We start from the raw sequence: 53,918 nt of genomic DNA, 5'->3' as shown, positions 1-53,918 counted from the left end.
TGCTCAAACCAGCTCTGATGGTTCTGGGGTCTCAAGGTGTGCTCAAACCAGCTCTGCTTTCACTTGGCACTTCTGGGAACAGCCCTGTCTCTCCTCTAGCTCACACAGTTAGACCAAGCCACTGGATGGACCTTCTCCCTCCTTAGGATCTCCTGTTAGAGGGTTTTTTGGAGACCTTCTCCTACATTCTCTCCCTGATGAAGGGCTGGATATTTTTAAACTGGGAGATAAAAAAAAAACAAACCACCCTCACAAAGCCAGAGTCAAAAAAACAAAGATTTGTTGGTTTGGTGGTTTGTGGTTTGTTTTTTTTTTAATAATTAGGACTTTCAAAAATAAGAAGGCATGATGCAAATAACACTGCTGCCTGAACCACCACTGCTGAACAGGATGGAAGGGAAGGAATGCTTTTCTGAGCTGATTTATGATAAATACAGGGCAGCTGTTGTGCCATCCGTGCTGTTTGTGTGACAGCTCTGCTCGTGGCCTGGCTGAGACATCATGGTGAGGGAAGAGGGGGACAAAGAGGGTGGGAAGAGGAAAGATTTTGTGAGATTTGTTGGCTAGAAGGAGCACTTAGCTCCTTTCAGATGCCCAAAATCTAGTGGGGAAAAAGCACAGACGAGGGGGAATGAGACAGGACAAGGGGAATGGGTTTAAACCAAAAGAGAGCAGGTTGGGGAGAGATAATTTACTGTGGGGTTGGGGAGGCCCTGGCACAGGTTGCCCAGAGAATGTGGATGCCACTTTGCTGGGAGTGTTCCAGGCCAGGTTGGATGGGGCTTGGAGCAACCTGGGCTAGTGGAAGGTGTCCCTGCCCATGGCAGGGGGTGGGATGGGATGAGATTTAAGGTCCCTTCCAACCCAAACCATTCCATGGTTGTGTGGCTGAGGCAGCAGCAGAGCCCTGTGAGGACCTGACACCAAACCAACCAAACCAATACACTGCTCAGTTCACTTGTTTCCTTAACTCTTGGCCCATAAAATCCATCAGGTGCCCGTCAGCAGCTGGGAGAGCCCACGGGGGGACGTGCCAAGGTGAGACTTTCCAGGCCAGGTGAGGACTTGGGGCGCAGGGAGCAAACCCACAGCAATCCTTTTGGGATGGACACTGTCCCTTCCACCAGAAACCTGCACATCCATCAGGCCACAGCACTTTGCCACCCCTGGGGACGAGCAGCACCCATGGCATCACCTCCTTCATCCTTCCAACACCTTCCCCTCACCGAGGAAGGTGAGTTTTCCTGCTCAGAAACTAAACCCACAGAGCCACAAGGACACCAGCCTTTCTCCAGCGACCCCTCCCCACCTGAAGGTGCTTTGGGGCCCAGTGATTTTGTGGTGACACCTCCCCGTGCCCCCCTGGCAGCCAAAACCTGCGGCAGGGGGGGTGTTCTCCCTGTCCCAGAGCTCAGGAGCACCCCGGGTGAAGGCATTGGTGAAACCTCAGAGAGACTCTGAGGGTTTAGTGCAACGTTTATGGCACAAGCACGGGCAGGGGGGAGGCAGCAGGAGGGCTTGGGATGGGCAGGATGGGTGACAGAGGACCTGGGTGCTCTGCTCTGGGGCGGGATGAAGATGGGCGCAGGGTGTTAGGAAGGGAAAAAGAGGGATGTGGAGGAGGCAGAGGGTGAACAGCCACAGAGCATCTTCCTGCATCGATGGCATGAGGGGATGCTCCTCACTCAGGGACCCCAAACCGCCTGTGCTGCTGGGGCACGGGGCAGTCAGCCCAAAAAAGGGGCTCATCCTGCCCTCCCTTGCTCAGCCCACTTGGCCTCAGCACCAAAGGCAGAAGGAGGCGACCCTGCCTCATCCCAACTGGACTGCACATGTCCCAAAAGCATCAGCAGGAGACTCCTCCAGACCCACCCTCTGCCCCATCTGGGGCTGGATTCACCCCTACCCCGCTCCTGCCCACCTCAGATTTCACACATCAGCACGTGTGAGAATTTTAAGACATCAAAGCACCTTTGTGCACGCCCCCACGATTAAAGTGCCGTCTCATCCCGGCTCCAATTAGGTTTCTAATCTCCTTTTACTTATGCTGAAGTGGTTCAGACACCGGCAAGGAAGAGCTGGAGGAGAGCAGCAAACAAACCAAGGCTGGTTAGTTTGCGCAGCCTCGTCGTGTCTCCAAATTAAAGCTAAACTGAGGCTCCAACTGAATTATCCAGGATGGTTCCTGTCAAGCAATTATGCTCAATAAGGGCCTGGAAATGCAATTTGCCATCATCTGTCGCTCGGCGGCTCAGCTGACGGGCTGGAGGGGCCACCTGAGCTGGTGGGAGAGGGAAATGCCAGCACTCGGCGTTCCGAAGGCAACACCGGCTCCGAGCTGCTGCCCAAGGAGCGTTTCTTTGGGAAGGGCTGGGGTTTGGCAGCTGGAAGATGAATGTGCAGGGGAAAACGGGTCGTTCAGCCGGAATCGTCCCACGCGCGGGGCTGGGAGGGGAGAGGCTCTGTACAACCAGAGCCCGTTGGCATTCCCAGCTCCAGCAGCGAAGGGAAGGCCACGGGAGAGGGGAATGAGCCCGAGCCCGGCTCTGCTCTGCCCCCTCCGCACCCCCAAACCCGGAATTTGGGGAGGGAGGAGAAGGCAAGAGCGGAGCAGGGGCGGGGAGGGCGAGAGGTCAAGGCGGGCTGATGAGCCACACGCCGGGATAAATGAGCGGGAATGCAGGGATGTGTCCCGCTGGGAGGGAGACCCGCGGGGGGAATCGTAAGTGGACACGGCTGGGAGGTAGAGAAGCCACTTGTGAAAGGTCACGGCCGCCCACGAGGGGCCGTGGGGGGAGCGGGGGCTCCTCCAGATGCATTTCCCCGCGGGGGGTGCAGCTAAAAGCGGCGGCACTCCCCGGCCCCGGCAGGCTCCGGTGCTGAACTCGGGAATCAGCAACATTCCCCCTTTTTTTCATTAAAAGAAGAAGAAAAAAAAAAAGGCAATAAATAAGGGAAATTAAATAAACCCACAGAGAACCGAGAACACAAGCTCTGCCCCAGCCGAGCGCCGTGAGCGCTGGGTGGGGTCAGAGGAGCCCAAAATTGAAGTCGTTTGCCTCGTGGGGGGGGTCACCCCTGCTCGGTGGGGAACCGACCCCAGGGCCGACCCCGTGTGCGCGGAGAGCCCATCCCACCACAGCCGGGCATTCCCGGGGCTCGGCCGCCGCTCCGGCTCCTCTGGCCCCCGCAGATGTTTCCCGGGGCGAAACGTGCGGGGGAAGAGGCTCATTCCCGTCTCATTCCCGTCTCATTCCCGTCTCATTCCCGTCTCATTCCCGTCTCATTCCCGTCTCATTCCCGTCCCGCCGTCGGCCCCCGGCGCCCGCTGCTCCTCTGCAGCACGGGGTGGGAAGCGGAGAGGAAGAGGAGAAGTGCTGGGGGAGGAAGGCACCGTCCCTCGGCTCCTCCCGTCACAGCCTGCGAGGGACACAAGGAGCAGAGTCAGCACTTGGGGCTGGCTTTGGCACCGCGGGGTTTGTGGGGCAGCTCATGGCAAAAAAACCCTCCTCAACCAGGTTTGGGTGGAGCTGCCCCCTCCCAAAAAGTGGCACAGCCTGAAGCTGCACCAGGGGAGGTTCAGGTTGGACATCGGGAAGAAGCTTTTCCCAGAGAGAGGGATCGGACACTGGAATGGGCTGCCCAGGATGGGGTGGAGTCACCATCCCTGGGGGTGTTTAGGGACAGGCTGGACGTGGCATCAGTGCCATGGGCTGGGTGACACGGTGGGGCTGGGTCACAGGTTGCACTCGATGATCTCAGAGGGCTTTTCCAGCCTCGTTGATTCTGGGATTCTGTGAACTTCTGCCCTCTGCCAGCCCGGGTTGGGCTCTCCTGGTGCATCATCTCCAGGGGGTTGCTGGGCTCCACACGCCTCACCCCCATCCCTGTGCCTCCAGGACCCCCGAGGGGATTTTGTCTCCCATTCCATTGGTGCAGGGGTGGCAGAGCCCTGGATACCACACCCAGCTCGGGTGAGCAGGGACCCCACAGGGAAGCCAAGACCAGGATCAACAGCCAGAGCTGAGTCCCTGTGGAAGGAATCAGCTCAGATGGAAAACGAGTGCTGAGCCGAGACATCCTCCCTCCACTTGTGCTTAGCAAAACAGGGGGCTGGTAATTAAGAGGGGGCTGGTAATTAAGAGGGAGCTGCAGGGCAGTCACAGCCCATGGCAGGTGATGGCAAAAACCTTCCCCACCCCAACGGAGCAGTTCCCCAACCTGCTGCTTTGGGGGCCATCAACCCTCAGCTTCCCTTGCCCGGCTGCCAGAGCCACCCCGGTGCCTGCTCCCAGCATGGATTGGTAATTAACTTCTCCCCTGATTAATGACTTATGTTCAAGGTGATCTAGGGGCCATCTGACCGAGGGCTTTGTGCTGCTCAGCCCCGTGTGGGGACAGGAGGTGGCACAGGGGACACTCCAGCGTGCCCGTAACCTTGGGGCCGCCCGCGTTCGCCGCACAGATAAGGCAGCCAGGAAGGTTCTTATCAGATGTAGCAGGAGAAATGAGCATCTCCAACCTTCAGGGAGGAGCAAGAGGGATGCTTGGAGCACCCTCTCCCTCAGCTCACATCCTTCTCCCTCCCTCCAGCCCCATTTCCAGCCTCCACAGTCCGGGAGAAAGAAAAACCACAACACACACACCCCCCCCGTGAATGCAAGCCCTGCGTGGGTGAGACTTTTGGTTCTGTTTGTCACAATATGACAAATTCAAGGGAAGAAAATGACTTTCTAAGTGATTGTTCCGCCTTTTTCCTGCTGTTTCCAACAGGGCAGATCCCGAATCCCTGGCTGGGGACTCATTTCTGGCGTTCCCTGAAGCGGAGGGATGTGACTAAGCCGGAGCGGTGGAACAGAGCAGGATTTGGCCATGGGAGAAGAAGGGACCTGGAAGCTGCAGGTCTGAGGAGAGACCCCTGGGCAGGGCATCCCCCTCAACAGTAAAATCTGGGAATAGGGAAGGCTGGGCAGGGGCAGGGACTTACTCTGCCGACTTCCAGAAGTGCCCGGGGTGGGAGAGGCGGCGGTTGCGCTTTGGCAGTTTCTCCAGCATGTCCATGAGCTTGGTGAAGGTGGGTCTCTCCTCCTGCTCGTAGGCCCAGCAGAAGAGGAGGATGTCCTGTGGCCACACAGGGGGGGAGTTGAGCAAACCCAGCCAGTCCCTCGCCCACCATGATCCCCCTGCCCAACATCCACACCACAGGGACCCCACCTGCGTCACCACGTCCTCGGGAAGGGCTGGGATGGAGGGGATGTGCCCATCCCATGGGGACACCATTTCCACCTTGGGAAGGGCTAAGATGGAGGTGATGTGTCCATCCCATGAGGACCCAACTCCATCACCACGTCCTTGGAGAGGATGTGCTCATCCCACGAGAACCGAGAACCCATCTCCATCACTACATCCCTGTGAAGATTTGGGATTGAGGGGATGTGCCCATTCCACAAGAATCCATCTCTGTCATCACATCCTTGTAAAGACCTGGGTAAGGGGGGATGTGCCCATCCCATGAGGACCCAGCTCCATCACCACATCCTTGGGAAGGGCTGGGATTTGTCCATCCCACAAGGACCTGTCTCCATCACTATATCCTTGTGAAGATTTGGGATGGAGGTGATGTGTCCATCCCACAAGAATCCATGTCCATCAGCACATCCTTGTGAAGATTTGGGATGGAGGTGATGCGCCCATCCCACAAGAATCCATCTCCATCAGCACATCCTTGTGAAGATTTGGGATGGAGGGGATGTGCCCATCCCATAAGGCCCTGTCTCTTTGTGAAGGGCTGGGATGGAGGGGATGTGTCCATCCCATGAGGACCCAACTCCATCACCACATCCTTGAGAAGGGCTGGGATTTATCCATGCCACGAGGACTTGTCTCCATCACCATATCCTTGGGAAGGGCTGGGATGGAGGGGATGTGCCCATCCCACAAGAACCCATCTCCATCACCACATCCATGTGCGGATTCCTGGGACCCAGCAGCCAGGACATGCACCAGTCCCTCCCCACACACCCCCATGGAGCTGCAGTGCCTCCCCCCCCACCCACCTACCGAGATCTCCTTGCCCATCCCGATCTGGCTGAGGTTGGGCTTCATCCCTCTTCCCACCTGCCAGATGATCGCCTCCGCCGGCTGCGTCTTGAAGGGCCATTCCCGTGCGTGCAGCTCGTACCAGATGGTGCTGTGGGGACACAACGGGAATTAGAGGGAGCTGGAGGAGCTGGGAGGCGTTTCGGGGTGTGGGGATGTCTGCCCGTTGCACCCACACCCACCATCTCTCCCCGCTCCAAAATCCCCGACATCCAGGAGACGCTTCATGACACCGGAGGGGCTCAGCCCTCGTTACAGAGGTGTCACCTCTCCTATTTTCTGGATGGAAAACAGGAGTTGACCCAGAGCAAGCCCTGATCCGCACCAGGGATGATCCCAACCCGTGGGAAGGAGGACAGGGGCTGCTGGAGGTCCAGGCAGAGCCTCCAGCCATCCTGTTCCATCCAGTGGGAATCTCCCACCCTGCCGCAGTGACACTTTGCCCCTCTGCCCGTGGAGGATCCCTCTGCTGGGCTGGTGTTCCCGACACCCCCTCCAGGGCAGGACAAGCCCAACTATCCACTTGCGCTCTGGTTTTTCCCCTTTTTCTTCTTCCAAGCTACAAAACCCCGTCCAAGCCGTGGCAAGAACCGTCCCAGGTGCCCTCACCGGGCGATGGCCCAGGCGAACCCCCGGCCATCTGCCACCGCACCGAGCCCTCCCTTCCGCCAGGAATCCCAGATCCAAGGGAATATCCCAAACCAACGGTGTCTCTGGCTGAGCTGGCAGCCGCCCCCACGGCCCTCCGCCCCCGCTTCCGCCTGGGAGTTTTTTGCATCCTCGTTTTCTGGCATCCAGAGGCTGGATGAGCCCCGACTCCCGCGGTGCCGTCCCTCTTGTCCAAGGCAAATTCCATGGACCTGCTTTTCCCTTCCAGGGATGCCATCACGACCAGTTAAAGCAGCAAGACACAGGGTTGAAATGACATCAGGGTGGAAAAAATCTGGCGGAAGGGGTCTGATAAATGTGAGATCATTCCCGGATAGGGACATTCCCTGATTTTGGAAATTGGCTCTTCTGATTTCAGAAAAATAAGCCCAGTTTGGCTGTAAATCTCAAAAAAAATTTGAATAACGTGGCAGTAACGTTGGTGCTGTGGGTGCAGAGGAGGTGGGGGCTGGAGAGGGGTGGATCCTGTGGGCAGGCTCAGGGATTCCAGAGGTGCCTCCATGCACCTCCAGTCGGATTTAGCACATCCAACCCATTCATTCAAGTTCCTAGCTGGGAGTTTGGGGATTAATTTTTCACCTTCCTGCTTCTGGATGCCTTGAAAATATTTGGGCTGCGTTTCCCGAGGTGCCCCAGAGAGCAGGATGCTGCTCCGTGTCTCTTTGCACGAGGAGACCACACGTCAAAATGTTAATTATCGATGGGATCTCTCGGGTTTTGGTGAGGACACACCACCATACTCAGCCCCCTGCTCTGCACCACCCTCACACGCTTTAATTTAACATCTCTGCCTTCTTTAAAAGCTCTTTTCCTCTTGCTGTCGCTGATCCCACAAATCCCTCGTGGGAAGCAAATAACCCTCCGGATCATCCGTGAGCCTCCAGGGCTTAACCAAGGGCAGCAGAAACAAGAAAGAGGGAAAACGTGGGAAAATCTTTTAATCTTTTAAGGAAACTCGTTCTTTACGCACGGGCAGAGCTCACACTTGAGGAGAAAAAGGGCAAATTAAGGCTCAGCAACCCACTCTCACTCAGTTCCGTAAGACCCCTTAATTCCTTCTTTATTTTCATGCCGAAGTTGTGCCTCGGGGAGGGTAAAAAAAAAGCCCCAAGCAGGTCCTTTTGGCTGTAATTACTCTGGGTTTGATGGAAATATCACCTCCTCTAACGGGCCCACGCACCCTAATCCCCCCAGCCTTTAAGGTATCCATGAGAAAATTAATCCCCCGGGAAAAATCCGCAGGTTTGTAGGGGTGGGATTGGGCTCCTGCCCCGAGGGAGGTTTGTGGGCAGACAAAGGGCAGGAATCGCTGAGGGAGACTCAGGAATTCTCCTTTTCTTGGCCTTTTGGCAGCACAGGCACCACCAGGACACCCCTGCAGCTGGGTGAGGGGGAAAATCTGGGAGTCCAGCAGCTCCCAGGCCTCTGTTCTCCAGCTGTGGCATCCCCATCCCATATCCAAGCACCTCCTTGTGCCCCCAGGAGGATGCAGGGGAGAGATGATGCCAGGCTGGCAGCCCCAGGATACTTCGGATCCTCTTGTCCAGAGCCACCCTAATCCACAGGCAAATAAGGAGGATTTGGCATTTAGGGACAATTGGGGTGTCCAGGGATTCCCAGACCTGCATCCCCCATCCTCTGCATCCTCAGCTGACACCGAAGCACCTTTTGGCTGGTACCCACACCTGGAGGATGCAGGGGACAGATGATGCCAGGCTGGCATTCCCAGGATCCTGTTGTCCACAGCCACCCTGATCCACAGCCAAAACAGGAGGATTTGGTGATTTAGGGAGAATCGGGGCATCCAGGGTCCCAGACTTGTGTCCCCAACCTTTGGCATCCCCAACTGACATCCAAGCACCTTTTGGTTGGTACCTGCCCCAGGAGGATGCAGGGCACAGATGATGCCAGGCTGGCATTCCCAGGATCCTGTTGTCCAGAGCCACCCTGATCCACAGCCAAAACAGGAGGATTTGGTGATTTAAGGAGGATTGGGGTGTCCAGGGATTCCCAGACCTGTGTCCCTCACCCCTGCATCCCCAGAGAACATCCAAGGTATTCTTGTTGGTACCCCCCCACGAGGAGGATGATGCCAGGCTGGCATCCCCAGGATTCTCTGGATCCTGTTGCCCAAAGCCATCCATAGCTAAAACAGGAAGATTTGGTGATTTAGGGAGAATTGGGATGTCCAGGGGCTCCCAGCCCTGCATCCCCAATCCTCTGCATCAACATCCAACATCCAAGCACCTTTTGGCTGGTACCTGCCCCAGGAGGATGCAGAGGAGAGATGATGCCAGGCTGGCACTCCCAGGATGCTCCAGATCCTGGTGCCTGGAGCCACCCTGCTCCAAATAATCCTCACCAAAAACAGGATTATTTGGTGATTTAGGGAGAATCAGGGTGTCTAGGAACTCCCAGACCAGTGGCCTCCACCCCCTGCATCCCCATCCATTGTCCAAGCATCTTTTTGCTCTGGATCCCGTTGCCCAGAGCCACCTTGGTCCAGAGTCAAAACGGGAGGATTTGGTGATTTAGGAAGGATTGGGGTGTCCAGGGATTCCCAGAGCTGTGCATCCTCAACTGACATCCAAGCACCTTCTTGTTGGTACCCGCCCCAGGAGGATGCAGGAGACAGATGATGCCAGGCTGGCACTCCCAGGTTACTCTGGATCCCATTGTCCAAAGCCATCCATAGCCAAAACAGGAGGATTTGGTGATTTAGGGAGAATCAGGGCATCCAGTGGCTCCCAGACCCGTGTCCCCAACCCCTGCACCCCCATCCTTCTGCATCCCAGCCAACATCCAAGCACCCTCTTGTTGGTACCCTCCCCAGGAGGAGGAGGATGCCAGGTTGGCATCCTCTGGATCCTCCAGATCCCGTTGCCTGAAGTCACCCTGGTCCATTACCAAAACAGGGTTATTTGGTGATTTAGGGAGAATCAGCATGTCTAGGAGCTCCCAGACCTGTGTCTTCCACCCCCTGCATCCACATCCAACATCCAAGCACCTTCTGGCTGGTACCTGCCCCAGGAGGATGCAGGGGAGAGATGATGCCAGGCTGGCACTGCCAGGATACCCTGCATCTCATTGTCCAAAACACCCTGGTCCACAGCCAAACCAGGAGGATCTGATGGTGTAGGGAGGGTTTCACGAGGGTTTCACTCCAAATATCTCAAAGCAGGAAGGTGCTCCCAGCCCAGCCTGGGGGGTTCCCACAGGCAGCATCCCCTCGGCTCTGGGACAAGCAGGCGGTGTCCCCGTCCCCACCAGTTCCCTGCAGCCCTTTGGACCCCCATGCCACAGGACTCACCCCAGTGCAAAGACATCCGAGTGCTTGGAGAAGGGCAGCTTGTCCTCCTCGGTGTCCGGGGAGAGCTGGCGGATGATCTCGGGGGCGAGGTGGCACAACCAGCCGTTCTGGATGCGCAGCTTGTTCTCCCTCCTGCCGGAACACGGAGCCAGGGGTACCACGGGGGGCACGTCACCACTGCCAAGCAGCCCCCCCAGCCCTGCCACCCTCTCCCCACGGTGTTTAAGCCTGGTTTTGTCTTTGTCATCCTCGCAAAGTCAGGTTTTAACCTCGCTCTGAGGAACGTCGGCGTGACGGGTGTGCATTGATCCCTGCCAGGCTGCAGGGCAAAATTTGGGCACGGGATGGTGCTGAGGGGAGCTGCCAGGCTGGCGATGGGGATGTAAGGTCTGACAGGGCTCTTGGTGTGGCTGTTGCACCAAAACACCCTCAAAGCCTCGGGGGCAAAGCACTGCTGGAGGGGAATTCCCCCCGGCGCTGACACTGAGCTGGCCCTGGAGGGTGTTGGACTGGGGACCACTAAGCAAACTCATCCCAAACTGGGATGCTCCAGACCCTGTTACCCAAAGCCACCCTTGTCCATAGCCCAACAGGAGGGTTTTCTGATTTCGGGAGAACAGAGGTGTCCAGGGATTCCCAGACCTGTGTCCTCAGTTCTCCATATCCCCATCTCACATCCCAACAATTCCTTGTTGGCACCACCCACCCCAGGAGGATGCAGGGGAGAGATGATGCCAGGCTGGCATGCCCAGGATGCTCCAGATCCTATTGCCTGGAGCCACCCTGATGCACTAACAACAGGAAGATTTGGAGATTTAGGGGGAGTCTCACTCTAAATTTGAACCTCCCCTTGACTGGGGACCACGAGCAAACCCACCCTGAAATAATCACCTGGAAATGTGTGTTTTCAGGTGTTTGGCCTTAAAACAGCTCCTCCAGCCCATCCTCACGTCCAAGCCTCCAGTGCCACCACCCACAGGAGCAGCCTGGCTTTATTAACAGCCCCTCATTTAACCTCAGCTGTCCTTTCTCCCCCTCCTCGAGCTCCCCCTGCTCGGTATGAACACATGGGGCTCCTTTGGCCAACAGCTGAGGATGATGTTGGTTGCTCCTTCATCTTTTGCATCCCCCAGGATGCACCACTGGCTTGAAAACGGTCCCTGGGCAGGGAAAAAAGGCAGGAATCGCTGCTGGGGGTGACACATTAAGCAGCTTGACCATATGTTTGAGCCCAAACTCAGCAGCAGGAGGCAACAAAAACTGTCCCACGTAATGTTGGGGTGGAAAAGGAAGAGACTCAGGAATTTCTCCCTGTTTGTGCTTCAGATCCCTCCTAAAAACAGGGATGCCCTGGGATAAGGATGGCTGGGGGACATCTGTCCTCCTGGGCCAAAATCCCAGAGCCCAGGGGTCACCACCCAGGCACAGGCACCTCCATCCACCCTCAGAGCAGGACAACAAGCTCCCACCACAAATGCTGGCTTCTCCCACACGGCCGGATCCTCCTGTCTCCAAAACCATCCCCATCCCGAGGCATCCCCTAGAAATCTGGCAGCCACCAGAGGAGGAACCCCTTCCTTAGGGAAGGACATTGATGTTCCAGGGAATCACTGATTAGGCCTCCTTGCCCCCTCTGGGGTCTGGAGGGCTCCTCTTCCCCCCGCTGTGATGGAGCCGCGGCCGCAATCAGCGGAGAGACGCGGACCCTCCGGCCCCGGGAGCCGCCGGGAAAAGAGCACTTTGGCACAGAGGGAAGCTTTCAGCTCCCCCCCTCCACCATCCTCCAGCCCGCACAGCTCTTAATTACAAGCCAGCATTAAGCACCTGGGCAATTAGGGAGGATGCGGAGGAGCTCCCCCGCCCTTCCCGGTGTGTGCCATCCCCGCCCCGGGCGGGCAGCGGGGAGCAGGACGGAGTGGGCAGCACTTAGATCTGCTCCACCACCCCTCAGCGAGGCCGGCTTTGCTCCCGGAGCTTTTATTTGTGCTCATTTCAGCAGCTCGGGGCTGTGATATCCCACGAGGGGCGTTCAGGCTCAGCCTTGGGATGCTCCAGGGACGGGGTTTGGATCCACCCATCGTCCCTTCCAGAGCTCTGAGCACTCAGCTGTGGGTTATGAGCTTCCAGCAATGGGGGCTGAGCTTTAATGTCATCCCAAGAGTGTTTTAATGGCAGGAATTTCAGGTTTTATAACAAAAGTTGCCCTGACTGCCCGACCCACATGGCCACTGCCACAAGCACGAGAGAGCTCGACCAGGTGAGCTGCTTCTAAACCCACCCAGGACAAGTCCCCACCAAGAACAAGTCCCCACCAAGGACAAATCACCCCCAAGACAAAGCAAGAGCTCCTCAGACTCCTCCTAATTAGAGATCAGCCTTCCCGAGCCCAGTAACATTTAAACAACAGAGAAATAAATTTGATTTCACCAGGAGAAGCCACCAAATCACCAGGTCTCTGCAGAAAGTATTTTAAACCCTTTAAATCAGGCTGGTCTGGAGTTCATTCGCAGCTGAAATGTCACCACCCTTAACCTGACCTGCAGAATTTCCTGCCTTCTCCACACGTGTTTGTCCAAGCCTCCAAGGACCCAAAATTGGGCTTCACCACTCTTCTTCTTCTGGAGGAACCAGAACCAGCAGAAAACCCACGCTGCAAAGCTGACCTGCAGACATTTGCTGCTTCAAAATCCGTGGTGTTTGAAGAGCCTTCTCTCAGCTCTCCCTCAGCAGAAAGCATGTTCCACCCACGGCCATGCTGGAAGCCCCTCAGGGCAGAGATTTTCTCATTCTCTCGATTTTTCTATCCAAACACTGCTCATTTTCTGCCCAGCCTTGCTTTTCTGGCCATCCTCCCTGCCCTGGACTTTATCCCCTGGATTTTATCTTCTGGGTTTTATCCCCTGGACTTTACCCCCCCCAGGTGACATCCCAGTCTTGAGCAGGGATGGCCACGCATTGTTCACCTCGTCCTCTACCCCATTCCCCCAGCATCTCATCCCTCATTTCCTCTCCAGAGCATCTCTGACCTTCACAGCAAAGATTCCTGGCAAAACTCAGGACGTTTTTGCCCAAATCCTCTTCCCGCTGCCGGAACGAGCTGTGCCTCCACCCTGGCAGGACCTGAGCCCCAAACCCCCCCTGCCCAGCTGCTAAACCAGAGGCAAAACCCACTCTGGATGGGATTTCTCGGATTCCCAAAGCTTTTGGCTGAGCCTGTGCCAAAGCAGATGATATTTGTGCAGGCAGAAGGGGAAGCCTGGCTGCCCATCCACCATGAGCAGCAGGGGATGGAGAGAAGCAGCCACCACCTTCTCCTCTAATCCTTGGGCCTCATCACATGGGAACTAGGGAAAAATATATCATTTCCACAGAGGAAACCTTCCTGTGCTGCTTCTGACACGAGGGGTTTGGTGAAAAAGGTGGGAAAAGTCAGCAATGCTCTTATTTTCCATTTTCTTTCCCCCCCACTTCTGTTTCCTTCCTTTCCCCCCCAGCTTTGCTTTTCTTCCTTTCCCCAGCTGCTGGAACTCTTTTGCCCTGCCCTGCCCTGCCTACAGCTGGAAAACCCCCAGAGTGCCGGGAAAAGGAAATTTCATAAGGAACATTTACCAACTGGTTTGGATTTAAACCCTCCGAGACCCCAAAAATGTCACAGTGCTGTAAATGTCCCAAGCTTGGCTCTGCTTTTCTCTGTGTCCTGCTCTGTGCTCAGCACAGACACCACGGCCAGATGTTTGTGACACCCAAAATGTCACCAGAGCAGTGAGGGGACAGCACAGGGATGGAACCACTTGACCCAGGCAGGAGATGAAGCAGATTCCAGGGATTTTTAGTGATATGTTAGGGAAAGGCCAAGGGATGAACCTGCCAGAGAGAAACACAGCCTGAGGAGCATCCCCAGGATGGCTGCAGGGTGGTTTGGCCATGGAAATGATGCATCCCATGGGAAGAGGTTGGGTCCAAGAGACACAGAGACTCACATATGGCATCATGTTCCTTCCTACTGACCAAAACTAACCAGCTTCAAAGAGCCCCAGGGCACTCAAAGGCACCTTGAACTCCTGCCTGCCATGGCTGCAGACACAGAAAGGCACAGAAGGGCTTTTTGGGCTCCTTCCCAACGTGCCCAGCTCAGCAGGGCACAGGGAGGAACTCCAGTGTCTGCCCCAGGCCAGGTCCTACCTGCCCGCCTGGAGAACGCCCGAGATGCTGAAGAGGCCGAAGTCGGTGATCACCACCTTCCCATTGTCATAGAAAACATTCTTGGATTTGAGGTCCTTGTGGAGGATCCCCTTGGCATGCAGGTAACCCATTCCCTAGGAGGGAAAAGAGAGAGAGAAAAACACCCCAAAATTAAAAAAGCAGCACAAACCCAGAGCATAACACCCGAGCAGGGAGACCCCCGAGGGAGAGCCGGGGCTGCCACGGCACATCCAAGCCACACATCCCAAAAAACACCCCTGCAGGAAGGGCAGGTGTCTGGAGGGATCGCTGGCAGGGGACGGGCGTGGGCGTCTCGGCTGCGACTCATCTTCCTGATTAATTGATTACGTGAGAAAAATTAGCGGCGAGCCACACACCAGCAGCCACTTCCCTGAAAGTCCTCTGCTGGGAAATGGATGATGATGATGTTTTCGCCCCCGTTCTCTTTCGGGGCCGGGAGAGGAGGGTAATAAGTCAACGCTCTCTCCGTCGCGAGGCCCCGGCTGAGCCGTCGGCGCTTCCGACGCGCACGCCGGCCCCATCAGCCCCGGAAACGAGCTCCTCGCAGGAGCCCTCGCCTTAATTCCCCTTCCCCCAGGAAAAAAACGGGTCGGCGGTTAATTAAAATTATTGCTAATGATGCAAAAAAAAAAAAAAAAAAAAAAAAAGGCCACGGGTGGGAAAATCCGAGCGCTCCTCGTTCAGCGCCGGCAAATCAAGGCGACCGCCGGCAGCTCCGCGCGGCGGATGTTCGGCTCCGCGGGGTAACCGGCGCTGGGAACAGGGAGGGGGATAAAAGACACTCATCCCGGCTCCCTCGGGGATTTTGTTGCTGGCCCACTTTTCGTTCTCCCGAGCAGACTAAGGGAAAAACTTGATGTAGAGGAGGCTGCCGGAGGATCGATGCCCAACAGGCCGGCAAACTGTTGCTTAAGAGCGAGTTATGGGTTGTCTGTCACTGGCAAGGGGGATTTATTAGCTGGATTTCCACGGGGATTCATCCATCCTAGGCCTGATCTTTTCATCTATCACCATTAACCGCGCAGGGTGGGGAAGAAGAGCATATTTTTTAAGCTGGTGGCTGGAGGACACGATCCAAATTCCACCACCTGGAAAAATTGGGAAGGCAAACTGAAAACACCCCGACACGTCAAGTTACAGGGGTTTCTCTGCACCCCGTGGCAGTCAAATCCTGAAGAGCCTCTGCCAAGGGAGGCTGTGGCTGGCTCTGAGCTGCTCCAGCTGCAGCTGGATGTCAGGACCATTCCAGGCACCGGGATTAATTAGGGGTCCCCAGTTCCCAGCACATGAAATAATGATGAGATTTAAAAAGCTGCTTTCAAATGTCACCGTCACCTTCACAAAGTGCCAGGGTTGAGCGAGGGACAGCATTCCAGCGTTTCTCCTGCAAGGAGCATCTGTGGGATGGGATGGGTCCCAGTTCCATGGGGATGCTCCCAGGAACTGAGGGTGGTGGGAGCACGGAGAGCAGCAGGGACTTTGCTCCTGTGCTCACCCAGCCAGGTGGGAACTCATCTCCACGTGGCCACCAGACACAGCCCAGGCCTTGAGCCAAACCCAAATCCCTCACCTCGCTCCACGGAGATCCCACTGCACATTCCAGCCCTGCCACCCTCACCCCTGGGATGATCCGGGAGAAAACGCTCCAGGCCCAGGAGCGCCTTCGTTTGCTCGGCTGCGGGAGTGTGTGAAAAGGCAGCTCCCTCTGCCGGCATCCGTCCCTGGATAAATTCTCGCCTCCGGAGAATCCCGGGATAAGGAGAGCCCCTGCACGCACTAATCCAATCAGCTTAACAGCTCTTCCATCACATACCAGGATTCAAAGGATAAAGTCAAACAACTGCTGTGATTTTTGGCAGAGCCAAAGCCTCCAGCTCCTCTGGGCAATGCAGGCCCAAGCCCACCCAAACCAAGGTGTTGGGGTTTTCCTTTGCTTCTCCACACCAAGGCCACCAAAACATCCTTAACATCTGCTGGAAGTCGGTGTGGAGAGGTGGGAAGGCTGGGAGGCTTCAACAGCAACAACCAGGCCATGTGGTTGGGTGACAGCACAGTGCCAGGGCTGTCATGGACCTCTCCTGCCTTAAATTCCCTCAGTCTTTGCACGGAGAGAAAGGATTGAACGCGTGACCACCCACTCAGAGGGCTGATCCGTGTCTCCAAAACAAGCAGTCATTCTCCAGTGACAGGCCTCAGAAATCCTCTCGGAATTATTTCTGCAACAAAACGACTGTTACTGTGCTGGTCCTAAATTCCCTCTGCCTGAAATTCCCTCTGGAGCACAGGGAGAGCACAGACTCAGCACCCAGCTGAGCCTTTGGACCTCTGCTAATTCCTCCAGGGACCTGGACTGGACACAGAGTCCCTGTGCCCTGAAGGCTGAAACAGGATCACCCAATCCCATCCTTCCAAGGAGAAGGAATGCAGGGATACAGGGATGCTGCCGGGGGTACAGTCAGCTCCGCATCTGATTTGCTTCATGGTGATGATGGTGCTGATGTTCTTCATGGTGGTGCTTCCATCTCACCGACCCGGTGAGGATCCCCCCGTGCTGGTGGTGCCTCTCAACCCCACGAAGAGTTTGAGGTTCATCCTCATCCTCAAAAAACTCACACCAAGCAATGAACCCGCCCAGAGAAAGGGGCTGAACTGAGCCAGAATATTCGTCTGGGAACACCCGGGAGGTGAGAGCCCTGAGCAAGAGTTGGGGGAAAAAAATATGAGGCCTCAGGTGTTTCCTCAGAGGGAAAAATCCAGATCTAAAAAGAGGAAAGTATGGATCAGAAGTAGAAATGGAGAGAGGCTCTTGGTGCCTCAGACACCCCCAGTTGAAGTCATGGCTCCAAGACACCCCTTGTTTGAGGTTGCCAAGCTGTCCCTAACACACACCAGCTGCAGGAGGCAACGCTCTCATCCTCGTCCCTAAAAAACTCACACTAAGGAATGAACCCACCCAGAGAAAGGGGCTGAACTGAGCCAGAATCTTCCTCTGGGAACACCCAGGAGGTGAGAGCCCTGAGCACGAGTCAGGGGGAAAAAATATGAGGCCCAACTACGTGATGCCTCAGGTGTTTCCTCAGCGGGAAAAATCCAGATCCCAAAAGAGGACAATATGGATCAGATGTAGAACTGAAGAGGAAAGAGGCTCTTGGTGCCTCGGACACCCCCAGCTCAGGCCGTGGCTCCAAGACACCCCTTGCAGTGCTGGCTTAGCAAAGAGGTTCAGGCTGTGCTCCCCTGCCCAGAGACTTCAGGAGAATTTGAGGAATTGAAATTAAAAAACTTAGAAACAATCTGCTCTTGGCTGAATCTGGGTGTAAATAAAATGCAAAATAGGCAATCAGAGCCAGCCTAAGGACCGTCCAGGGGATGGCACCATCCAAGATCTACTGCAGAATCTACACACTCTAGTTTATAACACGGATTTGAATATTTAAGGGGGGTTAAGATCTGCCAGAAAACCTTATTTTTATTTTTCCCCCCCCCCCATAGAAATATGTTAGATGTGAGCTCAGCCCCAGGTGATTTGGGCTCTGGCGTGGAGGTGTTGGCTGACCTTGAGCGGGGCACAGGGTGGGACACGTGCCAAATACTTTTGGTATCATTTGGTGATAAACAGGCTTGGAATCACAGCACAGCCCAACTCTGGCAGACAGCTCAACACCTCTCGGGCACAGGGGCCATGGCAGACACCCTCTGGGAAGCTGTGATGGCTCAGGACCCAAATTCCCAGCCACTCCACCCTGCCACGTGAGGATCCTCCCCGGTGTCACGCCTGAAGTGTCAAAGATGCTCTTTGAGTCATCTCTGGGACAGGAGAAGCTTTTTTAGGTCTCAGAACTGCACGTGTGCTCTGCCTCGTGGCACCACAGGGTCCTGCCACCGGCACCACGGCGCTGGCTCTACCGGGAGCCCTGGCTCTGGGAATGCTTTTGCTGTGGAGATGTGGAAACCTCGGACCAACAGCAGATTATTAACAGCAGGAATTATTAACAGGTGGCCAGGAAAGCGGCTGCCCCATCCCTGGGAGTGTCCAAGGCCAGACTGGATGGGGCTTGGAGCAAGCCAGGATAGTGGAAGGTGTCTCCCTGCCCATGGCAGGGGGTGGAATGAGATGAGATATAAGGTCCCTTCCCACCCAAACCATTCTGGAATTCCATGATTATTACTTTCTTTTACAAGAGGAGAGGAATATCCAACCAGCAACTCATTCCCAGAGCAAAGCTGGGCTCCAACACCTGCGCTTCCAAGAGGGAAGAGGAGCGGCGACCAGGATGAGCCCCAGTCACGGGCACCCCATGGAAGCCTTGGTGCCACACAAAGCACGGCAGGGAGGTCGAGGAGACCTGGATTTTAGAGCCAAGCAGGGCCATCCTGCCCGGAATCCTTGGCTGCTTCTCTCCCACTGCCCGGGGTGATCCCACCAGGATCTGGGCTGGATGCAGACCCCCCCCAGTGCCAGGCTGCCCCCACCACACGGTACCTTCACGATCTCTTGTGCTATCTGCCTCGTCTTGTTGACGTCCAGGACGATTTTGGCGTCTCTCACCACCGAGTAGAGAGTCCGTCCTTTGCACAGGCTGGAAGAACAGTGAAAGGGAGAGAGAAAAATCACAGTTTATGGCAAGAAACATCCCCAAATGACAACAGACAGCGGCTGCGAATTATAAACAGTCACAAGAGCTTTGGCTACATCTCAAGGCAGGTGGAATCCAGCGTGGAAATTGGGGGGTCTCCCCAGTTTGGTGCTGGAGCTGAGCACCATTAGGGGTATCCTGGGCCGGTTCCTGGCTCTTCCCCGTGTCCCAGCCATGAGCAAACCACCTGGGCCTCCCGCTCCAGAGTTTTTCGTGCAAAACTGGCCACGGCTCCCCCGCCTCTTCCCCCCCCCCCAGGATACAATGCTCACAGATGTAACATGAGTCAAAAGAGGGAAGACAGGGAGGGGGGAGAAAAAAAAAGAAAAAAAAGAACAGCCCAACCCGATGCACTGTACAATGTCCTCCAATTTTCCTTCTCGTACCAATTACAGTAAAATCTATTTACAGAGCCTTAATTACCAAAGGCAGCTGGATGGGGGGGAGGGGGGATATAAACCAATTAAAAATATATTGACATTTGAATATCATAATGGAGTCCGTGGGTGGATGCTGCCTCGACTCCCGCCCACAAAAAAAGGGCTTTTTTGCTTTTCTGTATCCACCCACGCTCATTACTGGGAAACTTTGGAAGGATGAGACTGGATACCTGTGCCTGGGAAATCAAGTGCCCGACACACATCTCGTTACAGAGCCTTCAGCGCCCGCAGCTGTTAATTTGCTTCTGTTCTGGTTAACAAATTAAAAGTTACAGGGTTTAATTCCTCTGCTCTCCCCCAGCTTTGCCCTCACCCGGTTCCTGCAGCCCCGGGAATGCCAAGCACTGGGCTGGATTTGTCCCCTGGAAAATAATGGGGTTTGTCCTTTTTGGATGAAAATAATCATGGAATAGAGTCATGGAACGATTTGGGTTGGGAGGGACCTTTAAGGCCGTAGAGTTCCAGCTCCCTGCCATGGGGAGGGACGCCAGGATGGGTTGGATGGGGCTTGGAGCAACCTGGGATAGAGGAAGGTGTCCCTGCCCATGGCAGGGGGTGGAATGAGGTGAGTTTTAAGGTCCCTTCCCACCCAAACCATTCCATGAGCCTACAAAACCAAGAAGAAACCCAAACTTCAGAAGCTCATGAGCACAAAGGTCCCTCCTGCACCTGAGCCAAAAGCTCCACATCCTTCCATGGGCAGAGAGCACAATTTTCAGGTCAAGCAGCAAAGCAGGAACGGGACCAGCCCCATATCCCACGGGTTTTTGAAAGACAGCAGCATCCTCCAAAGTATTTCATCACTGGCTGTGTTGGAAATAGCCTTGCTGGACACAAGTGGTGGGGATTTCAGGGCAGCAACTGTTTCCTCAGGGATGGTTTTCCCTGTTCAGGTGTCTCAGCACGTCCCTGAGCACCCCAGCTGGATGTAGACCTGAGGCAACCGCAATTCCAAACACGATCTCCCCCTAAACCAGTCGCTCCCTATCTTCTGCAAGAGCTGGGCCGCAGTCAAATGTGAATTTGCTGAAGATTAGGATCCAAGCACTCAAACTCCTGCTTGGAAATCAGTGATAAAACCCTTCGGGTTTCTGCAACCGGAATTAAAGGGTGCAAAATAACAACAGGCACAAACTCTCCTTCCACCACAGCGTATTTTTCTGCACGTAAACCCGTGAAGTTTTAAGCCCTGCTACACAACAGCCACCTCCATGACCTGCCTGCACCCAGAGGAGTTCCCCCAGCCCTCCCCATTCCCCAGCAAACGCTTGTTTCCCCCAGAGGAAACCATTACAGCGAGTTGCTCGTGGTCTGAATTGGTCCCAAATTGACATTTGTAAATGCAGTGAGTGGATTAGTGCTGGAACCGGGCTCGATTTCAGCCCTAAAGCGAGTTAAGATCAGCTGTTTTCCTGGCAAAGGGTTGTTTAGAGGAAAATCCTCAAATTCCTGCCTATCTGAGCTGCTGAGATAACCCCGAGAGCGGAGCCTGCAGTCCTTGACTGATGAGATTCCCATCTCTCCACTTCATTTAGGAAGGGATGGCATTAAAGGCGGCAGCGGATGGAGCCGGCACAAGCGCCGGCACAGGGAGAGCGGCCACCGCTCAGCCTCGGGGTGGTGGCACCACCACATGGGACGTGTCACCACTGCTCCTCAGACCCCGGGAGAGCCTCCAAGGCAGCCCAGGTGCTCCTCTCCTCCCCTCGATGAATAACCGCTCCGAATTAATTCAACTGGCGACCGCCGCGCCGGCACATCGGAGTTTTCTTGCCGGATAAGGAGCTGCCAACGCAGAGATAAAGCCCGGTTGATACCTATTATGCAACACCTGAGCCCATTCAGCCACCACCTGCAGAACCTTTTCATGGCAGAGCCCAACAATTTCGCTTCTCCTCGTTCCTCGCCTGCCGTTCAATCGCTCCCCATTCGGGCGGCAGCGGCGGGAACAAAGCGCGGGGCACGCGAATCCTCTCCCGCCTTCCCGCCCGGAGAGCTCCGCGCTCCACGGGGGCATTGAGGCACCAGCCGGAGGCTGAGGATCACAGGGCCACAAACAAAGGCAGGAGATTTGCATCTCGAGGCGGGTGCCGGTTCATTCACCGCTGAAGAGCACGTTCAGAAAGGAACACTTGTGTTCTCCTCCCAAACTTCTCCGTCCCACCTGTCGGCGGAGCGGGCGGGTTGATGGCACATCGAACCCCATCCAGAGCCGAGGGGCAGCAGGGACAGCCCATCCAGGTGGCTCAGGGAGATGCAAAGGTCCTTCTCCACCCCGGCACGGCTCGCAGCCTTCCCCGGCGCCAGGACAGTCCCGGCCCCATCCCGCTGCAGATGCAACTCTCGATTCGAAATGAGTTTCTGAAGTGTTCAGCCAAGCAAGCCAAATCCCAAATTGCTTTATGAACACTCTGCATTTACCAACGTGGGCTGAAGGCATCAGCAACGGGAGCAAAGCCAAGGCGACTCGCAGAGGAGCGATTGGGAGGGATGAGTGAGGAAGAGCTGGAGCGCTGCCTCTTGGTGTTCTTGCTCTTCGACGTGAAAACTGCCTCGGCCGTCTGCCATCCCCTGGGGGGCTCTACCCCTGCTCGGCAATAGTGGTGGTCATCACCTCTGCACTGATGGTAATTGCCTCTACACTGATGGCCACCACCTCTGCACTGATGGCCACCATCTCTACACTGATGCCCATCACCTCTACACTGGTGGCCAACACCTCTACATTGATGATCATCACCTCTGCATTGATGGTCACCATCTCTACATTGGTGGCCATCACCTCTACACTGATGACCACCAGGTCTACACTGATGGCCATCACCTCTACATTGATGGCCACCACCTCTACATTGCTGGTCATCACGTCTACAGTGGTGGCCACCACCTTTACACTGACGGCCATGGATTCTACATTGATGGCCACCACCTCTATACTAATGGCCATCACCTCTGCATTGATGGCCATCACCTCTACACTGGTGGCCATCATCTCTGCACTAATGGCCATCACCTCTCCACTGGTGGCCATCACCTCTACATTGCTGGTCATCGCCTCTACCCTGATGGCCACCACCATTACACTGGTGGCCAACACCTCTACATTAATAGCCACCACCTCTACATTGATAGCCACCACCTTTACATTGATGGCCACCACCTCTACATCGCTGGTCATCGCCTCTACAGTGGTGGCCACCACCTTTACACTATGGCCATGGACTCTACATTGATGGCCACCATCTCTATACTAATGGCCACCACCTCTGCATTGATGGTCATTGCCTCTCCACTGGTGGCCACCACCGCTACACTGATGGCCACTATCTCTACACTGGTGGCCAAAACATCTACATTGATGACCACCACCTCTACACTGGTGCCCATCACCTCTCCACTGGTGGCCACCACCTCTACACTGATGCCCACCATCTCTACACTGATGGTCATCCTCTCAACACTGGTGGCTACCATCTCTACACTGGTGGCCACCACCTCTACATCGATGGCCAGCATCTCCCCAGGGTTGGAGCCCCAGCCTGGCCTGGAGCAGGGATCCCTTCCAGCTCTCTGCCGTTACTCCCTGGCGCTCTGTGCTTTCCTCCCCCTGCCCAACCATGCCCAGAAACACCCGTTAAATCCTCCGGGCTCGTTGGAACACCCCGAAGTGACAAATGCCAGAGCCCAGGAAGCTCATTCCTTGCCCGCCTATGGATTTATGGGGAGCCAGCTCCGATTCCATGGTGACAGTCGGCACTAAACACCCAGGGGAGACAGAAGAGAGAGGGGGAATTAATAAGAAGTGCTTTAATATAAAAATGCCTCTGCTGGCAGGTTACATCTGTGCTGGAGGAAAGACAGAGCCGAGGAGGGGCTGCTCGGATGCTCCCACACTCCCCAGCAGTTTACTCATTTTTAGTATTTCACGGAAAAAAAAGGGAACCTTTGGGGAATATTAAGAAAGATAGAGCAACAGGAACCACTGAGCTGGGACTTATCTAATTTCATTGGAGCAGGACTAGCCGTGGCAGAGAGGGAAAAAAAGCAGCGCTGCACACGTCTGCCCGTTCCTGACTTATTTGGGAAGTTTTCAGGAAGCTCTTTCCATACATTAGCCTGTTTTTCTCTTTTGGAGGCGTCTGGCAGTTGTGCTTTTGCATCTCGGCAGCTCCCGGCGCGTTTCACGAAATGGGAAATCAAACGAGGCTGGAAGAGCAGCAAAAAAAGGGAGAGCTTTGGGGGAATTTTTATCCCCTAGGCTTTGTTTTCCTCTAAGTTGATAGGGAATCTCAGCCCCTGGAGGCACGTCCTCCCTGCAGTGGCACCATCCAGCTCTGGCTCCCCGAACCCTCTGCATCCAAACACCGCCCCAGGGACACCGGGATCACCCCAGTGGGAGCTGCAATGAGTTCGTTGGGTCTCAGTCTAAGGACAAAAATGTCTCCAGGTTCCCCTGTCCCCCTGAGGGATGCTGGGATTCACCACTCAAACCTCCAGGTGAAGTGAAGCAGGTCTCCTCTGAGCCACACATTTCCAGCATCCCAGGGTTTAGCATGGGAATGTTGCAGCCCCAGGATAACAACTGTCCTCTCCTTTCCATCCCAAGCAGGGACTTGCCTTTCCCCCCATTCCTGTTGCTTCAAACAAAGGCAACGTGTGGTTTCCTTCCTCCCCAGACCCTCAGAAGCACCATCCATTTTCACTGGACCGTGACCAGGGCGGGAAAACTGGGATATCAGGGAAAATGACTTCACTGAAAGAGTTGTCCTGCCCAGGGCAGGGGTGGAGTCCCCGTCCCTGGAGGATTTAAAATCCATGTGGATGTGGCCCTTGGGAACATGGGTTAGTGGTGGCCTTGGCAGTGCTGGGGGAACAGCTGGACTCGATGACCTTAAGGATCTTTTCCAACCTGAGGGTTGGACTCAATGATCTGAAGGATCATTTTCCAAATGATTCTGTGATTCCCTGAAAGCAGCAGTGACTCAGTGACCTAAAATTCTTGACCCAAACCTGCAGACACTGATGCTGAGCACCAACATCCACCAGAGCCTCTGGGGTGAAGACACTTGTCCCACCAAACTCCAGCTCCGAACTCAACCCTTACACAAGTCTCCCAAAGCAACCCCAATGGGAAAACAGGGAATTCATGACCTGCCACGAGCAACATTTTTGGCCACTCCAAAGCCCAGATCCCCCCACCTTGGAGCTTGGAGAGACCCGGCTCCTGCTCCTCATGCAGGAGCCTCTGCAGGGCGAAACCAGAGCGGGGAAACAGAAAAGCCCCGGAGAGACGATCCCTCATCCCGCTCACGCTATCTCCCGATGGAAGCACCGGCTTTTGACGGATATTACTTAGGCAGCAGAATTTTCCTGCCAGCAGCTGGCACGGGAGATAACTGCAGCCGGCACAGCCGAGCCACGAGGGCTGCACCAGGAGGGGGAAGGGAGGAGGAGGAGGAGGAGGAGGAGGAGGAGGAGGAGGGGGATCAGCCTCCCCAAAAAGTCACTCCAACTCCATCGTCACTTCGGAAAAAAACAAGCTATTTAGGAAAAAGCCAACTGCAGGCATTTTTTATTTGAGGGAGAGAGCAGCAGAGGAGACGAGCTCTCCTCCAGCTGCAGGGGGAAGAGCTGGGGGACAGGTGAGTGCTGTGGCTTGCTAAAGCCCTGCTGGCAAACAACTCAGCCAGAAATACTCGATGCTTCGGCCACTTGCTGCCTTTGGAAAGGATACTCTTGGAACAGGCTCCGAGAGGTGCACGGGGATCTGAAAGGCTCTTTGACCTCCTTGCCTTTGAAGGAGCCTTAAATATTCCCTGTGCCCTGATCCTCCTGCTATTTTGAACTATTTGAACTACAGGAAAGAAAAGAAATTTAAAAAAAACCCCACCAACCTTCTTTTGAAGAGGGGGATGAAGCAAATCTTTGGATTCGCTAGAACCCAACTCCACTTTGGAATAGTAATAACAATTATAATTATTATTAAAAAAATGAATGATGCTTTCACAGGAATGATTTGTTTCTTGGTTAGGCAGGATGCCAGCATGTGGTTCCTTCACAAGCAGCTCTTCCCGACCCCAAAGAGGATCCCTGGTATTGAGGGTGCTCAGAAAAATTAGGGATGGCCACAAAGAGGATCCCAGGCATTGAGGGTGCTCAGAAAAAAAGAAGAAATGGCCCTAGAGAGGATTCCTGGCATTGAGGGTGCTCAGAAAAAAAATAAGGAATGGCCTTAGAGAGGATTGAGGGTGCTCAGAAAAAAAGAAGGAATGGCCCAGAGAGGATTCCTGGCTTTGAGGGTGCTCAGAGAAAATAAAGAATAGCCCCAGACAGGATTGAGGGTGCTCAGAAAAATAAGGAATGGCCCCAGAGAGGATCCCTGGCATTGAGGATGCTTAGAAAAAATAAGGCATGGACGTAGAGAGGATTGAGGGTGCTCAAAAAATATAAAGAATGGCCCCAAAGAGGATTCCTGGCATTGAGAATGCTCAGAGAAAATAAGGAATGGCCCTAGAGAGGATTGAGGGTGCTCAGACAAAAAGAAGGAATGGCCTCAAAGAGGATCCCTGGCATTGAGGGTGCTCAGAAAAATTAAGGAAGGGCCCAAAAGAGGATCCCTGGCATTGAGTATGCTCAGAGAAAATAAGGAATGGCCCTAGAGAGGATTGAGGGTGCTCAGAAAAAACAAGGAATGATGCTCAGATGTCACTGAACAGCGGAGGGAAGAGCTGGCATGAGCAGGAATCCTTGGTGGGATGTGTCTCAGCAGGGCTCTTCATCCCAGGCGTTCCCTCAAACCCCGGTTAAATCCCTTCCTCTCCGGCAAAGCGCCTCGGGAAGGACTTTCCCTGAGAAACCACGGCCAAAATAGAACTATGGCAGTTTGAAACCCCTTAGAACACAGAGCAGACCCTTCCCCTGATCCCCCTCCACCAGAGCAGCACCAGAGCAGACCCTTCCCCTGATCCCCCTCCACCAGAGCAGCACCAGAGGTGCCGCTGCTGAGCCACGGGTGGGGATTTGGGGCTCCGATGGAGAAGGAGAGCTCAGTCGGCACCGACGCCGTTCCAGCATCAAACACCCCAGCCCTGACCATCCTGACCATGCCAGGAAGCTGAACATGAGCCAGAGTGTGCCCAGGTAGCCAAGAAGGCCAATGGATCCTGGCCTGGCTGAGGAAGAGTGTGGCAGCAGGAGCAGGGCAGTGATTGTTGGCCTGGACTCAGCGCTGGTGAGGCCACCCCTGGAGTGCTGTGTCCAGCTCTGGGCCCTCAGCTCAGGAAGGACATTGAGGGGCTGGAGCAGGTCCAGAGAAGGGCAGTGAGGCTGGGGAAGGGACTGGAGCACAATTCCCATGAGGAGAGGCTGAGGGAGCTGGGGGGGCTCAGCCTGGAGAGGAGGAGGCTCAGGGGAGACCTCATCGCTCTCTGCAACTCCCTGACAGGAGGGGGGAGTCAGGGGGGGTCGGGCTCTTCTCTCAGGAACCAGCAGTAGGACAAGAGGGCTGGGTCTTCAGCTGTGCCAGGGGAGGTTTAGGTTGGACTTTAGGAAGGAATTTTTTCCAGAGAGAGTGCTCAGCCATTGGAATGGGCTGCCCAGGGAGGGGGTGGAGTCACTGTCCCTGGAGGTGTTTAAGGACAGACTGGATGTGGCATCAGTGCCATGGGCTGGGAACCACGGCAGGGTTGGATCAAGGGTTGGACTTGATGATCTCGGAGGTCCCTTCCAACCTGGTTGATTCCATGATTTTATGATTCCATGATTCCATGATCTTCTTCGCTCGGGATATTCCAGTCTCCTTCCCAGCCCATCCCATCCCATCCCATCCCTCTCCACGAGCAGCCAAAAGCCACGCTGTCTGCAGGTGGAAGATATACACTCACTTAATGTATATATTAATACACATATTGACTTTCCTGCTGTCGGTCATTATCAAGATTTATCCAGCCTGATGGCCTCCTATTGATCGGGAGGGAGTGTATTCCCACGGGTCAATCAATTCTGATCCAGCCTCTGGCATGAAGTCGATACCTATTTATTCTATGATCTACGAGCTCCATTATTTAACTGCCAGCAAAGGGAATGCAGCAGAAAGTGAGAGAAGGGGAAAACAACCTGAGGAGAGCAGGATGATCCGGCTCCCAGAGCGGGTGCTGGGACATGGGCAGGGTTAGGGGAGGCAGGAATCCATGGCTTCTGCTCCCAAAATACACCCAGGAGTGGGGAGAGAGGGGTGGGATCTGAAAGGCACCTCAGAAATGTTCTGGGATCATGGAATGGTTTGGGTTGAAAGGGATCTTACAGATCATCTAGTTCCAAATCCCTTCCAGTCTCCCAGGTTGCTCCAGGCCCTGTCCAACCTGGCCTTGGACACTTCCAGGGATCCAGGGGCAGCCACAGCTTCTCTGGGCAACCTGTGCCAGGGCCTCATCACCCTCACAGGGAAGAATTCCTTCCCAATATCCCATCTAACCCTCTGGCAGTGGGAAGCCATTCCCTCTTGTCCTGCCCATGAGTGTTTCCAGCCTGGCACGGAAGAAAACAACGTGCCAGCTCCGGGCCTCAGTTTCCCTCCCACTGCTCAGGATTTAGAGCTTCTATTTAACTTTCCAGGGCAGGAAAGGAGGACGAGAGGATGCCCTTTAATGAGCTGCAGCAAGGAGAAAAATCCAGTTTCACCGAATCCCAGGATGGTTTGGGTTGGGAGGGACCTTAAAGACCCTCTTGTTCCAAGCCCCTGCCATGGGCAGGGATGCCCCTCTCCCCCTCTCTCGGTCAGGTTGCTCAGGGCTCCATCCAACCTGGCCTTCTTTCTTCAGTTTGTTGTCCATCAAATGGACAGCATGGATCCCTGGAGAGAACAACGGGCTGGCTGCAAGCACCAGGCACTGGCTTGCACAGCCCTGGAGCATCCACAGGGAAAATCCAAGTCCCTCAGTCTGTTCCATCCTAAGTGTGATGATTTACACCTTCCCCTTCCCTCCGACCCTTCAAATCACAGTGAATACCCCCCCTCAGCCCCCAGCTCCCTCAGCATCAAGATTTACAAGCCCCAAATCCTTCCCAGGATTTGGAATCCTTCCCAGGACACTGTAAATGTCAGGAGGGTTGGCACTGGGCGTGGCTTGGAAGAGCCAAGGGTTTAAAGCTGAGCTTTATCCAGAGCTTTTCCATGCCCACAGGGAGCAGAGTCCAGGGATGGGAGAGCATCCCTTCCAAGGAGCTGGGCTTCTTCCTCCAGGCAGCAGAGCCAAGCATCAGATATTGCCAAAATCCAGCATGGAAATAAATGATAAAATCAAAACAACCCCCAGTATTTAGCCCATGTGGTACAAGAAAGTTATCCAGGAAAATGCAGCTGTAACATCTCGGATATTCTTCCCATCCCTCGCTCTCACACCTTCCCTGTTAATTAGCACCAGGTAATTTGTTTCCCTGTTATTAAAGCCAGTTTGCCACAGACAAAAAAAACCCAACAAAACAACAAACTCTCGTTTCATCTTTAGTGTCTCACATTAGGAGAGGGACTGGGTTTATGTTCCCCCACTGCCAACCAGCTCCAGGGAAGGGCTTGGGAGATGCTCCCTCTCCGGCAGAAACACTCCGAGTTCCTCTGCTGAGAGGCACCTTCAACAAATTAATTCTCTTTATACAGTTCTACCAAGGTCAAGCTTAATTCCTGATGTTCTTCACTGTTCCCCTTGGTCTTCTTGGCATGTCACAGCAGGGACATAAATCAGGGCCCTGGTGGCATCACCAGCGGCCATCGAGGGGGCTCCTGTAAAGCTGAGGTCGCTCTGGCATCACACCACGACAAGAGAGGGGCCAAAACTCAGCTGGAAACACCCGAGGGAGCAAATCCCAGGCTCTTTGTGCAGACTCCGAGTGCCACGTTTGGGCTTTTAACCAAAAACCGAGTAATCTGAGCAAAGCTGCACCGGTGTCCCCCACCCCACAAGGCAGAGGGGGCTCCAAGTGCTGGCAAACTCCAGCCCCAACCTCCTCTCCTGCCCTTCAGAGCAGAAAACCTCGCTCCCACCTTCCAAACAACATTCCCAATCCACAGGAGCCACCGGTGACCCCGCATCCAGCGTGTTGATCCCCCCTCTTCCATCCCAGACTCGATGAGAACTTGGAGCCTTGGATCAAAAAGCATTAAAATCCCCCCCCCCCCTTTTTTCCTTTTCCTGGAAGGAACACCCAGAATCCTAAACCATGGTGATTTCTGCAATCCACCCCCTTTGTGGGGAACAGAAAAGGGTTCGACTTTGTCCTTTGAAGGACCCCTGGGTGGCTGAGGCTTTACCTCTAATCCCAGGCCGGGGCCAGGAGCCTCAAAGAGCTGACACGAGCTTAGCCAGGCCTGGCTTTGTCTCACTGAACACCAACAACCCCAGGATGTTATTTCCCTGGGAGCAGCAAACAGGGTGTTTTTTCAGTCCTTTCACTTCCACCGAGCCGAGGACTTTGATGCTGTTCCGCTCCGCCCGTTCGGCAGCGCTCAAAGCACTGAGGCTCCCACTCCTCTTGCTCAGGACTAATTAAGATGAATGTTAACTGTCCCCACTGCTCATTACCCCAGAGAAGATCTATTAGTGGCTCTGATGGAAGTGTTCCTGGGAGTCACCACCTCCCAGTGCTGAAAAATGCTGGATTTCTGCCTTTGCTGGTCGCGTTCAGACACAACTCAGGAACCACAGACTGGTTTGGGTTGGAAGGGACCTGGAAGGCTGGAAGGGACCTCATCTCATTCCACCCCCTGCCATGGGCAGGGAGGGACACCTTCAGGTTGCTCCAAGCCCCGTCCAACCTGGCCTTGGACACTTCCAGGGATCCAGGGGCAGCCACAGCTTCTCTGAGCAACCTGTGCCAAGACCTCACCACCCTCACAGGGAAGAACTCCTTCCCAATATCCCATCTAATCCTCTGGCAGTGGGAAGAGAGAAGGGGAAAACAACTCGAGGAGAGCAGGATGATCCGGCTCCCAGAGCGGGTGCTGGGACATGGGCAGGGTTAGGGGAGGCAGGAATCCATGGCTTCTGCTCCCAAAATACACCCAGGAGTGGGGAGAGAGGGGTGGGATCTGAAAGGCACCTCAGAAATGCTCTGGGATCATGGAATGGTTTTGGTTGGAAGGGACCTTACAGATCATCTAGTTCCAGATCCCTTTCACTCTCCCAGGTTGCTCCAAGTCCTGTCCAACCTGGTCTTGGACACTTCCAGGGATCCAGGGGCAGCCACAGCTTCTCTGCCCAACCTGTGCCAGGGCCTCATCACCCTCACAGGGAAGAATTCCTTCCCAATATCCCATCCCAATATTCCCTCTGGCAGTGGGAAGCCATTCCCTGTGTCCTGTCCCTCCATCCCTTGTCCCCAGTCCCTCTCCAGCTCTTCTGGAGCCCCTTTAGGCCCTGCAAGGAGCTCTCAGGTCTCCCTGGAGCCTTCCCTTCTCCATCACACCCTCAGCAATCCACTACCTCAGTTTCCCCTGCCAGCTTTTCCCCGTGGGATGTCAGTTCTGGAGGGGGAGATTTCTTTCTGCTAATCAGACAATCCTTGAATATCACCAGCAATCAGGAAGGAAAACGTAGGGATGGGAAAAAGTAAAAATAAACCCATCTATAAATAACCCCCTTCCGGCAGCGCCGGGTGGCTCGACGTGGTGAAGCCCCTTCCAGGGACAGGCAGCTGCTCCCAGGGTGCCGGTAGGAGAGCAGAGATTTCTTTAACAGCTCCAAGAAATTGGATTTGGTGGAAAAAACCGGCCTCCAGCGACCACCTCTGGGCACCCAGAAGAAAAAAGGGGCTGCACAGCCCCAGTCCTGCCCCAGGGAGGAGCACAGGGAGGAGTGGGTGAGGAATTCCAGACATCCTGGCTTTGTGTTGGGCAGCTGGGAACAGCTTTCCCCCACTCCAAGCAAAGCCTTGTTTAAAGCTATTCCAATAAACCCACGGGGAGAACTTGAGTCCCTTTGGAAAATTCCTGTTTGAAGAGCGATGCTCTGCCCTGCTCAGGGTCATTGGTCTCCCTCCTCTCCCAGTGCCACATCCCGGACCATTCCCAACACCCGGAATCATTCCCAACATCCTGAATCATTCTCAGTATTCTTGACCATTCCCAATATCCTTGACTATTCCCAATATCCTTGACCATTCCCAATCCATCTCCTGCTACGTTATCCTCTCCCCAGACTCATTCCCTAGGATACCCAAGCACAGCTCCCACCTGTGCCATGGCAGAAGAGTCCCCAGGGCTGTCCTATCCCTTAGGAAACACCTGAAACGTTCATGGGATAGAGAATTCCACCCAGTGAGAAGGGTTTTCCCCACAGGAGATGATCAGAGACGTCCCAGGAAGCCCCCAAAAATGTTCAACCAAGGACTGTGGGCACGAGGGCAAGGAGCATCCTTAGGTATGAGGATTGGGTTGGACCTGAGAAGTTTTCCACAGTGAGGGTGGTCAGCCCCTGGCACAGGTTGCCCAGAGAAGCTGTGGCTGCCCCTGGATCCCTGGAAGTGTCCAAGGCCAGGTTGGATAAACTTGGAGCAACCTGAGCTAGTGGGAGGTGTCCCTGCCCATGGCAGGGGGTGAGACTGGAATATGCTTTAGGCTCCCTTCCCACCCAAACTATTCTATAATCCTACAGTCCCTGAGCTGTCATTCTGGAAAATTGGAAGGATGAGACTGAGAGCTCCAAGGTGCCTCCTGGGGAAGCACCAGCCCCATGGGAAAGCTTCAAAGCAGGAAAACTGTGTCTGGAAATCAGCCCTGGGCTAAGGAATACACACCAATGCAGTTCTGGGCTTCCCAAAAGTTCTCTGAGACTGAACTGAGTCCCCTTCCAGCATCTCCATGGGCTTTCCTGCATCCCCAGTGCCAACCAGCCCCAACCATGAGCTGATTGTGCCCCAGGAATCCCAGCGGGGCAAAACCAAACAGTTCCAGTTGGAATTGCAGAATTATCATGATCCCAGAATCCCAGAAGGGTTTGGGTGGGAAGGGACCTTAAAGCCCATCCAGTGCCACCCCCTGCCATGGGCAGGGACACCTCCCACCAGCCCAGGTTGCTCCAAGCCCCGTCCAACCTGGCCTTGGACACTTCCAGGGATCCAGGGGCAGCCACAGCTTCTCTGGGCAACCTGGGCCAGGGTCTCCCCACCCTCACAGGGAAGGATTCCTTCCCAAAATCCCATCTAAATCTCCTCTCCTTCATCTTAAAGCTGATGTTGCTTCAGCTTTTGAAGAATATGGATAAAAATGAGTTGTTGGCTGTAGGCAAAGAGGAAGTGATGCCTGGAGACGCTCCGAGCTCGGGTTATATTTGGGGCAATTCAATCAAGTTGTACTTTGACCTTAAAAAAAAAAAAGGGACCAAGTGCAGCTGGGAAGAGAAACAAGGCAAGCAGCACTTCCCAGCCCTCATATTAAGGCATCAGGCTGCTGCAGAGCACGGATTTATTTTGTCAAACTGTCACAAGTGGCACCTTTATGGTTTTTTTATAAAGAGGCATTAGGATAGAAGACACCACGCGGCTCAAAAAGAGAAAAAAATAGCTAAATGAATATATTGGGTTTGGTATTGAATATATTGGGTTTGATACTGAATAGCACTGAAAAGCTGAGCAAACAGGGGCTGCAAAGGGATCGGGGAGCAGGCTGGAGACGCTGCCTTTTCCTCTGGGAACAGGGTGTAACACATGGATGGGGGCTCTGACTCATCCATCAATACATGTGTTTGCACACTTTTCCGAGAGCTTTTTGGCCCGAAGCTGGTTAATAGATGGAGATCTGAAATGCTGCTGAATTTTCCCAGATGGCTAATTTTTGGTCCGGAATAAAAGGCATAATTTTCCCAGTCTCCAGCTGGGGGGGGAGAGAGCCAGCCCAGCTTTGGAGTCACCCTGTCTCCTGAGGATGTAATTCCTGAGGCAAACACAGCCCATGAACACACCAGGGCAGGGAGTGGCAGGAGGGGCCACAAATTTGGGTTGGAATCCTTTGCTGTTGCCCGAGGAGCAGAGAAAAGCCACTCCTCACCCCGACCCCCGCAGAGCTGGGCTCAGGGTGGGCTGGGAGCTGCCACTTCCAAGGGAACATCAGGAAAGGATGATGCAATATTTCATCACTGATGGCTGTTGGAAGCTTTGCCATCTCACTGCTCCTGGAAATGCTGTCGGGAGGAAAATTCAACCTCACCTTGGGGAAACTTCCCCGAGAGAGAGTCACCCGTGGTGGGACACAAAGCAGCACCGGGGTGGAAAACGTGGTGTGGGGGTGAAGGAAATAAGGGAATTCTCAGGGATAAATGTATTTCACATGACAGCAGCTGCTCCAGGAACTGCTGCAGCCTCTCTGCCTCAAGGCCAGCTGGGATTTTGTGGTTGCCCACCCATGGAAGGTGCACAGCGGGAGGCTCCACGCTGCATTTCCCACCAGGCACATGGGTGATGGCATCTATGTGGGAATTCTTGGAGACTGAGGAAGCTCTGGAGGTGTTCCATGGTTTGGAAGACCCTCAAATCCCAGCTTGCTCCTCAGCAAGAAACCTTCCAGTCTTCCAGTGCCTGAAGTGTCTCCAAAAGAGCTGGAGAGGGATTTGGGGAAAGGGATGGAGGGACAGGACACAGGGAATGGCTTCCCACTGCCAGAGGGCAAGGTTGGATGGGATATTGGGAAGAAATCCTTCCCTGTGAGGGTGGGGAGGCCCTGGCAGAGTTTGCCCAGAGAAGCTGTGGCTGCCCCTGGATCCCTGGAAGTGTCCAAGGCCAGGTTGGATAAACTTGGAGCAACCTGGGATGGTGGAAGATGCCCCATGGCAGGGAGTGGGACGAGCTGAGCTTTAAGATCCCTCCAAACCCCAACCTTTCCAGGATTCTATGAATATTCCCGTCCCTGGATAAAACAAACCATTCCTCTCGAGCTGCACTGGCACAAGAGTGAGCCCAGACAAGAACATACCTGGACACACTTTAGTGGGTTTGCTCTCTGCTCCATGGCACGGGGAGAACACCCCTCTGTGGGGGCAGGTCCCTCCACACAACACCAACGCTTGAACCACAGGAAGTTTGACCAACACCAAAGTCTGACCAGCACCAAAGTCTGACCAGCACCAAAGTTTGACCGCTCTGGGAATCAAACCCGCTCCCAGCCAGGGCCAGGGCTCATTACCTGGTGATGATGGCGAGGTGGGGGGGGCTCATGCAGGCTCCCATGAAGAGCACCACGTTCTCGTGCCGTGTCTGCCGGTAGGCCATCACCTCCCTCTTGAAGGCCTTCAGCTGGTCCTCGTTGTCCCTCTCGATGTCGATGAGGCGGATGGCCACCTCGCCGTGCCAGCGCCCGTGGAAGACCTGCCCGAAGCGGCCCTTCCCGATGAGCTCCCCGATCTCCAGCTGCTCGAAGGGGATGTCCCACTCCTGCAGGAAGATGCTGGTCTGGCTGGCCTTGCGCGGGAAGTTGCGGGCGGAGAGGAGCGACAGGTTCATCTCCTCGAAGTCGTCCTCGGATTCCTGCGCCTCCTCGGGGCCTTCCTCGTTCTGGAAGGGGGGTGGGAAAGGGTGGTGAGTGTGGGGAAACTGTAGATGAAGAATATAACCCAGATCAAACCCCACTGACCCACCTACCACTCGCTCAGCCCCAGAGGAGCCAGGCTCCCATTGCTTCCAGAGCCATCTGGGCTGTTGGGTTCTATGCAAAGTCAGCAGAATCCCAGATTTTCAGGGAATCACACAATCCTTTAGGTTGGAAAAGCCCTCTGAGACCATCAAGTCCAACCACTAACCCAGCAGTGCCAAGGCCACCACTGAGTCGTGTCCCCAAGGTCTGTTAAACCCTCCCGGGGGTGGTGACTCCACCACGTCCCTGTGGTTTGCAGGAAGGCATTTATTTACCCCAGGGTTAAACATGAGGTTGTGACACATCAGAGCATTGAATTAATTCCTCTGAAAGCTGAGTTTCCTCCCACCCTGGCCCAGCTGTGCCACTGCTCCCATCCCAGAATGGCTCTGACTTTTCCCTTCATGTTTATACTTCCTGCAGGATTTCCAACAGCCTTTAAAAGCTCCATCCTCACCCTCACCCTCCCTCCTTCCCCTCCACCATGTTTTTAATGCATCTTAAAAAGCCCCCAGTGAATGATAAACTTGAAGGCGCCCATGGAGCCTGTGAGGGTCCCTCTGCACGGGGTGGGGACACGGATGCCTGGCCTTTAATTCAATTATCAGCAATTTCCCTGCACAGCTGCTCGACTTCTCCCCTTCCTGCAAAATGTGCCCCAAGATGGAGATCAAATAAAGCTCCATTAAGCACAGGAGCGAGCGTCTCACCTCCGAGGTGGGCTCCACTTCAATTTGAAGCAATGGGTTTCCTTCCAGGCTGTTGAAAGAATTACTGAGGTAAAAAAACAGGTAAAAACCACAGGGAGGTTGGGAACGTGTGTGGGCGTTGAGGCCTGATTCCTGCACCAGGATTCCAGGGAGCAGAGGGGAGAAGAGTCAGGTTCACTGTTGATTTGGGACAGCAGCTCCTTCCCACCCTCCATCCCTGGGTGCTCCCGTGGGAGAGGGGGAGGGAGCAGGGATGATTAAAATGATCCATTCAGGTCGGATATGTGACATTCCAGGGTGGGTTTGGTGATGTGGGAGCACACACGGGTCTCTATCACACCTCCCAAGGGGAGGAGGCTCCATGTCTGTGTGCCCTGGGAGGTGTCACCCCTGGCCAACCCCGGGGGCAGATTGACACCCTCATGGCATTTTTAGGGGTTTCCAAGGTCAGAATTCCAAAAGCAACACTGATTTGTGTCCAGGAGAGAAGAAAACGAGTTTTTTCAATTATTTTGGAGAAGTGGAAGTTTCAAAGACCCTCTCTGCAGTAAAAGCATCCAAATTTGATGAGTTTTCCAGCTTCCTGGGCCAGGAGCTGCTTTTTGCCTTCTCTGTTTACTCAGCACCTCCCACCACCAGGGTCTTGCTGCATCCAACAGTTAACAGGGAATTAGGGATGTTCTGAGTTAGGGAATCAGCTGGAGCAGCTCAGGTGCTTTCAAGTATCATATAAATATATTAATAATTATTATTATTATCCATAACATAAATAACAACATCCTTCCCCAGAGACAGCAGAGCACAACACTCCCCAGGCCACTCAGGCACAGTGGTCCTGTGAGTCCTATCCCATTCCATGGCCTCTAAAGAGCCATAAATCCCAGGGGAATCCAGCTGCCTATACAAAAGGAGCCAATCCTGATTTTTGGGGCAGCAGGGAAAGCCCAGGGCGGCTGCAGAGCATCAGGATGGACAGGTGGTTTGCAGGAGCAGCAGCTCCTCCTGCCTCATCCCCATCCAGGGCACGAATTCCTGCCTCCTGAGTATCCTGAGTATCCAGAGCAGAGGCTGCTCTTTAACCCAGCCAAGCCCCAGTGAATCCCCATGGATTGTTTTCAGTGGGAGAAGGGAGAGAGGAATCAGAGATTTCACATATTAAAAGTTATTTCCACCCCAAAATCCTGCCAGCCCTACACCTGCCATCCTGCTTTAGGCAAAAAAAACTTCAGGGCTTCGACTTCACCACTTTTCCAATAATTTCCCGGGGGACAGTGGCTCCATCCCTGTCCCTCCCATCCCCTCTCCCGAGGGGAGATCCCCCTGGTGTCAGATCTTGTCTGTTAAACTCCTGCCTTGTCAAATCCTCCCAAAACGGCATTTAGCAAAAGGCTCAGCAGGTGACCCTGCAGTGAAAGGACATCAGGGAATGCTGGATTAGGACTCGACCTGCTGGGAAGAGACAGTCCTAAGGCTGATCAGACCCTGCCTTTCACAGCTGATTTAAGTGCAAAACTTATGGGACTTGAAAATATTGGAGGTGGGGCTGCAAGAACTGCCTTTATTAAAACTGTCTCAAAGACCCTGCTTATCTGCTCATAATTTTATTATCATTTAATTAATCGCTTGGGCTTTGGCTTCATGAGTTGAAAGCCATTTTTTTTCTAGTTTCTGTGGGTTATAAATGAACCTTCTCTCTTCTCCTCTCAACTCTTCTCCTCACCAAGACACAAGCCAGAGCCAGGAGTTGGGTCAGGGCAGCGGCAACACCCACCCCAAAGGCCTCTCTGAGCTCCAGTGAAGCCAGGGGGACACCCTGGGGTGCCCAGAGGACGCGGGGTTGTGATGGTTTGATATAGGCCTTCCTTGGTGTGGCAGTTTTAGTCTAGGCCTTCCTTGGTGACCAGTCTGTAATCAAGGAAGTGGCCATGTTCCCGGGATTCCCTACGATTTTTACATAAGCCAGGGTATAAAGAAGAAGGGAAGAGAAGCCTTCGTTCTCTTCCCTTCCAGTGGTTCTGAAGGTGCAGGTTCTCTGCTGTCAGTTCTCATTGTGTGGGGAAGTGAGGCCTAATGAGGCCTAGTGAGGCCTTGTAGACCTTGGGAGGCGGAGGGTGCCAGCGGTCGTTCAGCGCAATTCTGCTGTCCCAAGGAAAGTAGTAAGATATTCTTTTGCTAATTCTTTATTCTGCTAGTTCCTCAGTTGTTGATTGTGCATATCTGTTTTGGTTTTTTATTCCTTTTTGCCCCTTTTTTCCTTTTTCCCTTCCTCTTCTCCATTTCTGGGAGCTGTTTGGGGTTTCTGTGGTTATATGCACAGAGTATTTTAATTATATATTTCTGTAATGTATGTAAAATATATATTTTTTATATATATAGCTTTTGCTATTCCATTTTTTCCCTTTGGAGGGTTTTCTTTCACTGTGGTCTGTTGGGGTTTGGTGAGAGGCCAACTACAACTGACTACACTTGGTAACCAGGTCGAAACTCGGGAAGTGGCCATGTCCCGATGTTCCATCCTATTTTTTACGTAAGCAAGAGTATAAATAAGAAGGAGAGAGGAGGGTCTGCCCTCTTCTCTTCCATTGGACTTGCAGACAGCAGGTCCCTGTGGCCGGTCTCGCTCATGTGGGGATGCGGCCTGGTCAGGCCTGCGAGGCCTGGTCAGGCCTGCGAGGCCTGTTGTTTTGCTCACTCGGGAGCAGTTCTGCTTTCTTTTGTTTGTTAGCTCTCCATTAGCTGTGTACATTTGCATATATCTGCTTTTCTGTTTTAGTTTTGGGGTGTTGGGGTTCTCTTTTCTTATATGTATATAGTTCTGTATTGGTGCATACGTGTAAATATATATATATATTGCTTTAGTTCGGTTTATTTCGGGTCCTTTGGGATTTTTTTTTCCCTTTTTTCCTTTCCTTTAATAAGAGGGGGGGAACACTTGGTGTGGTTCAGGGGCTTGGCGGGGAGCCAAATCCAAACAGCGACAGGGGTGCAGGAGGAGGCACCGCTTGGGAACGAGAAGGAGAAGCCACTCACATGGTGTTGGAGGTGACAGGGTGGAGGATGACCTGTGGGGCTCGGGTTGGAGTCTCAGGCACCACATCTGGAGAGAGGAGAGCGGAGTGAGAGAGGTCTGGGGGGCACCCAGGGCGACTAAACCCTGCTTAAAACTTCCCTTCCCCCACAGGTCAGCTTTAGTGACACCCCAACCCAGGGCTGGGGGTCACTCAGGGCCACCCAACCCCGCAGCACCTTCCCACAGCACGGCCCTGCATCCATATACTGCTTTTTGGGGGGCAAATCCCAGCTCAGCCCAGCCTCCCTGGAACAAAGCCAGGGATTTAGGAGGGCCAGCCATGCACCCACCCCTCCAGGGGAGATCCCAGCACCCCACATTATCCAGGGAACCTCACCTGGGAAAATGAACTGCTGCTTGTACTTGTAGTAATGGGAAGCTGGAAAAGAGAGAAGGGAGGGTTAAACATCCATCTCTAGAGCTGGAAAGGCTCCCAACTATGCCCAGTCCTGCTCCATGAAGCCTCAACCCCAGGGGGGGTTGTTGTATGACCCCCATCTGTGTGACCCAACCTCTCCCAACCTCCACCTCTCCAGAGGAAGCCACCCCTGCTGGGTGCCCAGGCCAAAAATTAAGACCTCTGGCTGGATTATTATTTGATTTTTGCCCCCATCAGCTGCTCTTCTACACCCTCTGGAGAGTGTTCATGTCATCTGTGAACTCACTGGTGGGATTTGGACACCTGGTTACCAGGAAAAGCCCATGGGGTTTGAGCACTGGCTCTCAGCCAGTCTTTGGGGGTCATCTGGCATCACAGAGACACCAAGGGATGGATTTTGCCGCCCATTTTGGCCCAATTCAGCCCTTTTTTTCCCGTCTTTGGAGCTGTGTCCTTCCTGGGCTCCCTGTCAAGCTCCTGGTGCACTGAAAGGAGTCGTGGGGGCTGCTGCCCAAAGCCAGTGTTGCAGAAGGGCTCTGGGTGGTGGGACCCTCCACTGGCTCCCCATCTCCAGTGAGCAAAATCCAAGGGCTGGTTCAGCTCCTGTGTGTAGGAGCACGAAGCAAGTCAGAGCTGCTGAGGCCTCCAGAGGTTGGCACCAGCTCAAAACCCACTTTTTCCTTAAGCTCCAAGACCCCAAGGACCAACCCTCACCTTCCCCTCTCCAGCTCTGAGACCCTGGAGCCCGACCTCAGCTCTGCAGCAGGACCTGAGCCGAGATCAAAGGAGCCTCGGAGGTAATTCCGGCAGGAAAAGGTCCCTGTGTCGCCATTTCCAAATCCTAATCCCTGGGATGACCATCTTGATGGGATGAACCACGGAGAACTTCCCTCCAGGGAAGATGAAAGCACAGTGAGTCCTGCTTTGTGTCGGTCCAGCTCCCATTTGGAGCAGGGAATGAAAGCAGGGAACAAGCACCCCCAGAGCTGTTGGGGTATGATCTTGTCCCACTCCATCCCTGCTGGACAGGAAAACCTGCCAGGCCCCCATAAGGGGTCCATTTCGGGGGTTAATTCTGTTGTTTCTGCTTTAAACAACATGAATAATGTCTCAAAAAGACCCTCAGGGAGGTCTCTGCTCCAGAAGTGACACAAGATCAGGTCACCAAATTCTGGACCCTCTTCCCTGCCCAGGGAGGGTCCAGGGCTGGCCCAGTAGGTGGATTGGGGATGTTGATAGCTCTGATCCCCGTTATCCCACTGTGGAGACCTCAGGATGCTTCAGCTCTGGCTGGATCACCACACACTGGGGATGGAAACCCATGCCATGGCCTCGGGATTTCAGTGGCACTGTGGATTGTCCTCCCAGAATGTGGACACTCCAGAGCTTTGGCTGGCAAAATCCCGGCCTCACGGGTTGGGGTGTTCGGAGCTTCCTCCCAGCTCCTCCACTGTCCTCCTCAGGCCCCTCCAGCCCCCACTCGAGTCCTGGGCACTCCACTGAGGGAGCCTCGGGCATGGCTGCAGCCTCTCCAGGCACACCAGGACCTGCTGCTTGCTCGCTGGGGCTTTTCCAGGTTTTTGGAAATGTTTGTTTTGTTGTGGGATGAATTTTGCCAGTCAACTTCCTCCTCCTCTTCTCCCTCCTCCTCGTCTCAAGCTCAGGGTTTGTCAGGAGGGAAGGGTGGCGTCACCAGGGTGCAGCAGGAGCAGCAGAGCAGGAAGGTGCCACCTGGTTCGTCTGGAGGAATTCTCCTGATCCCTCTTCCTGCTGGACCAGTTCATTAACTGCTGGTTTGGGGGTACAGGAGGGACCCCAAACTTCTGCTCCAGCAAGGAGGCCTGAGGTCATGGAGCACAGAGGGGCCACCAGCCCCAGAGCAGCCACGGGTGCTTCAGCAGCTCAAGGATGGGTCAGGGCCAGGGCTCCCCCTTCTCTCCACTCTCTAGGACTTTTTTGGGAGCAGCTGGAGAGGCAGGTGGGTGGCTGAGGGCAGCTGAGCCCCTCCACACCCCTAGGAGTGATGCTGAGCTGTTCCTCTCCAGGAAGGGACCTTCCCTGGAGCAGCAGCACTGCCCCAAGGCCATCCCAAAGGTGGACAGGCTTTGAGACTCCCTCAGCCCAGCAGGAGCTATTTTTTTTGTCATTTAATGTAACTCCTGTGTCCTGCAGCCACCAGGACCCAACTGCCCCTCCCACCACCCCTGAAGAGCCTGATCCTTGGGTGTCCCTTCTCCAGGAGCAGATGGGTCCCAGGTACCCAGACAAGCCTTGATGTCAGACACCCCCAGCATCACCTCCCTTCCACTATCACCCACAAGTGCTGCCAACAAGCTTTTTGGGGGCCCATCACCCCAAAGACACAGTGAAGTCAATCCAAGGAGCCCTTGGAGAGGGGGTAAGACCCTGATTTCCACTCGCAGTTGAGCCCTGGAGAATTCAAGCCTGAGAAGGATTTTGTAGCCTCAAGAGCAGCAGGTTGTGCTGGCTTCATCCTTGGGAGGTTTCCAAGACCCAACTGAACCAAACCTTGGGCTCTGACCCTTCTTCCAGCCAGAGCTTTGATAGAGACTCCTGACCTGAATTCCCCCAAACTCATCCTTGCTGCTCATTGCCACTTCTGCCTTTTCCCTATCCCGACATAGGCCCAGAGGGAGCAGCTCCTCACCCTGAGGACCCCCTGAGGGCACGAGCCCCTCTGCCCAGACAGCCGTGGAGGTACCTGGCAGGTTGAACTGCTTCTGCTGGCGTGGGCACTGCGGGGAGGGGTGCAGGGGGGACGGGGGTGTCGCGCTGGGCGGCAGCGGCGGCGCCGGCGAGGAGGGCGTGGAGGATGTGGTGGAGGAGGGGTTGCTGCTGGAATCCGGCTGGTAGGGCACTGGGATGTGGTCCTGAGGGACACAGTGAGGGAGAGAAGAAGAGAGAGGGGCCGGTGAGAGTGGTTGGTGACACTCCAAGGGTGCTCCAGGGCAGAGGACCCCGGGGACAAGTGACAGCTACACGGGTCATACAGCCATGGAATGTCCTGAGCTGGAAGGGACACCCGAGGAGCATCCATTCCAACCCCTGGCCCTGCACAGACACCCCAACAATCCCACCCTGTCCCTGGGAGCGTTGTCCAAACATTCCTTGAGCTCTGCCCTGGGGAGCCTGTTCAGTGCCCAACCACCCTCTGGGGGAAGAACCTTGACCAGTTTTGCCAGGGACCATCAAATTCCTTGTTTTATTTGTAACAATAAATTCCTCATTTACTCAAGTCTCTGGTGGTAGCAGAGGTCTCAAAACACCCCAAATTCAGCTCAGACCTGGAGACTGAGAGGCCACAACAGAGTAGGACCAGGACAGGAGGAACCAGCTGGTTTAAAAGTGCTGATTCCATTTTATTTTTAGAAGAAAGAACCCCGTGGGATGCATCCCACAACAGGAACCCCAAGGGGTGAGGGGTTTACAGTTCAACTCCTCCTCCCTCACCACCAAGCTTGCCCTCACCCTGCTCCTTGAATTAGCACCAATCCATGGGATTATTGGATTAATTGGAGCCTCCAAGCAGGTTTATAGGTGGCTCCTTCCCAGGTGCTGACATCCATAGTGGTGGATGTGCCTGGAGACACGCTGGGACATCTGCAAGGTTTGATCCTGGCAGACCCTGAGGGCCAGGAGATTCCCCATCTGGATCCATGTCCATGTGATAAGAAAGACACTGAGGGGCTGGAGTGTGTGCAGGGAAGGGAACGGAGCTGGGAAGGGGCTGGAGCAGCAGGAGGGGCTGAGGGATCTGGGGGGGCTCAGCCTGGAGCAAAGGAGGCTCAGGGGGGACCTTCTGTCTCTGCAACCCCCTGACAGGAGGGGGGAGCCGGCGGGGGGGTCAGGCTCTGCTCCCAGGGAACAAGGGACAGGACAAGGGGAAACGGCTCAAGCCGTGCCAGGGGAGGGTCAGGTTGAATATTTGGGAAAATCTCTTCATGGAAAGGGTTGTCCAGCCCTGGCACAGCTGCCCAGGGCAGGGGTGGAGTCTCCATCCCTGGAGTGGTTTAAATCCATGTGGATGTGGCACCTGGGGACATGGGTCAGTGGTGGCCTTGGCAGTGCTGGGGAAGGGTTGGACTCAATGATCTTGGAGGCCTTTTCCAACCAGAACAATTCCATGATTCCGTGAAGAGCCACCGATATTCGGGTGCGGCGGGTCTGGCCCCCTCTGGCAGGGGGTGGGCACAGAGGGTGGGCACAGGGGGTGCTCAGGGCTGGGGGAGCAGCTCACCTTGTTGAGTTTGTTGGTTTTGGGCAGGGTCTGGCTGACGTGCAGGTCCGAGTACCGGGGCGGCTTCCGCAGGGGGTTGTTGATGTCACAGGGCACCGACTCTGTCCGGACTAACCTCGCTGGATTGGGAAGGGACAGAGGGACACAGGGGATGGAGAGGAGGGGGAGAGAGAGGGAGAGACATCAGAGCTCTGGAGGAGCCCTCGGGGTCACCCTGTGTTTGCAAACCACTCTGGAATCACTCTCCAAAGCAATTCCTTCCCCCTGGCACCTCCAGCTCGGATCCTGCCCTGGGATGGCAGCTGGGCTTTGGGATCCCCTGCTCCCAGGCTACAGCCAAACCCCCCGGGACGTGGGGGGCTTAAAGCCCCTCGTGGTGGGCTGTGAACTGCCCACTTCTCCCCCCACCGAGGGGCTGCAGTTTGGGGGGGGCTCAGCAGCTGCCACAGCCACCCTCAGAGCCGGGGATCAGCCAGCACTGGGAGGAGGCACAATCCTCTTCCTCCCCACAGGTTTTTTGGGATGAGGGCAAAGAGCTGGCTCTCAGCAGGGAGACTTCTTTTCAAGGGGGAAAGCCAGCCTGCAGGCTGGGGGGCTCAGGAATGGTTGGTGTGCAAGACAACGTGTTTAAGAGCTGGGTTTGGGGGTTTTGTTTTGGGGGGGCAGAGCTATTTCACTGGTGCTGAGGCCACCCCAAAGCCACGCTGCTCCTTGTGCCCACACTCAAAGACACCGTGGGCAGCTCCAGCTCTCACAACCTCACGTCCCACAGCCATAAACTCCAATGTCTGCCCATCCCAGGAGCCCTGGAAGAGCGGGATCTTGCCTTCCCTGCCTCCTGGTCAGGGTTTGCAGCAGCCCTCAGTGTGACGGTGGGGGGGGTGTCTTCAACCCCTTCCACCCAAATTTGCTGCAGGGAAGGGCCTGGGGAGGGAGGGAGGGTGAAGTGGAAGCTGTAAAATTGCCCCCTCCGAGGCACAACGTCCCCACTCGTGAGGTGCCACCAACATGATCCACTCCCCCGCCAGCAAACCAACAACATTTGTGGTGATATTTAAACACAGAGCCACAGCTTTAAGAGCTCAAAATTCAAGGCAGCAACAACTGGCAGGTGGTCACAGTCCTCTGGCCGTCAAGGGGCAGCCAAAATCTGGAAGAGAAGGGGTGGGGAAGCGGCGGCCCCATCGGTCGGTCCTGCTGCAAAGTTCTCCCTCCTCTGCGGGGTTTTAGGACGGATTTTAGAGCGGGATAAGGCAGCTCCGAAAGCACCACGAGCATCCACGTGGCCACATCCCCGTCGTGGGGGGACCCCCATGCACCGCTTTCGGGGTCCCACCGTCCGCCCTGAGCAAAAAAAAAAAAGGCTAAAACCTGTTGGACTTACCCCGTGCTGTGGGGAATCTGAAAAGAAAAGGAGGCAGGGGGAGGGTGGGTGGAAGTGGTTTGCAATGCAAATCTGCCTCGCCCCGCACGGCTCGTCTCCCTACAAGCGGAAAAAACGGTGGGTAAAGTTTTCCCAGAGCGCCCGAAGCGGTTCGGGAGCCTCCCAGGGCCCGGCTCCCGAATCGCCCCGGGGGGCTGCTGGAAGTTTTACCTGCTGGCAACGTCCCGTGGAGGCACGAGGGGGGTGGGAGAAAGGCCCTTACCTCCTCGGTGGATGATCAGCAGGTGACACGGAGGGGCCTCTTTGGTGCATTTGTTGTGGCACTTGAGCCTGGCAGGGAACAGAGAGAAAGGAGTGAGGGGTGAGGGAGACACGGAGAATCCCGGGATGGAGAGCACGGAGGGGCAGGACAAGGGGGAGCGGCTTCCCACTGCTAGAAGGCAGAGTTAGGTGGGATATCGGGAAGGAATTCTTCCCCGGGAGGGTGGGGAGGCCCCGGTGCATATTCAAGGATTGTGTGATTAGCAGAAAGAAATGTCCCCCTCCAAAAGTGACATCCCAGCGGGAAAAGCTGGGAGGGAAAACAGAGGGAGCGGCTTGTGAGGGTGTGATGGAGAAGGCACCAGGGAGAGCTGAGAGCCCCTTCCAGGGCCTAAAGGGGCTCCAGGAGAGCTGGAGAGGGACCTGGGACAAGGGATGGAGGGACAGGACACAGGGAATGGCTTCCCACTGCCAGAGGGCAGGGTTAGGTGGGATACTGGGAAGGAACTGTTGGCTGGGAGGGTGGTGACGGGCTGGCACAGGTTGGGCAGAGAAGCTGTGGCTGCCCCTGGATCCCTGGAAGTGTCCAAGGCCAGGTTGGAGCAACCTGGGATGGTGGAAGGTGTCCCTGCCCGTGGCAGGGCGTGGATCAGATGAACTCTGAGGTCCCTTCCAACCCAAACCCTTCTGGGATTCTATGAATCCATGATGTGACGTGGCACAGGGAGCAGCATCAGCCCCTCTCTGCCCCCGGGAAGGTGACTGGATGGGAGGCCTTGGTCGTGCCCAGCCCCTGGGTGTCACTGCCTGAGCCAACCCTGGGGAGCCCCACGGGCCTGGGAAGCCCCACGATTCCCAGGGAGCAGCTCAGGGACAGGGAGCAGCCCAGGATGGAGCAGCAGGGTGGGCTGGCTGGCAGGACACGGGGGCTGCATGCCCTGGGCAAATGCATCTGTTGGGATGGAGCAGCACAGGAGCTCCCAAACCAGGGGCACTGCCCAGCTCCCCCTTTTCCTGCTGGCTGTCAAGGAACAGGCACCCACCAGCTGTAGGGTGCCCCAAATTCCCCCTCCTGCCAGTGTTGGCTGAAATAAAAGGAGCAGAGTCCTGCCCGGGGGTGAAGGTTCAGTGGAAGGTGTCCCTGCCCGTGGCAGTGGCTCAGAACTAAATGGCCATTACAGTTCCTTCCAGCCCAAACCATTCCATGATCCCATGAAACCCCCACTCTTCCAACCATCAAAATTCAGAGGCAGTGGAGGGAGAGGAAGCAGCTGCCCTGGCCCCTGATGTGTCCCTGTGATTGTGCCCTCCCCACTTGGCTTTCTGAGGGCCATTTGGCCAAAATAAGGAGAGCATTTACGGCTCCACAGAATAGCCTGTGGAGCTTTGCCTGGTTCCTGGAGCCGGGGCAGGAATCCGTGGAGGGGCTCACCCCTGGGTCATGCATTTAGGCATCAGCAGACTCCCCAAAGCTCCCCATTCCTCCTTAATTAGGCGTGGAAATGCATCCCAGGTTCCCGCTCTGCCACGGCTGTGGAAAGCCATGGGGGAAAAGGTGAGAAAAGGAGGAAAAGATTTATAAAAACAAGGGGGAAGGATGGGGAAAAAAAAAAAAAAAAAGAGGAACGGCAGCTCCAAGTCAATGAGCTGGGTAATGAAAATTCAGGAGCTGTGCGTGTTAGCTTTTATTGCAAAGCTGTTCTAGAGGGAAAGGCAGGAATTAATTTGGTATTTGAGGCTTGGGGGGTTTGGGGTCTGGTTGTTTGTTTTACCTGCTGGTTCCCCCCTGGTTTCTGGGGGAAGCGGTGCCGGGGTTGGCTACGGCAGAACTGGAAAACCTAAATACCTGTGTTCACCCCAACTTCTTACAGCCAGGGAATGGATTTGTTCCTTTCTGCAGGATTGCAGGGAGCAGGACTGACACAGCCAGAGCCACAGCATTGCTGGGGCAGGTACAGCATCCCTGTTCCTGGCAGGGACCAGGCACAACATCCCTCTTCCCGCACAGAGACCGGGCAGGGCTTGCAGGCAGCAAAGCCTCCAGTTGCTTGAGATGGGGACTGCAACAGGAATCACCCCTTTAAAACCTCTGGATTTGATAATATCACTTCCAGAAAGCCACCCCCAGCTGTGGAGTAACCAGGCATTTCTAGTCAGGTTTAAATCCCAATTTCCCAACTCATCAGCGTTTAATCAACAACAAGAACGATCATGGTCACCCCACAGCTCCAGCCAGCTCAGATACCTGCAGACAACGAGCCTATTCCCAGCTCCCAGCCCTAGAAAAGGCAATCCTGTCTCCAGCAGCAGCTTACCTAAGAGCTGGTGGCCGTGTGACACTGTCTGAGCTGGGCTCTGCCAGATTTAGAGCAGTGAAGTGGCCCCAGCCTCTCTTTGCCCAGTTCTCTCTGATTTTACAGCCTCCCTCCTTTGCCTCGTGGCTGAATTGGGATTTAGGGTGGGTTGGCTCCTCAGTGCCAGGAAACAGATACTCCCCCCCCCAAGAAAAAAGCAGAAGCTGCAGCCCAAGGCTGGGGGCAAAACCCACCCAACACCCAGAGCCAGCCCAGTCTGGTGCATCCATCCCCATCTCCTGCAGGTAATTCCACATGGAACACGTGATGTGAGGAGCTAAAGCCAGGCCAAGGATGGCAGCGAGCAGGGGGCACTGCCAGGATCTGACTCAGAGCTCTGGTACCAGCAGAGCCGGGCTCTGGTGAGCGGCATCGTCCCCAAGGACCCCCCGACCTCAGCCCTGCTCTGGGCTGGTGTTCACCCCATTTCTGGTCTCATTAAAGCTTCCTGGGAGGATGAGCTGCTTGGCCTCCTCACGCCCAAGTTCCTGCTCAGCTCCACCAGCAGATCCCGAATTTATCCCCTCCCAGGCTCGAGGAGTGACCCAAAGAGCTCCAGCCCCCGCCGTACTTGCAGTTTTTGCACTTTAAGCCGAACAACATTCCTTTCCCACAGACAGTGCAGGTCTGAGACATCCAGTACTTGGTGGAAAACCTGCGGAGGGAAACACAGACAGTGGGAAGGGAGGGATGAAGCCACACTTATCTCCTGAGCCTTGATTTATCCTGCCCTTGCTGCCCTCAAACACTGCTGCGGGTGCTGAGGAGTCTTTCTAAGGATGCCAAACCCCAAACCTGACCCCGCTCTGGTTATGCAGAAGGGCACAACCTGCTCCAAAGTGCTCTGAGCCAGCCAGGATGGGCATTTGCCCAGCCCAGGCACCCCCCAAAACCCCTCCTTGCCCTGGGGACCCGAGTGTCCAGCCCAGCAGCTGCCCCATCAAACAGCAGCACTGAGACCATTTCCAGTGGTTTTCCCTCTTCAGGTGGATGTGGAAGGGCAATAATCCGGAGATGGGGAATTTGCTGAAGGTTGGCAAGGTCATGGATAATACCCAGCTTTTATTGGTAGCGACTCAGGCCTTATCTAACCCAGATCTGGACTGAAAGGGAATTTAACTGGGCTTTTGGGACAGCACAGCACAGCTGGGGAGAGATAGGGAAGAGTCCTGAGCCCTCTGCCCTGGCTCAGAGATGGAAAGGGAGATATTCCTCCCCCTGGGATCACAGCAGGGTGGGAGTACCTGTGTTTTATGGAGTTTCCCAGATCCCGCCGGGGGATCTGCGGGGACCAGCGAGGCACTGACAGCGTATCTGCAGGAGAGACAGGGCAAACCATCAGGGAAAACCAGAGACAGGGTCCAGCTTTCTGGGGAGGGGAGCAAAGAATGCACACCAAAAAAAAAAAAAAAAGGGGGTTTCCTGATATTTCCCCTTGGAGACACTTCCCTTCGGGAAAGAAGAGGCCTCTGGGCTTTGTGTTTGGGTGTGAGGGAAAGGGGGGGTCTCCTGTCCCCCAGCACCCAGTTTGGAGCAGGGGGGTGCTCTGCCACGTGCAGGTAGAGCAGGGCTGCGAAGCTTTTGGAATCACGTCGTGATGTCCAAACGGGAAAGGGAAAATAAAGCTGGAACAGCATCTTTTACACTTTCTAGTAAGACATCACGTCTGGCGGGGGGGGCTGAGCAAAACGCCGAGTGTCAGGCGGTCAGGAGGAGATTCCACTTGTATTCCAAGAGGAGAGCAAAAAGCAGCCTCGGTGCTCTCCTTCCGTGGGAAAAGGAGGGAGAAAGGGTGAGGAAGAAGAGGTGAGTTCATTAGCACTGGAGCAGGACATTAATTAGCAGCGAGGCCGCGCTCGGGCTCCACATCCCCCTTCGGCCTCGCAAGGGCACAGTCCCTCCTCTTCCTCCCGGAGAAGAGGCCACAGAGAGGCGGGAATCTGTGCTGGGATTCAAGGGCTGGATTTTCAATAAGGGATTTGAGAGGTTGCCCAGTCCCAGGCCCCAAAGCCCAGCACGAGCCAAGGGCCGAGCGGCGCAGCCCGGCCGTTTGCTCCGTGTGCCGGCAAATCCCTGGGCAAACATGCGCTGGATATTATCCCTGGGAGTCGGGAGAGCCACTGTTTGCTCCAATATCCCATTTTAATATAGCAGGCGGAGGGGAGCTCTAATTGCACTCGCCTGCTGAAGGTTACATTTACATCCTGCTTCCTGTGCCAGGGACCAAGTCCTGGGAGCATCCTGAACTCCATCCTCCTCCAGCACCATCCCAAACTGCTTCCCTTCTCCAGCATCATCCTAAACCGTTCCTTTTCCAACATTCTAAAGTGCCTCCTTCTTCAGGATCATCCTAAACTGCCTCCTTCTCCAGCACCATCCTAAACTGTTCCTTTTCCAACATCCTAAACTGCCTCCTTCTTCAGGATCATCCTTAACTGCTGCTCTTTTCCATCATCATCCTAAACTGCCTCCTTTTCCAGCATCATCCCAAACTGCCTCCTTCTCCAGCATCATCCTAAACTGTTCCTTTTCCAGCATCCTAAAGTGCCTTCTTCTTCAGGATCTGAAAGTGCTTCATTCTCCAGCACCATCCTAAACTGTTCCTTTTCACACATCCTAAATTGCCTCCTTCTTCAGGATCATCCTAAACTGCTGCCCTTTTCCAGCGTCATCCCAAACTGCCTCCTTTTCCAGCATCATCCTAAACTGTTCCTTTTCCAACATCCTAAACTGCCTCTTTCTTCAGGATCATCCTAAAGTGCCTCCTTCCCCAGCACCATCCCAAGCTGTCTCCTTCTCCAGCACGTCCCTCCAGCAGCTGCTCCAGCTCCTTCTCTTATTCCACTGCATCTGTCCTGGACATTCCACAGGCAAAGCCAGCAATGAAGATGTCAGATCACAGAATGATGGAATGGGACCTTAAACCTCATCCAGTTCCACCCCTGCCATGGGCAGGGACACCTCCCACTAGCCCGGCTTGCTCCAAGCCCTGTCCAACCTGGCCTTGGACACTTCCAGGGATCCAGGGGCAGCCACAGCTTCTCTGGGCAACCTGGGCCAGGGCCTCCCCACCCTCACAGGGAAGAATTTCTTCCCAATATCCCATCTATCCCTGCCCTCTGGCAGTGGGAAGCCATTCCCTGTGTCCTGTCACTACCCATGTCAAAAGTCATTCTGCCTGATTTTTCTGAGCCCCTTCCAAGCCGATGAAGGGGGATTGATTCCCCCATCCCTGCCTCGGCTGTCTCATCCCACACTGATATTTTTGACCCGTGGTTCTCCCCAGCCATTGAGACGACCCACCTCCCACTGCCCCAGCGCCTGCAGCCTCCCGGGGGTGGAGAGTTGGTCCCCAAAATCCCAGAGGTGACGCTCCAAAGAGTGTCACCACTCCAAACAATGTCACCACTCCACTCCCGAGCCCCATCTCTCCCTTAACGTCCCTGTCTCATCAGTAAATCACATTACACAAATGAGTTGTCATCATTCCCCCTTCCAACCCCGGTCCCCGAAGAACTAAACACCCGGGCAGGAACAGCTCCTCTCCCAGAATTAAATTACATCCTCCGCTTTATCAGCCACAATTTATTTTCCACTAAACTTTCAGCTGGCCTCAATTAAATCCTGCCAGCCCGGGGAGGGGGGAGAGGGAACGGAGGCAAAGGCGGCTGCTGAGCCTTTTAATTACTTTCTAAATGTGCTCACTGCAAAAAGGTATTAAAGTGTATCGGGGATTTTGATCTCCGAACACAAATGAGACCTGCGTGATTCGCGGCTAATTACGCTCATTAGAGGCAGCGATACACGTGGGATGGCGGCGTTTAACAATAGACCCGCTGTTTGCAGGAGGGAAAAGCAGCCGAGCGGGGCGGGAGGGCAGGGGAAGGCACCTCAGGGCCGCGGGGAACAGCCCCGAGAGTTTGGGGAGCTGCGGGGTTAATTGGCAATTCCTTCCCCTTTAACCTGTGCACTGAGATTCCCACCCGGAGGAAAAGCTGCTTCTCCCTGCCGGCGTTAAATCAGGGTGATAAGCAGAGGGAAGGTGAGGAATATTCTCACAGAAACCCCCCGGATTGCCACGATTAGAGGTAATTGCGACAAAACCCCCCGCGAGCACGTCTGGCTGCTGCAGGAGGGGGGGCTTGGTCGTGAGGACCCCGGGCTGGAGAAATGCCAGACCCGGGGGCAGCGGGATCAGTTGATCCTCGCAAGCTTTGGAGCGTGACAGCGCCTGTCTCTCTGTCTCTCTCCCTCCTCCTCCCCGCACCAGCCACGCCGAGCTGCTCCCGACTATTGATGTCTCCCGACCTCCCCTGCCCGCGTGTCAGTCATTACTTAAACCTTTATCACCGGCAACCTTTCCTGCACGGCTTCAAATTCCAAGTTCTCCTCGCTCTTCCCGTCGCATAATTTGCGCACACCCCTTTCCCCCACCCCGCTCTCCTCCTCCGGGACGATATTTAACGGGCACGAGTGGAATTTCCCAGGGAAGAAGCAGCCCAGGGCGAGCCCCCATCCCTTTCCTGCCTCCCCAGCACCCGGAGGGGCTCCCAAAAGCCAAACCCCGCTCCCCGACGACACCATCCCCCCCAGCACATCAGGGCGGCGCAGACCCTGGTGCCAGGCGGTGCCACCCCAAAACCACCCCAAAAATCTCCGCGGTGCCTTCGCCGCAGCGGCAAAGGTCACAGCTCCTGCACAGCTTATCCTTGAGTCAACAGCCGGAGCTTGATGGGATCAGATGTGCCGGGAGGGGAGCGGGGAAGGGGGGAAGCCGAGCGGGCAGAGGGTGACAGCCACCTCCGGCGCGGCTCTGACAGGAGACGCGGGAGCAGAGCCCTGCCAGCCGCCTCCCCGGCGGTGACAGGCAGCTGTGACAGCCACCGCCGGTCCCTGAGTGGCACCCGCACGCCTCGGAGGTGACGGGGACCGCGGCCCTCCGTGCCCCCGCTGCCACCCCGCCAGCGGCCGGGGGGGATGGTTCCCGTCACTCCCCGGCTGCCAGCTGGGATGCCGGGGCATCTCCCGCATGGAGAGGAGCAGCTGGAGCTTCCCTGCCTCGTTATTTTGGGTTGCCGCCCTCCCTGGGGGCAGAGCAGGAGGGCAGCGATGCCCTCGGCGAGCAGACACCCTCACCAAGGAGCCCAGGAGCGCCCTCCGGGGGTGGCCCCACAGCGATGGGGACCACGTTTGGTCACAATTTTCCCCCCTTCTCCATCTCCTGGCACCTTTCTGGGCGCCCAGGGAAGTGGTGTGAACAGGTTCTCCATCATGGAGACAGCCTGACAAACAAACCCTCCTCCTCCTACTACAGCAAAGGGCGTCAGGAGACGTTCCCACTGTGAATGGGATGGATGGAATCCATGGAAGTGAACTCGGAAAGCATTCCAAGCTGAATCACTGCAAGGCCAAGGAATGGCCAGGAGACTTTGCACTTGTCTGTAGACGTCCTACAGACTTGTGTCTACCCCAGGCTGCCACCAAAATGCTCCCAGTGCCAGCCCCAGGCTGGCTGAGTCCCACAGAGAGATGACAGGGAGATACCAGGGTGTCTCCTCCCAGAAAAGTTCAACATCAGAAGAGATCCAGTATCAGGAGTATTTCCACCCCCACAACCCCAGGCAGAAATCACAATCCTGAGCCAAAGCACAGCATCAGAACCCTGGAAAACTTTGAGTTGGAAGGGACCTTAAAGCTCATCCAGTGCCACCCCCACCATGGGCAGGGACACCTTCCACCAGCCCAGGTTGCTCCAAGCCCCGTCCAACCTGGCCTTGGACACTTCCAGGATGGGGCAGCTTCTCCAGGCAAGCTGTGCCTGTTCCAGAGACGCTGTTCCCATGTCTCATCATCACCCTGATGGTGGTAGGGGGTGCTGGCAGAAGTCACTGCCCGCCTGGTCCCAGCTGGGGAGCCGAGCACAGCAGGGAGATGCTCTGCAGCAAAGGGTTCAAAGCCCCTCCCTGGGAAACTTTGGTCCTTGCTCACACTGGTTTTAGGGCCAAAACAGGATGGGAGAGATCCCTGAATAGCTCAGCTGGAGCAACACTCAGAGCAGCAGCTCCAGCAACTTTCCCTGCCTGGGATATAAAATCCACACGGGATTCAAGCCCCAAAGGGAGTCACCCGTTCCCTCCATCGGTGCATGTGGCAAACACTCTGCACCGAATTTGGTCCAGTGGGAGGTGCTCCTGTCCATGCAGGGGTTGGAATGAGATGGTCTTCAAGGTCCCTTCCAACCCAAACCACTCTGGGACGCTGTGGATCACAGCCAGGCCCAAACCCGGGGGCTGTGGGTGGAAAGATGATCCAGTGGGATGGAACAAAACCTCAGCCGTAGCTGAGGGGATCATCCCCAGCAGGCAAAGAGGGCAGAGCTGTTCTCAGAGCGTCTCTCTGGTGAGAAAAGAGTCTCTCCCTAATCCCAGCAGCTCCTCTTTGCAGCGTGACAATCCTGTTTGTGCAGCTGGAATGTCGTGTTCAGCTGCTCCACTGCCTTGGAGACTC

At 55.1% G+C, this 53,918-nt stretch overlaps 1 protein-coding gene across 1 annotated transcript; it reads right to left on the bottom strand.

Annotated features, from left to right (window-relative positions):
* Window positions 1-2,019: 2,019 nt before the first annotated feature.
* On the bottom strand, window positions 2,020-48,725 carry KSR2 (kinase suppressor of ras 2; the record flags this gene model as incomplete). The annotated part of the gene is made up of 16 exons (XM_027661731.1): window positions 2,020-3,420; window positions 4,988-5,121; window positions 6,061-6,190; window positions 10,079-10,210; window positions 14,261-14,394; window positions 18,786-18,882; window positions 34,549-34,916; window positions 35,706-35,754; window positions 38,736-38,802; window positions 39,113-39,154; window positions 41,877-42,045; window positions 43,413-43,531; window positions 44,797-44,895; window positions 45,059-45,126; window positions 47,983-48,066; window positions 48,656-48,725. Coding segments are annotated over 16 exons (1,769 nt in total), but the record flags the coding sequence as incomplete, so codon positions are not given.
* Window positions 48,726-53,918: the final 5,193 nt, after the last annotated feature.

Source organism: Corapipo altera, unplaced genomic scaffold, assembly GCF_003945725.1.
Source record: "Corapipo altera isolate COAL_440 unplaced genomic scaffold, ASM394572v1 150, whole genome shotgun sequence".
NCBI classification, from domain to species: domain Eukaryota; kingdom Metazoa; phylum Chordata; class Aves; order Passeriformes; family Pipridae; genus Corapipo; species Corapipo altera.
This window is presented reverse-complemented; position numbering and strand designations above follow the sequence as displayed.